At 39.3% G+C, this 72,089-nt stretch overlaps 2 protein-coding genes and 1 long non-coding RNA gene across 4 annotated transcripts; all 3 read right to left on the bottom strand.

Annotated features, from left to right (window-relative positions):
• Positions 1-61,131: 61,131 nt before the first annotated feature.
• On the bottom strand, positions 61,132-63,122 carry LOC120435833. Its single transcript, XR_005609955.1, has 2 exons — positions 63,020-63,122; positions 61,132-61,727 (listed from the first exon to the last, which is right to left on the bottom strand). It is a non-coding gene; the product is annotated as an uncharacterized LOC120435833 (long non-coding RNA).
• A 1,606-nt stretch (positions 63,123-64,728) lies between these two features.
• Positions 64,729-66,295, bottom strand: LOC120435455. 2 transcript variants are annotated; one of them, XM_039605116.1, is made up of 4 exons: positions 65,590-66,295; positions 65,373-65,504; positions 65,254-65,301; positions 64,729-65,132 (listed from the first exon to the last, which is right to left on the bottom strand). In XM_039605116.1, exons 1-4 carry the CDS (start codon positions 66,200-66,202, stop codon positions 65,101-65,103), a joined length of 825 nt encoding a protein of 274 aa, XP_039461050.1. In that variant the 5' UTR covers positions 66,203-66,295; the 3' UTR covers positions 64,729-65,100. The 2 variants fall into 2 exon arrangements, with proteins under 2 accessions (XP_039461050.1, XP_039461049.1); XM_039605115.1 differs by having other exon boundaries at positions 64,729-65,301.
• Positions 66,296-67,239: 944 nt separating this feature from the next.
• Positions 67,240-70,525, bottom strand: LOC120435551. Its single transcript, XM_039605336.1, has 7 exons — positions 70,358-70,525; positions 69,997-70,189; positions 69,740-69,811; positions 69,272-69,343; positions 68,337-68,442; positions 67,695-67,765; positions 67,240-67,614 (listed from the first exon to the last, which is right to left on the bottom strand). Exons 1-7 carry the CDS (start codon positions 70,423-70,425, stop codon positions 67,240-67,242), a joined length of 957 nt encoding a protein of 318 aa, XP_039461270.1. The 5' UTR covers positions 70,426-70,525.
• Between the last annotated feature and the right edge of the window lie 1,564 nt (positions 70,526-72,089).

Genomic DNA, 72,089 nt, shown 5'->3' with positions numbered 1-72,089 from the left:
ACCATTGAGCTAATAATGTATAGTCTAATGCAGGGGTCTCAAACTCCAGTCCTCGAGGGCCGCTGTCCTGCAACTTTTCCATGTGTCCCTGTAGCAACACACCTGAATACAATTAGTAGGCCCTCGAGGACTGGAGTTTAAGACCGCTGATCTTTATTTTTTTTTTAAATGTGGTCATAATAAATGTATAAATATTCATCTGCTAAAGCAGTGTTTTCCAACCACTATATGCTGTGAGAAATGATCAGGTGTGATCAGGTATACTGGGGACAAACCGAGCCAATACCTGGTGCACAGGGAAAAATTCTCAATATACTTTCTGCAACATTTTTGTTTGGTGGTGTGCCGTGTGATTTTTCTAATGTGAAATATTTGCCGTGGCTCCAAAAGGTTGGGAAACACTGATATAAAGAAGTCTTTACTGAGTTAATCCAGCAGCACAGGTTCAGTGTTATCTGTGCACCAGTCTCTTCATAATACATCGCACAAACAATGCCGCTGTACAGAAAAGGCGGAGGTTAAAAATTAATATTCATTTAATCAATAAAGCAATCACTGTAATCTGCAGAGTAATCAAAAGTGACTCGAAGGGAAAAAAGGGAGAAGGTTAGTAGTGAAGAAGGTAGTGATTGAATAAAGCACACTGGATAGTGAGGACTAATAGAATGAGTGACTCTTGGGCATTTAGACAAGTCCTGTGTCTAATCAGAGTACAAACTAATAACACGTCTGCTGCTAAAGACACAGGAGGATGAAAGGCACAATGCCAACCCTCCCTTTGTTTTATTCCATCACTCATCTCGTCCCCCAGCACATTAAGGCACTCAACGGCCTTAACAAGCTCTCCCACGACATTTACTGGAGCTTAATGGATAGAAAACGTGTGTCTAAGTGTGCAGCGTGTGTGTTTTCTGCTTTTCTCTGATAATGAACAGATGCCTTTGACTTACTTATGAGTTTCTTAAAGCTACATCTTTAAAAGAAAGGGAGTTGTAAAATTATTTGACAATCTTTGATGTACAAATAACAGCAGCTACTGGTGGTTCTCTCAGTGCTAACGCAGACACAACCTTTGGCTTTTTGAAGACTGTCACAAGACAAGATTCCCACATGTTCTATAATATGTAAATTAACAGTTTATTAAAAATAACATATTTGCTCTCACTGTACCCAAGCTGTAAGGGGATTACTGTAAAGTGTGGTAATCTAACCCAGATTTAAATATGCAGATATCACATGAAGACTACAGTAGATAAACAGACTCTTTTAATTTGCCAATTAAAGTAAATTTCAATTAAATATTGTTCGTCTTTGAAATAATGAGGGCTCTTGAGATGGATGGCTGTTTTGAAGTACATTAAAATGGCCAGGAAAACTTAAAAAAGTGACATCAAAGCTACTTCACGTTCAAGGACGGAAGACAGGATGTGAAGTTTTGCATTTCATGTCTTTGTGTCCACAGTGTTTTGAAGGGAGACGCAATAAGAAAAAGCTTACTTTGCTCCAAACAGCCACGATTTCTGTCTAATTTTCACATTTTAACAACATGTTTTGGAAGTTGCCAAGTTTTCATACTTGTGAGTCTGAATAAAATCCAAGAAGACTCACCTGGTTTGAAGGTTTTGCTTACTTCTGGTAAGACTAGACTATACTCTTTCCCTCTGTTCCAAGTCCTAAATCTAACATTTTTGAAATCAAACCTTTTGAAACGAGAGTTAGAATAAGAAAGGTTGTTGATAAAGCCCAACGTGCAGCTGTGATGATTTGAGAGGGTAAAACTAAATTGGAATAAACTCAAGATGAATTAAAACTAATTACAACCTAATATAAGCCAGCTGCAGTACCACAGCTGTAGCACCTCGTGGTACTGCATTTCCCTTCACATTAGAGTTCACACGTTTTATCTTTTATCATTAGTAACAATGGAAAAGGAGGAAAAACACACACACTCACCAAAAGAACACCCTAGCTTTAATCTGTACCTGGCCCATTATGATGCCACGTTTATAATGAAATGTGGAGAAAGATGATTTGGTCTTCAGAAACGCTAAGCATAGAAAACAAGAATGCATAAGTCTGCGGGAAAATTTTCATGTGTTTTGGTGTAATGGAGTAATTCCTCTAATGGTCCAATAATCCAATTTCCAAATAGCCTCTGTCTGCATGTAGCTCTCTAATACTGCATTACTAATGGAGAAGAGGAACAGATACAAATGTTTGAGGAATAATGTGGCGCTAATGTCTGAAATCCAAGTAAAATTTCAATTCAATACTGCTGTAAACTGTGAAAAAAGCTCAAGATTACAATAGTGATAATAGATTCATGTCATGCCAACAAGCACCATCCGAGGCTTACGGAGCGTTTGACACAGTATTATGGCAGCGTGCACACCACAGCCTGTGGAAACATCATTTCTTTTCATTCAGAAAATCTTCCAGCTGGCAAAGCTGCCATGTGAAAATGTAATTTTCCAAACCTCCTGATCTCAGATCTACTATCAGCCAGTGATAAGCTGGAAAGCCTTTTTCTAGGATCCCCATTCAGGAATAGAAGCTCTGGCTCCTGATTAATCGCTTTCTACACTCTGCCTCTCTGATGGCCTATGATAAAAAAGCAAACAAATTCAAATTGCAGCTGTGAAAAACCCCGGAGTTTGTGAATTAAATATGAACAAAGCCTGCCATGTAGACAGGCGGCTGGGCTAAAGAAGTGACTGACAAGCTGGAGATGTAACTGGAGATGTGGACAGACAGACAGGCAGCAGAGACAGGAAGACATTAACGGGGAGATGGGAAAACCGGCACAACGACAGCCAGACGATGGAGTCGTGGGGCGGGGGGTGGGGCGGCGGGACTGTTTGACAGACTCGAGAAGAAGGACGGGCGGGCGGGCAGATAGACAGCTGCGAAGGTCGACAGGTTCTCATACAGTGAGATTGTGTTACCCCGGCAACGAACAGCTGATCAGTCATTCACAGATCACAGAGTTCAGTTCAATCTTTATTGTCCCTGGGGGACAATTAGGAAGGGCAAACGGGCAGACACTTGGACAGGGAGACAGACGGGGCAGACAGGATGGCAGGGACAGACAAACAAGCAGAGAGACGGTGGCTCAACGCACTGCTGGACATTCAACACACACTCCTGCTGCAGCCATGCTGCACGCCACTCTGGTGTTGTCATAACAACTAAAATCCCACATCAACATCGTTACTAGATGTGAGGCAGAAATTTACATGGGAAATATAGGATGCTGTCTGATATTTTGCAGAGAAACAAGTAAAAAGACCAGATGACAACGATGAGGAAAACGATGAAAGGTGGGAAGACTCAGCTAAGCAATGCCATCCAACAATATATCGCACCTGGAAGTTCTTCCCATTCAATTTAGTATCAACAAAGTCATTGACAAACTGATGCTAGGCAGCCAGTGTAGTGGAAAATCCACTCCAGGTTGTGTTGGAATACTTTCTTGCTTAGGAAGGTTCTTAACTGGGTTAGATGACCTGGAAATATATAAGTGGCAGTCACAATAAGAGCTTGTTCTATAAATGCAAATGCAAGCTCTACTTATCTCCTCTAAAACACCCATAATAATATATGATAAATCTTACAAAAAAAGGGTAGAAGATACGTGATCCACTATGATTGTTTCTCTCACTGTATTAGCCACTGAGATAGGCTGGCGACCTGGCCAGGATGTAACCCCACATTTTGCCCTCTGACAGCTGGATAGACCCAAACACTCCTCAACCCTATAATAGATAAATGGTTAAGGAGATGGATGGATGGGTTTCACAGCTGTGTGGTTTTCCTCTGATGCTCTAATTTCTTCCCACAGTGCAAACTGATGCACATCTACAAGCTGCTTTGCAACACAACCCTACCCCAGCTCCTCCATGCTGTATCTGACTTAGGGTGTACTTGCAGTAGAATCAGCCGCCTGGTATCAGGTTCAAGCAAAAAAAACCAATCCAGGCCAAAATACACATCCATTTATCACAGCATCACCCCCTCCCCTTCCCTACACCCCTCAGCACACCTTTGAAAAGTAAATGATTTTATCCATTTTGTAGTTTAATTGGAAACGTGATAACGCATTGTCCCAGAACATATTTTTCAATTAAGCCATTTTACAGAGGCAGCTGTCATTCAGGGGCAATGATGGTGCTATCGGAGCAGACCCACATTTTCAAGCAGAGCAGGTTCACGTAACCGTGCCCAGACAAAGCACACAGCGATTGAACTAGTCAAATAAACTGAACTTTGGCAGTTCGGCACACTCAGGCACATTACAGATATTCCAGCATGAGTGCACCCTTAATTAGTGTCATTGATGCTGGCTCTGTTCTGAACAGGAGGGTCTGGCTGCCGCCTTCTGCCTTCTGTGCAAAACCATGGAAGGGCAAGGAGCATCCAGAACAGAGCAATAATGGCAAATTTAATTAGTGTAACAATAACGATCTTCTTTCAATTGTAGCTCATATTTAGTGTCTGCAAACACTCATGGATGTAAAAGGCAATCACATAGTCTTTTGCAATTTTAGTCACTTCAATAAAAAGCAAAAAGGTATTGTTAATAATGTTAATACAGGATGAATTTATTTTTATAATTTATGTTTAATATTTAAACACAGTACATTTATTTTTCCTTTATTTTTTGGGGGGACCATCCAAAGGTGGACTAGCTGCTGTGTTTCAGGTCACTGTCCTGCTGCATAACCCTAGTTCACTTCAGGCCACAAACTGATGGCTGGAGTCTGTCTTTCAGGATTTTCTGGTAGGGTGCATCATGGCTCTATTAATTACAGCAATCATCCAGGTCCTGAAGCAGCAAAGCAGACCTAGACCATCACACCTCCACCACCATTTGACTGTTGGTATCATTTATTCATGAAATTTTGTGCTCGTTTTATGCAACAGGACTCAGACCTTCCAAAAAAGTCCAACTTTTGCCTCATCAGTCCACAGAATATTTGCCAAAAGTCTTGGGGATCATCAACATGTTTTTTGAGAGAGGAGATGAGCCTTTGTGTTCCATTTAAACTCACCTTAACCGAGGCAACTGATTCCTGCAAAAACTGTATTTTTTATTGACTCAAAATCTTTAACATTAAAATTTACCTGATGACCTCAAATATTTAAGTGTGACAAATGTGCAAAACAACTAAGAAAACAGGAAGAAAGTGTTCGCATTTCACAGCACTGTATCTGTGCTAGTCTGTGACTCTCAATAGAAAGGAACCGAGTGTGTACGCCTTTATGTTTACTCAGCTTCACACTGTATGAAGTGTCATTCTTTTTCATTCCTTACTTCAAGTTATCAGAAAACAACAAAAGGCAATTGCATCTGACATAACTCTGCACTCCTCGTGAGGAAGAGGACACGCATCTGTGATTTCTGAGCGCTGACACATCTTTTAGTCTAGATGTAGGTGAGGAACAGTTTGAAATTGTCAGAGTTTTTATTGTTTTCCCTATTGAGAGTGTGAGGTTTCGTTTCCCAGGAACCAAATGTGTCAGTGATCTGCTTGTCAACAAGTCTCCACAAATACTATCCCAGTAAATCATATTTTGTATGTATATAAAGAAAAATCATACTGATTGTGACGTTTATCCACACCAGGTGTTTTAAAGCTGCACTTGGTAATTTCAGTAGGTGTCACGCACAGTTGTTCTGGTTTGGTAAACCGATGTCACTAAACTCCACAAAGCAGCCTCGTGTTTCCCAGCTCGACTTTGTGATACTTAAAGGAACCACAAGATAGGAAAAGAAAACAGAAATCTGTGATTGCTGCTGTTGAGATTCTATTTTGCTCATAAGCCTCAATTCTTTTGGTGCAGGCAGAAAAGATTTCCTGTCAGTATCCATACCATTCATCATTTATCCTCCTGGTCAGGGTTTGTATGTAGCTCATCGCTGGTGATGTTTGTTGCAAATGAAGCATGTTAAACTGGCTTATTAGATCATCATGTCTGATCTAATGCTGCTTTAACTGAAGGGTTGATGAAAGCAAATTTCAATACATTTCTGCAGGATTTACAAAGAAGGCAGTCAGGTTTACTACCCCAGTGTAAACATTTCTAAAGATTGAATCTGTCCCACAAAGTGACAAAACATTTCTCCCACTGAAAACGTTACATCCAGATAAATGGAATCAGCTTTTTGCGATTTCTTTCCCTGCATGATTGAGCATGCATCAAGACGTTAAATGTCTGTCTTAACAGCTAACAAGTTCAAGCCCACAAGAATTTGAAGCTTTCAGTCAAAGTCTATTATTAAAACAGGCTGTTTAACAAGAAACAAGCTGAATTTGGTTTATTATCTCATTTTCAAGCTGTAACTACACTTCAACTTCAGTTATTGTTATGGTTTTTGCAGAGCTTACACAACTCGAGTGGTATAACTTTTAAGTTCAGTAAATGTAAAAGTTTAAAGCTTAAACTCATTTAGATTCAGGAATAGATTTAAATTTAAATGCAGTCAAACAGGGAATTCAAAACCATGGGAGGAGGCAGACATTAAAGTGAGATATATTATAAAGCACAACATATCCCTGGTTTATGTGCCCTATATGTTCAGTAATTCTTCATTATTATTATTTTTTGAAAAATCTAAGCAGCCATAGACACTAAAAAACACAGCATTAGCGGTTTATCATCATTGATTAATATGGCAGCAAACTGTTGATTAATCACTGATAATTTGGCTACATAAATACTTATGCTGATCATTTGTACAGCAGATGTGCTGCTGAATGTATGTTTTTACTGCTATCTCGGTAACACACAATCAACAAGTGTGACTCAAAGGAAAAAAAACCAAACTGTGAAGGTGACATGGGTAAAATAACATTTCTAGACTACATTAGACTGACCAGCAGTGGGCGACACTTCTAAATGGAAAAGGACTTCTGATTGTCTAACGAATCCTCATTGAGCCGCTAACCCTCAATTTCACAGTCAGAGTCATGCCTCGCTCTTCATATGCAGTTTCAAAAACAACAGGATGGTGATGGTTTTGCAACAGGACTTTAATGAGCAGGGACTGACCTCATTTCAACTATGTCCAGCTTTTATATACAATCTCTGTTACTAAGTAACTAAAAGCAAGACTGGAAAAATATATGCTGATGCTGGAGTCATAAGCACTACCTACACTCTGCTCTCATGCATGGTGCCAGGAGATTATAGTGAAAGTATAGATTCTAATCCTGATCCCTGCATAGGTACAGCAAATATTAAACTGATTAAAGTACCAACTTTAGCTTACTTTCATTCTTCTTCATCTGCTATTTGATTAAGATACTGATGATCCTGATTAAAATTTATCTATAAATTTTTGTTAAACTGTGTTTATGTTGTCGAGACACTCATAGAGTTACCCTAATCTTACTAATTCCGGTGTTTGAACCTGCCTTTAGTAAAGAAGATTACCTGACAGTATTGCATTAAAATAGGCTCATATAAACAGATATAGACAGACTTCTGAAATACTGACACACATATCAGGCAGTAATTGGTTGTAGTCACAACCAACTGCAAGTGAGGAAAAATAAGTCAAAGTGGCACTTTAAAACCCTGATTTTGAGTCAGTTGACAAAAACAGAACTAGAGGAACAAAAAACAGAAAAGTGTAAGTCAGACACGCTTACAGTCAATGTTCATGAGTAAACGTCAAGGTGGAGAGGTCAGAAGGATAATTTGGGATTTGACATATGAGACTAGTCAATGTCATCGACCGCCACAATGAACAACCCTCACTAAATGCATCAGCTGACCTTTGACCGATCCTGAATGATGGTGTCTAATGCAGTGTGGAAGTGTAATCTCCCTCATTAACACACGCTGATTCTCCACTAACAGATGCAGAGTTGCACAGAAGTAGAAATGTTAACAGATACACACACAGGAATTCTGCCATCCTCACATTTGGAGCAAAGTGTGCCCAGATGGTTCAGCAACACACAAGCGCTGACTTACCTGGACACACACACACACACACACACACACTCTCTCTCCCACTTGATTCATACGAGCACCTGTCCCACCCGCCTACAGCTGCACACGCTCCAGCGTCCATGTTTACTGCTGCCATACGGCCAATACACAGAGCTATTATAGCAGCACGCTGACGAGCGACAAGGTAATTTCCTCCTCCCTCAGGCCTCCTATGAAAGGAAAAATAAACAATGCATGAATGCCTCTGGGAGTATGATCTGCACAGTTGACCTGAAATTTTTCTCTCATTCCGTTTGCTACTTTTTTTTTTTTTTTTTTTTTTTGCGCTATCATGTCACAGAGTTGGATAGTTTGCCTTTTCAAGTATGCTTGTTCTATGCAAAATGGGGAAAAAGTCATTCTTTTCAGTTTTGATCCAATCACTTTGACAGCAAATTATCATTCAGAGAGGCTCCTTCGCTTTTATACTACATAACCACAGAGCACAATCTCAAACCCACATGGGACGAAGGAAAAGAAAACACAATGTAGATGGGCAGCTGGATGCTGTGGATGCATATCTCTACATATACTGCATGCATCATTTCTATGATGGCAACAAATCAGAAATTATACCACCTAAACTCACTTGAGAACAACTTTCTGGTAGATAAAATATGGATGTAGCCACCATGACATCAGTTCAGTTAAATTCAATTCACAAGATTATTCACAAAACAATTAAGCAATTAAAATGCAATTACCATCGTGACAGATAAAACTGCCATTTTTGAAATAAGACTCCCCAGAGGCTATCCAGAGCTTATAAATAGGAGCCCAATCATCAAATATTATACATGAAATTTAAGTATCATTTCTGAGAACCACAGATGACATTTTTGTAGTGGAAACATTTTTTAAAAAGGTCACTAGAAGTTGTACACTTTGCATTTCTTTCCCATTAAGAGTGGGTTTCCCCCCATGTATGAAAAGAGATGTACACCGTCTGTCACGATAGTAACACAATACTTGAAGTAGGGCTTAAATACAGAGTACAAGGTTAGAGGATTTTAAAAAATGACCCAAATATTAACATAATTCCTTCAACAGTTCATCAATTAAATAAATAGAAAAACATAAAACCTTAACTTTAGCATCATGTCTGGTGACTTTGCATTCCTCTTTTATGTTATTAAGCTAAGAGTAGATTACTGGGTTAACAAGGTGGAGGGATAGAGTGTATGAGTGCAACTCATAGACACTGATAGCTGCTAATTAGTGGAGAATACTGGAGCTATTCCAGCTGTAAGGTTGGGAGCAACATAGGAAAATACTTCCTATAAACAGCCATGGGAGCACTAGCTGATGTGGTTGTTGCAGCTTGTTTACGGCACACGACAACAGCTGAGAGTTGAACCTCTGTCATTGTAGTTACCTGATTATGCTTAGAGTGAGACATAAATTCTATAATAAGCTAGGCATACAGGAGTAAACCCATACAGGAGGTGCAGGATTATTAGGCAAGTTGTATTTTTGAGGAATAATTTTATTATTGAACAACAACCATGTTCTCAATGAACCCAAAAAACTCGTTAATATCAAAGCTGAATGTTTTTGGAAGTAGTTTTTAGTTTGTTTGTAGTTTTAGCTATTTTAGGGGGATATCTGTGTGTGCAGGTGACTATTACTGTGCATAATTATTAGGCAACTTAACAAAAAACAAATATATACCCATTTCAATTATTTATTTTTACCAGTGAAACCAATATAACATCTCCACATTCACAAATATACATTTCTGACATTCAAAAACAAAACAAAAACAAATCAGCGACCAATATAGCCACCTTTCTTTGCAAGGACACTCAAAAGCCTGCCATCCATGGATTCTGTCAGTGTTTTGATCTGTTCACCATCAACATTGCGTGCAGCAGCAGCCACAGCCTCCCAGACACTGTTCAGAGAGGTGTACTGTTTTCCTCCTTGTAAATCTCACATTTGATGATGGACCACAGGTTCTCAATGGGGTTCAGATCAGGTGAACAAGGAGGCCATGTCATTAGTTTTTCTTCTTTTATACCCTTTCTTGCCAGCCACGCTGTGGAGTACTTGGACGCGTGTGATGGAGCATTGTCCTGCATGAAAATCATGTTTTTCTTGAAGGATGCAGACTTCTTCCTGTACCACTGCTTGAAGAAGGTGTCTTCCAGAAACTGGCAGTAGGACTGGGAGTTGAGCTTGACTCCATCCTCAACCCGAAAAGGCCCCACAAGCTCATCTTTGATGATACCGGCCCAAACCAGTACTCCACCTCCACCTTGCTGGCGTCTGAGTCGGACTGGAGCTCTCTGCCCTTTACCAATCCAGCCACGGGCCCATCCATCTGGCCCATCAAGACTCACTCTCATTTCATCAGTCCATAAAACCTTAGAAAAATCAGTCTTGAGATACTTCTTGGCCCAGTCTTGACGTTTCAGCTTGTGTGTCTTGTTCAGTGGTGGTCGTCTTTCAGCCTTTCTTACCTTGGCCATGTCTCTGAGTATTGCACACCTTGTGCTTTTGGGCACTCCAGTGATGTTGCAGCTCTGAAATATGGCCAAACTGGTGGCAAGTGGCATCTTGGCAGCTGCACGCTTGACTTTTCTCAGTTCATGGGCAGTTATTTTGCGCCTTGGTTTTTCCACACGCTTCTTGCGACCCTGTTGACTATTTTGAATGAAACGCTTGATTGTTCGATGATCACGCTTCAGAAGCTTTGCAATTTTAAGACTGCTGCATCCTCTGCAAGATATCTCACTATTTTTGACTTTTCTGAGCCTGTCAAGTCCTTCTTTTGACCCATTTTGCCAAAGGAAAGGAAGTTGCCTAATAATTATGCACACCTGATATAGGGTGTTGATGTCATTAGACCACACCCTTCTCATTACAGAGATGCACATCACCTAATATGCTTAATTGGTAGTAGGCTTTCGAGCCTATACAGCTTGGAGTAAGACAACATGCATGAAGAGGATGATGTGGACAAAATACTCATTTGCCTAATAATTCTGCACTCCCTGTATATATGGCAGAGAGAGGGCAAACTGTTACATCTAGAATAGAGACACAGACACACAAGGAAAGAAAGGTGAGCAAAAACACAGAGACCATCACGCTGGTTGTATTTTCCTACTCATCTGACTGAGTGATTCAGCTGAAAGCATGACACAGTCGGACTCTGCTACAGTGTCTGAGCCAAACATGTCATCGCAGTGAAACTTTCAAAGTGTTCCTTTCTCTGCTGCTGTCGGTGTCAGATCGATGTGACCCTCATGCACTTTTCATCAGGACCTGCTTCCCTGGCTGCTTCCACTGAGCTCATCAGGAGTCCTGCTTCACATCACATCTGCAACAAACACCCTTTACCCCGTTCAGTAGCAGTAGCGTAAAGACTTCCTTCTGCATGAATATTCAGCGTACGGCATACGTGCCTTAAAATGGAGTCACAACATGGACTTGCCACATACCTCTGCAACGTTTCCTGTTGTGCACAGTAAGCTAAACGTATTCATAAATATATCTTTCTGTCTTGATGGAAATGGTTTAGCAGCTGTGTTTTGTCGCTGGTTTTGCAAGGTTTATCAAATACATCTTATCATGTGTAACACATAAGACGAGGTGCACTCATTAAAGTTTCTGAAAACACCAAATCATTTCTCCTTTTTTCTCTCGCCGTGTTTTTTCCTCTTTCTTTGCAGAGAGGCTGAAGTGGTTCCTCTGGCATGTAAACAACTTTTGCAGGGAGTACAGTGGGGATTATTTTTCTATCAGAGCCACAAGAAACCAATCTGCCCATTTCCACTGTGGTGTTGTTGTTCCTGCAGACACAGATAAGAACTGTTCTGAGCACAAATATTACGCCAAAGTAGACTGTAGTCTTATGAAAAGAGAGAAATTTTGTTCTATATTACATATTTAAAATAAATTGACAGGCATTGCATTACTCATTTTTCATCTCATCTCAAAATTAAAGTTTGCCATACTGCTACCTTCATTGGAAAACAGATTTATGTGCCCTATAAAGTGACGATCCAAGATTCTTGAAATGCGGGAGAGTGTCAACATGTCTGTCCTTGGCTGGCCAAACTGCCCCCCTGCTGCGCCGCTCTGTGTGCACTGTTTGCTACACCCTGTCAGCTCCCTGTCGTCAGGCCCCGCTGCCTCCTGGCCATTCTCACTCGTTAATCATGATTAACATTCAGCTGGAAGCCATTCATTACTGGCTAGGTCCTAACACCTGTGGTTCTGGACCCCCGACACATCTCCATCAATTCCCCCGGGCAAAGGATAAAAAGAGGGAAAGTACAGAGAAAGACAGGCCAAGAAGTAATCACACATCTATTTAAGTCATTGGAAGAAAAGTGTTTAGTCATCCTAGGCAGAGAAAATGGTTAGATGTGCTCAAAGCTGCTCTAAGACCGACGTGCACTGGCTGCTTTTTTGGATTAAAGTTGCCAGCACTTGTGTTTCAGCACCATGTGTTCATTTTCTTGCGGAAATGTGACAAAACTGAGGCAGTTTTTCTACACAGATGTTGATAGACGTGATTGTTTTCCCAGAACAGTATTCCTGTCAGTGAAAAGCCTCTTAACATGTATGTCATGGGAAAACAAAACTCTGCTCTGAAACTCAGAGAACATCTGGAAGAAAAGGAAAACTCATTACTATTTGTCATGTTATTGTGTAGTTGTGCTAGAATTTATTAAAAAGCACAGTTGTTCCTCAGGTCTGCATTTTGTGAATTTCACAGGAATGACAGGTAGCATTTAAATGGCATAGAGAATACCATTTTTAAGCTTTTAGCTGCCACTTTCATCCTGGATGACTGATAATGACTGAACGCAAGTTAAAATTGCTCAAGGACGCTCGAGAAGCCAAAGAGAGCTGAGAGTTTTAGATTTTTAGTCCATGGACACATCCATTAGTGTAAACAGACAGTGGCCAGGTAGGCAAGGTAAACCGCTCAAGTTACTGGCAGCAGCAGAGCAACTCTCAAACAGACCTGCTGGCAGCTTCTAAAGGACTGGAGTGATATTAGCAGGTCCGTGTAGTGGATTGGCAGTCAGTTGTACTAACTGGAGATGAAAACCAGTTTGGTCCAAAAGGGATGGGGGTTGTGGTCTCTGACACAAAGCAGCTGAACAATAAAATCAAAGAGTGTGAGGGCCTCCCTTAAGATACCTGGCCGCTGAGGTGAGATCTCCGTGTCTCCTAGACCTTGTTGGTTTAGATTCACATTTCCAACTCAGGCTTTCAGCCATATGTCAGGGGCTGGGTCTGTAACTCAGCATTTAGAGTCCATTGTGTATTTTTTGAGTTCTTATATGATATTGAATATAATGTTAGTTCTTGTGTTGCCATTATCAGTTAGGATTTAGTTGAGTGTTATTCTAGTTTAGGTTTTTATCTTGTGCGAGTCTGTTCTTGTCTTCTCTGCTAGTATATCTTTATTTCTTGTCTGTGTGTTTCATGTTGTCATGTCTACGTCCCTCCATGTTTCCCGTTTTATTTTGAAAGTCTTGTTTATGTTCACTGTACTTTTCCCTGTAGTGTCATGACATTCATTTGTTTCAGCTGTTTTCCCCATGTGTTTCCACTTCCCCCAAGTATCTCCTGTGCGTATTGAGTCTTTCTCAGGATGCCTGTTCTTCTTGTCTAGTCATGTACCTCTTCTTGACCATACGGTCTGCCCACAGACTGTGAGACCACAGTTTTTGCAGGCCAATGGCTGCAAGCTGCCCAACAGGGAGGAGGGGGTTAACTTTAATGTGACATGTGGCAAGGACAATTTTTTTTTTTTTTACTTTCTTGTGAACTTGTTTTAACTTTTAAGTTTGTTTTTACATTGTTTCACTATCTGTGGATACCAAAGGTAGGAAAGCAAGCAGTGTTGCCAGCAAAAGCTTTGCTTTGAATCAGCAAAGCACCTGCTGACTGTTATTGCTTTTTTTTTTTTTATATGATATAGCAGGTTCTGCAACAATTTGTCACCTAAAAATTCCCCCTGTACAGAAAAGTTTCTACCCCAGAATGAGCAGGCGAAAACACCCCAAAGAGGGAGATATGAGAACTGTGATAGTTTCTGTTTCATAGACACACAAAAAAGGTGGAACCACAGATTTATAAAAACTATGAAAAATTGCATGTAAATATATTTAAACATGCAAAATGCAACAATTCTGTGAAGAAGTTGATGTTTTGGAAGAACTCATGTCATTAGGTCACATTTCCACCCACTTACCAACTTTTAATGAGCTGAGATGCAAAATGTATTTAGTGCTACTATTAATATTTTTGTAAAATGATGGTGCAGAATTGCAGGGTGGAGGTTAGGTGATGGCATTCATTGACTTACCAGTTAAAGTCATTATTAGTTGTGACTTTGTGCTTGGACTATTCTAACTCGTTATCTTAATGAAAGTCTTCAGTTGAGCGAAAATACTGCAATGAGAATACTAACAGACTAGAAACAGCCCCAAATTCTCCCATATTAGCTTCTCTTTATTGGTTCCAGGTTAAATTAAGTTGAATTTAAAATCTGTCTCACATACAAAACCGTGCCCCATCCCTCTGGACCACAACAAGAACAACAACGTCTCATGCTTGACCCTGAGATGTCATCTGATTGTTTGGATTTTCTTTCTAATATTACAGAATCTTTTCTTAGAAAAGGACCTTCAGACGATTGTTGTTGTGAATTGGTGCTATATAAATAACAGTAAATTGAACTGAACTGGGTCACTGCTAACATTTTCTATACATCCTATACTAAAAGTAATCAGGAAAAGAACATTTATAGGTAGTTTAGCTACAGTAATAAATTAATCAATAAAGCAGAGGGAATGGGGTGATACATCCAATTGGCCTGTCCAGTTCATTCAGGCTCAAGCAAAAGCCAATAGCTTATGCGCTCATGTGATGCCATGGACCCTCTAAGAGTCAGGGTTGTTGTAGTTCTTTGCATTTCTAGCATCTCGGATTCCTCGAGCTCTCTGCGTTCTCTTGTCTTCCCTTTCTTTGACCTATTGTTTGAATTATTTGTTATTTTGAGCTTTTTGAATATTAGTTTGGGTTTTTTTGTTTTTATTTCCTGCCTTGACTCATTTCCCTCCCTTATAGATTATATGGTAGATCTTATTGGTTTCCACCTGTGTCACCTTTGTTATGTCATTTAAATCTAATTTTGGCCTCATCCTTGTTTTTGTCCTCCTGCATTCCTGTAAAACAACACACTATAATTAAGATGTCACAATCCACCAAGGCCAGATCATGCAGTGCTCAGAGAAACTGAATAAAAAAATAACAAGAGCTACATCTCAGACTCAAATCCTCAGTTAGTTTATGACAGTGCAATTAAAAAAAAAAAAAAAAAATCAGACTGAACAAGTATGGCTTGTTTGGAAGTTTTCTAGGAGAAAGTCTTGTCTCTCTAAAAAGTACATGGCAGCACAGCTTAGGTTTACAAAGTTGAACAAGCCACAAGACTTTTGGAACAATGTACTTTAGACAGACGAGACAAAGTGGAGATGTTTGACCATAATGCACCAGCGCTTGTTTGCCACAAACCAAACACACATATCAACACAAATATCTCACACCAACTGTCAGCAGTGGAGTGTTGATGATGTGGGCTTGTTTTGCAGCCACAGGTCCGGGGCACACGTGCAGAAAGTGAGTTGATCATGACTTCAGCAGTAAATTTCATTAAGTATATATTCTGCTGTTCTCCCTACTGCGTCTGTATATGATTTTTGGCTTTTGGGGGTGGTTTCTCTAACAGCAAAACAGAACTTTATAAAAGTGGCACTCTGCGGCTTAAAAGTTGCATTTCATTAACAATGTTTTTTTGTCAGCTTTCACAGAAGCTGCATAATTTACATATAAAGTCATGTTCTCTTTTCTTCTCAGGGTCATTTTAATTAGCAGGTTTGTTTGAGGCTTTTCTTGGAATAATGAGGAACACATTTGACACCTGTGCCCAGAATGATTGATTGCAATGAAGTCATCACAGACACTTTAAGACATGGGCACAGACATGGGCACAAAGACCTTTTAGCTTGGTCTCTTTATTTTTCAAAAATGCCAGTTGATTATTTTCAGGCCACAGCTTTTAATAGACGGTAAAAAGCATTTATTAAAAAAATTGACTTGATTTTGTGAGTTGAAAGCATGTAATGTGAGAATATTGAGACAATACAAGACAAGAGGCAGCACATTTTGTTCCTGTATACACATGGCAACACTGTAACAAATCCCTCCATCGTTCATCTATTTTTAACACTTCTTGTCCGGGTTACAGTCATGGTGTCAGCTAAGAACGCAGAGCAGCAGGTACGTTTTTCCCCTTTAGCCTCCACCTAATACATTATACAACATATACAAAAAACATGGCAACACCATCGCCAAACTGACAGCACAGATATATCTGGAGATTAACAGGATTGTGCAGAGGTTTGCACTCCTTGGATGAAAGGAGGCTCAAGAAAAATTCTCTTAAGAATTTCCTGAGAATAAAACGTCATTCTTTTGTTCATTTTTCAAAATATGAGTTCAACACATGCATACACACTCACACACACTCAGCTGCTTCGTGGCGTTCTACAGGAGGATAAAAATCTCTCATTTGCTGTGCATCCAGGAGCCCATTATTACTTCTTTTGGGCAGAGGTAAACCAAATGAGACACATTCCTGTACACAGCCCATATTTAATCTGGTGAGAAACAGAACGAGCGAGCTGATATGGAGACCAAAATGAATCCCGAACATCAAGAGACTCTGGTATCTGAAGGATCTGGTTCAGGATTTTTTTTCCCTTTTGTGCGTTCAAGGGTAAAAGCTGCTGGGTACAGCCATCGAAATTACTTATTAAAATAGTCAGCTTTTATGTGGGAAATATTTTGGGCCTTGTATTTTTTTTTTTTTTTTTTAATGCTGGTTTATTACATGAATGTATTAAATGAATGAAAACCCTTCCTTGAATTGTAATTGGCCGATTTTACGTTAAGATCATCCATACAAGCGTCTAGTGTACCTGCTATTTTCAGATTCTCTCTGCAAGTATCATAATGTCTTCTTAAACTTATGCCTCTTCAACCTGTACCCTCATTCTCATTTTTGGGATGTCGCTGAAGTTGCAGAAGGACAGATTTGCTGAGTGGGTCAGCAGTGAGTGAAGGTTATGTTTATGTGGGGAAAAGAACTCATGCGGTTTCAGTGTGCACTGGCTCGGCACTGGATTGCACACAATTCAGGTAATTTCCCCTGAATGTTCACCTTCAGATGCCTCAGGAAGTTAGAGTGCAACTCCACATTATCATTCTTACCCTAGGTGAGAATTCATGGTGCACAACCCCGTGAATGCTGAAAAGAATGCGAACATGCTCCCGGTCTCACTCGTATCCTGATCAGGCTTTCTTTGGATTTGGAAACTTGAATTGTAAACTGCTTGGTTGTAGCAGGAGATCAGCTCTCACCAAAGAGACAAAATTCAGTTAGTCAGTAGTCAGGTCAATTTTAAAGAGAACCTGATGTTTGCTCGTCGCACAGGTTTGAGGTTCAGGGCGAAGCCACACAGTGCTTAATGCAACTAGGCAAGATTTCCAGGGAAAAATCTAAAAATAGCCACCATGTGAGTGGCTGTGGGGAAACTGGAGGAGACAATGTTGAAGGGGATTCAGTACTGATTTGAATATATGTGGTTGTCTGTCCACGATGAACTGGTGAAATGTATCCCAGCTCTCACCCTATGATGGTTGGGATATGCTTCAGCTTCCAGGTGACCCTGAATTGGGCACGTGGTTAAGAAAGTAAACTGATGAATACTTTTTCTCCTTTTTGGCGATATAAAACTGCTACAGTGAGCTGCCATTCAAACACAAACACAATGTTGGGTACCTTTACACATCTGAAGGGTAAAGTCCTTGTAATAGGATATTTTATGGGTTAAAAATATTTTTTGGGACTTATTCTTGATGCAGCTGTAACAAATAACAATTTCACAGTTTTTCAGAGACAGTCACAAATGTTTGTCTTGTCTACTTACAGCAGTGATGCATGGTCAGCCTAAGGGAAGACTGAGTTTGCTTAAATGTTAATTTTATTCTTATTTTTGAATGCAGCTAACAGTAAGAATAATTTCAAAACAATTTTAATAAAATAATTATGTAAGTACATTTAAATGCAATACTTATTTTGTATCTAACTCAAACTCAGCTCAATATCCAGATATATAACTTCTTTATTTATTTGTTTGTTTGTTTGTTTTTGCTTGTGATTGAAAATTGTCTCTGAAAACCTCATAAGAGCTCGGCACAGCTGGTTTTATCTTATTTGCTCCAAACCTCACAGAGGTCTGAGTGTGTGATGATACAGTAAAGTCCCTGATGCAGGCCCTTTAGCACACAGCTCTGTTTCCCTCCAGCTATATGCCAACCATTAATTGAAAACCCCATTTTCTAAAGCGAGGAGAGTACAGTTGCAATTTAGAGGAACGAGTAGTAAATAGGTAATAAATCATTATCCCATATAAAAGAATATATAACTACTTTATCATCTGCGTCTTCCTCCTACTTCAGACCTCTTAACTTTTTTTTAATTTTTCACCTAAAGCAGAAATGTCTCCTGAAATCTGATCAGTGTTCAGATGTTAACTCAACGAAATCAAATGCAAGCTTATGTTGAGCATTTCAGACAAACAAAATTTTTTAACTTCTCAAAGGCAGTAAAAACCTGGAATATATAATACAAAGCAATGAGTAATGAAGAAAAAACCCTATTTCCCGTCATTAAATCTTCCAGCTGGATAAAGGAGCCGATTCCAAAACGAGCATCATCTTAAAACATCTTCACTGGTCAAGAATTCCACCACAACAGATGGATATGGTAATTAACTTTGTCTTTAGCTGAGGGTTACTTTAACTCTTACTCATTGCTCTTTTATGAATGTTGATGAGAATTAAGTCATCATTTTTTTGAGAATGAGTGTTTTGTGCCCACCAGGTGATTTATAAGCTCTGCAGAGGTGTGATAAAGGGAAAATGCCTCAGAGGGGACTCCCCTAAATCCCCTGAAATGTGCTATAAATGTTGAAATGGTGCACTTATAGTGGAGAAGCAGTGGGCAGGTGTCCGCGCCTGTGTGTGTGTGTGTGTGTGTGTGTGTGTGTGTGTGTGTGTGTGTGTGTGTGTGTGTGTGTGTGTGTGTGTGTGTGTGTGTGTGTGTGTGTGTGTGTGTGTGTGTGTGTGTGTGTGTGTGTGTGTGTGTGTGTGTGTGTGTGTGTTGTAATGACTGCAGCTGCTCCGGGCCCTGAGCCCAGAGGAACCAACAACACAATCAAAATCATTCAATACGGCAAGCTCAACTAATGAAGAGTTTTGTTGCAAAAGAAGACATCTGTCGTTCGGATTAGCATGAGCGCTTTACTCGTTCTGTACACATTTGTAAATTTATGTTAAACAAGTTCACGATGCAACACAGCATATGTGAGGCAGTCAGCTCCACTAGGTCTACTTTTGAAAACGGAAAACTAAACAGAATTAGGTGAAGATATTAAAATACACTTAATAAGTGTCACATTTTAAATTTGATTTTTTTTTCCTTGTCTTCTTTGCAGAGTGGGAGATTTGCTTTTTGTTTAGGAACGCTACAGCAGGTCTCCTGTTTGAAACAAGAGCTTGATTTCAGGTTCTCTTCATACCATCCAACCTGGGAACTACAAAGCATATATATTCTTTACTGTATAAACTATCATCAGCTATTTCTTAAAGCTAAACAGGAAGACTTGACCCGCTCAAACTATCGATTAAGTCCTAGAACAGTTCAGAGCTGCAGTTGCACGTGTAACGATGTAATTACACGGGATTTTCCATCTCTAGGTTTACAGAGAATGTTCCAAAAAGAGAAAATATCCAGTGGGCAGCAGTTCTCTGGGTGAAAATGTCTTGTTGATGTCAGACGTCAGAGGAGAATAGCAAGACTGGCTCATCCTGATAGGCAACTGTGACTCAAATAACCTGTTGTTGGAACATGTTGGACCTTGAGGTAGATGGGCTCCAGCAGCAGGAGTGCAACTCCTGTCAGCTAAAAACAGCAAACTGATAGTCTTGTATTAACAGGTCAGGCTGGTGGCTTAGAAATATTTCCATGCCATACTTTGGGCCCCTCAAGGGTCGCAGATGCCAACAGATTTAATAACCTGATCTGCAATAAACCGCATAATTTCCTTAGGGATTAATAAAGTATTTTCATTCTGAATACCAACTAAACATATTCTAAATGTCACAGCTGATTACCTGTGTGTTGTTGTGATTATGTCCATCCTGTTTTGAACACAGTGTACCCATCTTCTGGTGGCTCGCTTCACAACACTCAAACTAGTTCCTTGAACAACCATTACTAGACTTCAATCCAATAAAGCACCTTTGAAACGCAGAGGAAAAGGAGTTTTGCATCATGACAATTCTAAAGTAGCTGTGTGATGCTATCATGTTAATATGACCAAATTCTCTGAGGAATGTTAAAAGCATTGTGACTGATTTCTGCCATAAAGGATTATGGTACAAGTATGTGATAGCAATCGATTTGAGCCACGGTCTGAGTAACCCCCACATCACTCAGGCCCTGTACAGTCTTTTTCTTTGCACTACTTCCAAGTACTTTGCAACTTGTTCTCTAATATGTGCCTCGCTCTTGTTTTTTGTATACATCTCTCCTGTTTGCTATTTATGCCTGCTGCCTTTTCATAATTTATTCCAGCGCAGTTGGTGTGGAGCACCAACAATTTCGTCAATGTACAATGACAATAAAGCGCTCTATTCTATTTAGGAAAGCTGAAGTAATTGGCTGGCTATTTACCAAACCCCCTTTTCCATTTCTCTGTTTGTATTTTAGTTCCTTTCCTCAACTCTTCTCCTCACGTCTCAGTCTCTTTCACCAAGGATGTGAGTGGCAGAGAAAGGAGTTGAGGCAACAGGTATTAAACAGGAATGAAACATCCTCACCTCTGAGCTACTTTAAAGGAATGTCGATTAAATTTGACATGTGGCAAAATTACAGGAAAATTGTTCATTATAGACCACCTACAGCCGTGTGTTATGCTCTCAGATGTAGGGCTGCTCATGAAGTTTTTTCGTATTTGATTTAATCTAATTACTTGGATTTACAGCATGTTGCAGTATAACAACATAAACCTGGTCCTGTGAAGGAATTTAATCAGGTGGTTGATCATCTTCTATAACATCAACTTATGAATAGAACATATGAGTTCGCTGAGGAGTCAGCATTGGCGTAGCATGTAGCACAACACTTTAATTCAGTTAAATTTTATTTATATAGTGCCAAGTCACAACAGCAGATGCCTCGAGGCTGTTGCTGGGTATACACTGAATGTAAAAACACTTCCACAAAGGATACACCTGTGCTTCCTCCATTATCTCCTCCGGCTAGCCTCCTCTCTCCTCTAACCTCCAGATGGATTTTAGGAATTGAGACATCCTTCAACAAGGCGTACTGAGATTGATTTGAGGCAAGAGGACAGAGGAGACAAGGAAGCTCAAATTAGAGAAATAACAGCCTTTTATCCTTGAAGCCTGTAGTTTCGTTAAAGCTGAAAAATACCATTTGAAAACAAAAGATAAATCTCTTCTCCTCGGGCTTTTCCAAGTTTGTTTTTGAGTGTGAAATTGGGTTTGTTGTTGCCCCTTATGGCTATTAGGGGGGAAAATCTCTCAAGGATCTACGAATGTGTTTTGCCCCCTGGTCTGTAATAAGCGCATTACAGATCGACAGCATGCTCAAATGAAGACGGTGCCAAATGGAAAACTTACTTTCACAAGCAACACAAAGGTGAGATTGACTTTAACAAAGTGGTTTAAAATATCCATTTGTTAACTGTCCCACTCATCTTGAACAGAAGTGATGACTTTCACATTCATGGGTAATTCCAGGAATGTAGCCCACAGAGAAAATACATCATCAGCTGTTATTTTTCTGTACAGAAAACTCAAAACCACCAGTGTGATCCTTGAAAATCCTGCTTTTTCCAGCATCCATGTTAGCTTGTGGAAGTGAGTCATGCTCTGAGTCCTTGTCCTACCTGCTGTATTTACCACCAATGTTGATTTACAAGGACATCAATACTCCGCAGCATGCTAATGTTCTCAGCTGAGATTTACACTGATGTCAATACACAATGCTAATGAGGCTGGGCGATTGTTTGCCGACAGCATGTCATGACTGCTTGCGGGAGATTATCTCAGGAGCAATTTATCAAGGTGTCCTCTGTAGCCAAATAGGTGAAGCAAGACTGTAACACTGCAGGCTCCAATTCATTCTGTGGCTAAAGTGTTACTGTATTTTCGTTAATGTGGATTCAAGCATGCGTGGACATGCCTGTGAGACTGTAGGGCTTTCATTAAGCGCTTTTTGAAATGTACATCTGAAATGCCTGTGAAATTAATTTCCAAAGGTCAGCTAAGGGTCCCAATTTGCTACTCCTGCAGCTACTTTTCAATTCAATTGAACTGGAAGATTGATTTTCCACTTCACATTTCCATGCAACAGAGACTCCTCCTGGAAATTTCTCTCCCATTAGTGGAATTACTTGAAGTTCACTGGTTTCCTGAGAAAGCTTGCTGTTACCATATATAGATAGTATAGAAAATACCAAGGGACTACTGTGATAGAAAGTGGACTTTAAACTATAGTCTGCAACATCTAGCTTCCAGAAACATTTTTAATGAACTATATTTTGAGCACAGAAGTTCTCAAACTGGAAGATGATGACATTTTGGCCAATTTAGGCAGAGTACACGGTGTAGTGACAGGTTTTCAGTCCGTGGGATGAATTTACTCCTTCGTACATGACTCGCCCTCTCCCCATCTATCTGTTAAACCTGAGGGCTGAGCTGACAGGCCAGCAACTATTTGGCATAATTTCACCTAAAATGGAAAACTTACCAGTATGCTGTAATATACAGCATGTTAAAATAATTACCTTTTGGATGCTGGCCATCCTGTACAAGTATTATCTGCAGGATTGCACATAAAGGTGGGAAAGAATGCAAAAACACATTTTTATGTTTTAGTTGAAATTTGTGTATGAATATAATTATAATGACAGCATTGCAGCAACTGTGCATACTTGGCATGGGATTTCTTTATAGATGTTTCTAGAAACTTCTTTTAGACTGGTTGCTTTCCATGGCAACAGATGAGGAGACAATCCTCCCCCAGAAAACAACCACAACCAACACAGGTTGTTTGTGCAAGCTATTATGGCAACCTGTACTTGGGTCTTAAATTTAAGACACCTGAATCTGCTATGTAAATGACAGAGCATCCAAAAACTTTAATCCCCAATATCTGCCAGCAGCACATGTTAGCTACATGTGTAGCCATTTTTGTTACATCTTTCGGTCGCTCCCACTTTAAAGAACTGCCTCTGAACAGTCAAGATAATATCAGACAGTAAAGTTTCACCCTTTGTTCTTTTGGTTCCTCCCTTTGGAGTTCCCACAGTAATTTGCATCCATTCCCTACAATCCACCTCCTGCCTTCTTTATAACTAATAACCTTCTCTCAGGTCTCCCTCTTTTCTACCTGCTAGACAACTCAATTTTAACATCCTTTTTGTTTTTTTTTGTTTTTTTTATCAGTGCACGCAACAGTTGTAATGGTTTATCCATTACCAGTTCTTGTTGTGTTGTAGGGCTCAAGCAATTTTAATATTTTATGTACAAAATAGTTTTCCATTTGCATTTTATTTTGAAAATTTAGAATTACTTCCTGTCATTAGTTATTAATCTCTGGCTGTCTTCCACAGTGTGTCTTTGTCCTGTCTCCCTCCCGTCACCCCCAACCATATGTGGCAGATGGCTGCCCCTCGCTGAGCCTGCTTCTTCCTGTTTAAAAGGGAGTTTTTCCTTCCCACTGTTGCCAAATAAGATAAGAAAGATAAGATAAGATGGCCTTTATTAGTCCCACAGGTGGGAAATTTGTTTTGTTACAGCAAAAGTGCAAAGTTATGTAGCAGAAATTAGAAAACACTGGTATGCAATAAAATAAAATACAATACTATGTAAAATAGAATAAAATAGAAATACAAATACTATATACAACTGAGTAGGAAAATACAAAAACACAACTTCGTCAGAAGAAGAATTGCACATATAGCAGTCTTTGCACATGTGTGGGTTTGTGTGTTTGATCAGCTGCAAAAGTCTTTATTGTGGAGTCTGACAGCAGTGGGGAGGAAAGACCTGCGAAATCTCTCCGTCCCACACCGTGGGTGCCGCAGTCTCCCACTGAAGGAGCTGCTCAGTGCCTTCACAGTCTCATGCATGGGGTGGGAGATGTTGTCCATCAGGGATGACAGCTTAGCCACCATTCTCCTGTCACTCACCACCTCCACTGGGTCCAGAGGGCCTCCCAGAACAGAGCTGGCCTTTCGGATCAGCCTGTTCAGTCTCTTCCTGTCCCCAGCAGAGATGCTGCCTCCCCAGCAGACCACACCATAAAAAATGGCTGAGGCCACCACAGAGTCATAGAAGGTCTTCAGGAGTGGGCCCTCCACTCCAAACGACCTTAGTAAATGCTTACTAAGAGGAGTTCATTTGATTGTAGGTTCTTTACCTTACAATATAAAGTGCCTTAAGGTGACTGTTGTGATTTTGTGCTATATAAATAAAACTGAAATGAACTGCACCGGCTCAGTCGCCTGGTATAAAAGGAGACAGAAGGCCAGCACAGTCGTCGGCACAGCAGGATCAATACACCAGACATCACAGAGATTCAACAGAGCAAAAAGGAAGCAGCAAAATGAACAGAAATCAAGGAAACCTGAGATTAGCCATGAAGCTGCATTTGTGAAACTGGAATTGGATGTTGAGGAGATGCAGGACCCAGTAAAATTGATAGAAAATTGCTGCAGTGATTTGAGGATTTGATTTTGGAGATATGGACATGGAATACTGCATTACTGCTATTTTGCAATGTGAGATTTTAGCCTGTTATTTTGAATGCCTCTTTCCTGGTTTGTGTGTCCTTCATTCGTTATCATCTCATCATTACCATTTTTTAAGCTTCTCTCCACATGGTGGAAAAGAACATGTCTTTTCCCACACAGAGGCAAAAAGCAAAAGGCAGACAAGCATAATTTATGCATCATTTACAGCAGTACACTCAGGGGTCTAAGTGAGAAGAAGCCAGAAATGCATTTTTGATGCAGATGTCCATAAACTGTAGTGACAATACTTCAATATCAAGCTGGTGCTACAGAAGAGGAACAAGCATAAAAAAGGAAAAACATTCGAGTATTTCTTTGCAGGATTGTAAAGTTTACAGTGATATACTATGTTAGACTGATGCAGAGCAGCTGTGGTGTTCATGGTCAGTGTGAGTTTACATCAAGGGTGGCAGAAATTGGAATTTAAGCCAGTGATCCTGATTTGATTAGCTTGCTGAATTCCACATTTAGACAAGCTTTGTATTGTCAAAGGGTGTGAAATCAGCTTGTGTAATATCAGCTTATATCTTTATCAGTTGAGTTATGTAAAACCACGAATGGCAAGACTCAGAGCAGCAGTACAGCTCATCTACTTACTGCCTGCACACAAAGAAACTCAAGTGATTCTTTCCCCCACATTGGAACACTACAGCCAATATTAGCGTTCCCAAAGCTGCCAAATCACATTTTTAAACACAAATATCCATACTTAAAAAGGGTACAGTGGTTAGGCACATAGTACAACAAAGGTAGAAGACATGCGACCCTCCAGTCTCTGGATAGCTGACAATGAGCTGACTAATCAACCAAGGGCGTCGATTTGGCATGGACGGAAGGGACATGTCCCCACCAATATCCAGCGATTATTGAATTGTCCCCACCAATAATTTGATCTCTTCGAGTTAAGAAAAACAAACCCGATAGAAAGAAAAAAAAAGATCTGTCAACGTCTCATTCGCCCAGCGGTGCAGAAAGAGTTAAATTACGTTCTCTACTGGAGTCCTACCTCATGTGACAAATATGGCCAATGTGATTGGCTGTGCCTTTCAGGGAGCTTTGTTTAGTTTTAGCAGCGACAATCCTGCGCTGCGAGGAGGAGAGGAGGATGGCAGCAAAAAGGAAGAACCTGGATATAACAAAGTATTTTTCAAAGAAACCTGTAAGTCACTTAAAGTCAAGTTCACTCATAAAATGTGTCCGTCATAATACAGGCAATACCAGGCCATACATGCCAACCCTCCCGATTTTTCCGGGAGAATCCCGAATTTCAGTGCCCCTCCCGAAAATCTCCCGGAGCCACCATTCTCCCCAAATTCTCCCGATTTTCCACCCGGACAACAAAATTGAAAAACCATATCCTAGATTGGCCCAGCCAATTCCAGTTTCCAACAATGGCTACTACTACTGCAGCTACTTAGTATTAATATTACTCTTATTACTCTTTCTGGGTCGCAAAATAAACTTTTAACATATTTTCAGGCGAGAATGTAGCTGTGTAAACTTCAAATAACTTAAACATGTTATTGTTCGGCCTTTTTCAGTGTTTTATTTGTTCGTGAGTAAATCGGTTTGGCTGAGATTAAAATAATTAGAATTAATTAAAATAATTAAAATAATAAGTAAACACTGTAAAAACCCCTGTGAATGTCTCCCTAATTCTGAGGTCTCAAGGTTGGCAAGTATGTGCTAGGCTTTGGCCCACATCAGTCTAAAACTGTATGTAACCATGAAAAAAGTCTTGCCATGTCCACCAGGACAGTATAGTATAGACAGTATAGTATAGACTCCTTCACATAGTGGACATTGAGTTGTAGTGTGGGGCACCAGTAATCCATGTGTGTTGCTGTAACAGTAGTTCATGTTTAGAATAAAAAATCCCAGCTCACTGATTGGATCGGGGCAATAGTGCCTAAAATGTTGCATAATTTTGCTGAGAGATCTTTTACTTTGTGGTAATCTTAGATGAGTAGTTTTATGGACAAAAACCACCAGGTCATTCAGTGTTCCCTTAGTGCTGATGTATCAGAGATGTTGGTGTACTATAACTGAAGTAATGTTGTTAAGTCCTTAAAGTCATATTCTTTTATTGTCATGACTCTATTTGAAGTTTTTTTTTTTTTATGATATACCTGATTTATATGGAATATGGCTGAAGTAAACTAAAGTCTAAAATCAGTCATTTGTTTAATAGTAATTTAACATTATATAATTCACATATAAAACTATGAATTGTAATTTTAAATGGTTTAAAAGCATGTAGAATAGCATATGTAGACAAGTATATTTCTCCTTTTTTTATCAAGAAGCAAAGACAAAAAGGAAAAAAAAAAAAGAAACAGGGCGGGGTTCGGTGGTTGAATCATCCGTCCCCACCAATGCCAAAACCAAATCTACTCCCTTGTAATCAACAGTATCTAATTATAAGCTAGCATTGGGCTTCTGTGTCTTAAAAAAAGATAAAATAAACTTTTTGCTCTGATAAGGAGCGATTACTTTCTCACATCAAGGGGTTATTTACAAGGGTTATTTATAAGTGTCTGACTCCAGCAACGTTACATCTACTTCCCCATTGCCAACTAGCAATGGCTAACAGCAGCAAAAACGACAGAAAAGTTTAGGATTTCCTTAACAGATAAGCACAGTATCACTATCATTAGACAGACGTGAGTTTCACTGGCATTTCAACTTGTGTCAGACTCCATTCATGAGGTTTTACAGTCTACTCCACAGTAAATAGGCAGCAGACGCAAACTGCACAGTAACAACCTGCACTCACAACAGATGAACAATAGCCAGAGTTTGCTTTCCTACAACAACCACTGTAGCTAGGATTACACTCTTGATTGGGAGGGGTAAGAAGACAAAATTTCACTGACTGCAATCTACTGATATCTAGTGGGGAAATTTTACACACTGCAACTTTAAGTAAAAAATGGTTGTACTTTTGCCACCTGTCTTACTAAAGGGAAAGTCATAGGAAAGTACCGGAAAGACCAAATCAAACAAAGAGCCTTCTGACATTCTGCCACTCTAAGCTAAAATGACCAGACAGGGAGTGGATAGATGGGCCCATCCCAAAATGCAGGAGGTGAGTTATTAGTTAATTAAACACAGGTGTGCCAGCCAGCGATCCAACTGGAGCCAGTAAGGAACCACGCCTCTGGGAGGACCTCACACCAGCAGGGAAACCTATATTCACACACACTCTCTCTCACACACACACACACACAAGCGAGGGACACAGAGAGTAAGAGAAGGGAGTAAACAGAAAATTGAGAGAGAACAAGAGGAAATGGCAGCAGGCAGGGGCCATGACAAATAAATTGTACACAGATTTATTTTTATTAATTATTTCTGGTCTGAACTGAGGGAAATATTAAAAGCAGAGAAATCTGAACATGTTAATAATTAAACAATCTAACTGGATTTTTTTTTTTTTTTTTTTTTTTTTTAACCTGGGTACTGCTGACGCCCTAAGCAAGACATCTTGGCATATTCTGTTTGCAGACAAAAGTGAAGATAATTATATGAATTATGTGGTCCAAAAGTTATGTGCACCTCAACACATTAGCACCAAACACACACTATTCTTTGTCTAATTCGAAAAGGAAACGTCATACACCCACTTGCACATATTCCCAGACTGCGGTCGTCTGGTAAACAAAGCTATCATCTCCCATTAGCAGCCTGTTGACCTGTTCATATCTGATATTAATCAGGCAGTGATTATGTGATCAAGCGAAGAGAGTGCTATGGAAAAAAAAAAAAAAAAACCTCCTTTGGGGGATTCAAGGTTGCTTTTCCAAACGCTATCTGATTCTACATTATTGACTGTGTGCAATTCTGTTTCCACCTTCAGCATCCAGCCAAGGTAAGCCGGCCGTGCACTTATTTTCAGCACTGCATTGTTTCACATTGACAAACATTTACACGTGCACCATGCAATACACGTGTAAATGAATGTACAGTGCATGAAAATGTATGTCTTTAAATATAGGAGTTGATGGGATTGAAGGGGCACGCTGCCAATTTTAAACATGATGTTAAATTTACAGAACATTATGGAGCTATATCATTCATTCCTGAGTATTCAATTGCACAGTGTCATCATATAAAAATAACTTTTGCAAGCACAAGCATTGTTTTGTAGGGAATTTTATTATTATGTAAATACAGTGGCTTAGCCATTATTTTTTTCCTTCTATTTGCCTTTTTTTAATACAATGAAAGATTTCCTATTATACATCTTAAACAAGGGATCTCCAACTCCAGCTGATTTAAATGGCTAAATTACCTCCTCAACATGTCTTGAAATTCCCCAGAGGCCTGGTAATGAACTACTCATTTGATTCAGGTGTGTTGACCCAGGGTGAGCTCTAAAACCTGCAAGACACCGGCCCCTGAGGCCTGGAGTTGGACACTCCTTTCTTAAACTATTCACAAATCACTATGCAGCTGCTTGTTTGTCTGGAATTTGAAGGCCCACAGGACCTTAGCACTATTGTGTCATTGGAAATTGGAGACTTCGATACTTAGGGCCTGTTTTTGTGCTGCCAGAATCACAGCCTCTGTGATGTCCTTTAGGTTGGCCTGTTCTAGCCATTGGTAGGATTCCTCACCCACTTCCTCTATTTATCAATGGTACATCTCATGCAAGAACTGGACCTTCCATGATAATGTCTCCTCCTGTTCCCTATCAACGGCTGGCTTGAACTACCCGAGCCAGTCTTTGAGAGCTAATCTCGGGGGGCCATCCGAGTAGATTCTCCATATTTCCTCCCTAACTTTGGCTCTGAAACTCATAAATCCTGCTCATCCCTCTTTCTGTTGCTTTTGAGGTTTCTATGTTTTCACATCAGTGTCATATATCTCCTACTGCGGTTAGATACCAGCTGGGTATCTGATGACCAGTTTGTATTGATGGCTCAGATCTTTTTCTGCCACCGAGCTGGCTTCTTAGTATCTGTCTTACCTTCTGGAGGTATTTGGCTGTGGGTGATCTTCTTGCATCTTCAACATGGTTCCTGTTGGGGATGCCCAGGTACTTTTAGCTGTCCTGTATATTTATTATTCTGCATTCCCTTCCCTCTCTTTGGAATGTTCTGCCACATTTATCCAGTTCAAATGACATCCCAGCGTCCTCACTGCATCCTGTCAATGTCTCGCTCACTCTTGGCATACAGCTTGATGTCATCTTTGTAGCAGAGGTGGTGATGTTCATCCACACTGACTTCCTGATTAACATTGTGAATGCACTGTTAGACTTGTACAGGGCTAAGTGTTCAAGTATCCATGTTAAGGGAAATGAGATGCAAGCTCTGGTATTTTGGCCCTTTGTTGCTGTGGTCTGTTCTTAGGTCCACTGATCGTGTGTGTGTGTGTGTGTGTGTGTGTGTGTGTGTGTGTGTGTGTGTGTGTGTGTGTGTGTATCATCACCAGACACTTTATTAGGTATACTTTTCACACTTTTCGTAGTTATCTAGACAAGATCCAGACAACATGCTGAACTTCAAACTGAGAGTTGGATCAGAATGAGGAAGAAAGTTGATTTCATTGACTTTGAATATGGTTGTTGGTACCAGATGGGCCGATCTGAGTATTATAGAAAATGTTAATCTATGGGGATTTTCCCACACAGCCATCTGTAGTGTTTTACAGAAAATGGTGCAAAATAAAGAAAATATCCAGCAAGCAGCAGTTCTCACTTTTGCCCCCTTAGTACCAACTCAACATTGCTTAAATGCCACATCGTGTCTCTTGCTACTCAACGTGTTCTTCCCTTTATGACGGCTGGTTACAGCAGGGTAAAACACCATGTTACAAAGCTCAATTCATCTCAAACTGGTTTCTTTGACATGAAGACGAGTTCACTGTACTCCAATGGTCTCCACGCCTTTGGGATGTGGTTGAACAGGAGATTCACATCATGGATGTGCAGCATTGGCCCAATCTGCTGCAACTGTGTGATGCTATCATGTCAACACTGATGTCTGAGGAATGTTTCTAACACCTTGTTGAATGAATCCACAAAGAATTAAGGCAGTTGATATAGTTCCATGAATTGTTTAGAGTTTCTTATTGCTGGAACACCCTGTACTAGATTTTAGATCGCAGAGCAAAAAAATAAATAAAGTGCATAAAAAAGGATCCCCGAGCACCCATAGCCTTCTATTATTTATTCTTTACTGGACGCCTCCTTTAGCTGCAAAAATACTTAATACTGAAGCAAAGTCATGTTTCACTATGGTGTCTTCCTGCATGTCCTCCTCTGTGCACCATTGACTAACTGCAGAGAGTCTACTCCGGCTCACAGCAGATGTTTTTAAAGAACAAAGTTAAAAACGGGCCCACCCTAAGCCCCAAGCAGGTGCTGTTTTAAATCAGGACAGCACACATTTTTCTAAGACCTCCGAGATCATAATATTATGCCTTACATCAATATTACATCACCCCCCCAAAATTACTGTGGACTGGAGAAAGGGTTTTCTTTAGAGAATCAGGATGGTCACACTGGTAATAAATATTCATAGGAGAAACACAGAGGCTGTTGTACAGTTAATATGATCTTACTGTAACAGAAAATGCTGTATATGAACCCAGAACAGCATCACTGGGATGGAGAAAATGAAATCTGGGGATTTATTTAGTGTTTCTTTGATACAGTAGATTTTTCAGTGTCTTCTCTGATCTGGTGACTGATTTTTGGAGGCTGCCAGCAACACTAGAAAATGGTCAGTAATAAATTTCCATTGCAGTAATCCTTTGAATTTTTACATTTTTCATCGTGTATCTAAATAATAAAAATCTTCTTAAAAGTCCTCTTAGGATAGTGCAAACTGAATTTGGATGGTGTGTGAGTTTGAGCAGATACAAGAATCTCTCAAAGGGTTAGGGCCCCTAAAACAAGTGAAGAAAAAAATGTCAGTGCATTATAAATGTCTCACAATATTTCTAGAAATGAATGTCTTCAGCATAAGACAACACAGAACAAAACCTTTAAAATTAACTTAATTAATTTGTTTCATTTGCTAGAAAAAACCATACATGAAGATTAAAAGAATATAAATTTTATAGATTTTTAAGGGGCACGTGAAATGACAGCGTATTGTTACGAGGTTTAATAATAGCAGTTCTATGCATCCAAGTGTTTCTGCAGTGGTTAGAAGTCACCAGAGAGTGGCAGCACTGTGCTACAGAGCCACATGATAAAGGATGCATGGTTGACATTTCCTCAAGTTTGATCAGTTTAAAAGATGATTTTGTGTGTGTGTTCAAGAGCCACATACACTACAGAAATATTGTAAACATTACACAAAGTTATATAATAGGAGAGGCAACTTTGCACTCTCACTGTTCACACCTTCAGTCCTTGTTTTGTTTCACAAACTCAGACACCACACACATTTATTTATTGCTGTGCGTGTGCGCGTGTGTGTGATGTCTGTAGTCTATTCTGGGTATGTGTGGCTATGATACAGCTCCTGCACCTCCATTCATACATATTTATTTACATAGACAAAGAGAGCATATTTAGCATATATATAAATACAATAAAACACCCTGTGAGGGCCTCCTGCAGGACTGAGATGCTACAGGCAGTGTGTTCCCATGTCTCCCTCTCTCTCTCTCACTCACACTCACACACACACACACACACACCTTTACACTGTGACACATTAGATGTACCGTGGCAACAAACTGACACCAAGACGCCATCACAATGCACACACCCACCCACGCACTTACACACCTTTCTCGCGATATATCTCTCTGTCAGCCACCTTCCCTCTAACAGATGGGATGATGGGATGGGGCCGTTGCCAGATTCAGCATCCAAGCTGAAGCCTGACAATCTGAGGTGACAAACAGGAGAAAGACAGCGTGGAGGCTGCACAACAAGGGAATAGCGGGAGAATAGAAAAAGAGATCAAAGGTGTGACAAGAGCAGAGGGAGAAGGCGCTCATAAAACTATTTCATTTGGTTTAAGCTTGTTTGATAGCTTGGAGGGTTATACCCTGTTTGCTCCCTCTATACTTCCCATAGAAGCTGCAGCTAGCTTTGCCAGAGGTGGCATTCAGACAGGCTTGTTAAATCAACCTCTTTGTCATCATCCTTACAATCTGAACATGGTTTAAAAACCTCTTTTACTCTGCAGCCTGCTATAGTATTCTGGCCACCGGGGGCAGTAATGAGCCCACAGTGATTTGAAGCACCTGAATCTGACTTTAAGAAAATGGCCATGCATATTACCATGCATGTATTAATGTTGTTATTATTATTATTATTATTATTATTATTATTGTAAGACTAATAGAAAAGTCAGGTCTATCTTTCAGATGTCTGAGTGCTAAGCAGACACTCGAGCAGGCTTCATGCTTTTTGTAGAAGAACACAAGGAGGCAACAGCTTGTTGTTATTGAACTTTGTATTTTTCATACCAGTAGCTTAAAAACACCTAAAGTGTAAACATATACTTTGTGGAACTTACTGAAGTTTGATTAAACTGCAGTATATGAGCCCATGTACTTAACTATACACATTTTACAAGTTGTGAAGTTCCCTGAATTCATCCTTAAATTTAAACATGATGCATTTTACTCTGTGCAGCTTTAAAGCGTCTTCTTTTAATTGTGCAGATGAATATGAAAATCCTCCAAACGCAACCTTGTCTGAATCCTTCATACTATTTCATATATAATTCATCGACACCTTGAAAAGGGTCACCATCTCCTGTGCTTTATCTCCACTTCAGGAAAATTTCTTTAGTTATTCTTTATAAAACTTTTTTTAGACATGTTGGTATTGGTATTTCTCACAGACAGTGATGATAATCATTTTTATTCTTAATCAATAAATTTTAGCATAACAAAGAGTGAGTTTAGTCGGTCATGTCAGAAATTCTATAAAACACCCATCCACCATTCAAACTCCATTCATTCACACTTTAACTTTTTCATTCATTCATTTCAGAACTTGTTACATTTTGATTGTATTTCCATGAAGACCAGGAACAGCCATTAAATCACAAACATATTAAAGTGAGAGAAAAGCGAAATGAAGATGCCTCATGTTGGCACCTCCAAAACAGCAAGAGGTGACAGATTCAATTAGGAAACCATCTCTTCGTGACAACATTAAAATGCTGCTGGAGACCACCAATGTGGCACCTTAATGATAATAAAGGTCTTTCTAGATTAGCTTTTATGCCTTTAAAAGACTTTTCCCAGTGTGTTATCATGTGGTTTTTCAGTTCCAGCATTAACATTTAATAGCGATGGTTTAATTTTGCCAGATCTACTGGCTCATAACTAGTGGACAAGCCTTGCTGCAGAAGCTACGGTTCCTAATTTAGTCTAATAGAAAGGAAGGAAAAACAACTATTTCCTCATGAAGAAGAAGAGAAAGATTAAGAGACATGGGAGGTAGGAGAAAGAGAGTGAGGAGAAATGAGACGGAGGGAGTTGTTTGATGTTTACTGCTGGTGCTGAGGGTCCAGAAGGCCCAGATGCATTATAGTCATGATGAAAAACACAGACCAGACAGATGGAGGGTGAAAGTGGAGGAGTCAAGGAGGAGAATGACACATATGGAGGAGGAAACTTTAAAAGAGAGGAGAAAGAACGGGACAGTATATCCTGGTAGCCTTGCAGCGGTCCCAGAAGTTTCTGCTTTACTTTTTGTAATTTGATAAACTGCAAATTTGTTGTAATTTTCCTTTCTATGTATATTATCCACTAAGGCAGGTTTAGCAGCTAGAATGGCAAAGGTATCACATTTCTTGAAGAACACACTGTCAAAATTTCTTCTGAGATTGATAAAAAAGAAAAAACTCTGCAGGAAAACAGAATAAAGTTGCTTAATTGCTTTATCTGTATCAAGCTAATTGTGATTTTAGAAGTAAAACTGTTTCCTGTGTGCAACACTCTTCTTGGACTAGCATGCAACAGAGCAATTCAGTTGCATATTTACAGCTCAAGAAGATAAAGTGAACGTCAAATGCAGGTTATTAGAGTTAGAGCAAATTAAAGAAAGCATACTTAATAAGTCAATACTCTTTAAAAAAAAAGGCTTATTTGAAGATCAGCAAACTCACCTTTGATTTACTTTGAATGAGGTGATGTCATGTGTTGCTGAACTGAACAGTGGATACATTGCTTTGTTTTGCTTGTTCAGGTACTAGCCAATCAGATATTGTTATTCGCTTGCACCAGTGCTGCTGCTAGACAATTAAAATCATGTTCAGTCAAAAAACTTCAGAGAGTGAGGTGGCTGTGTGCACAGTCTACTGTTCTGTGTAACAATGAAAGAGATACGATAGCGCATGCTAGCTGAAGCTCTCTAATAGCAATTAGACCAGGGTTGCAAGCGATTCAGCTCGATCCAAAAATGTGACTGCAACAGACTACAAGCTAATGATTGGCTAGTCAGTGGTGTCGCTTGATGAATCGTGAGAGCGTCTCCCTCACAAAAATCGAAACCACCATTTTTGAAACCCGACAATGAGGGAAATTTCCACACAGAAACAACCCTGTGGTCCCCGAGTGTGACAAAAAGCTACAGGCTGAGCAGCAGATAGAACATCACCTCAACATCTACCGTTGTTGTAGTGTTTGTGTCGCCTAAAAATGATGTCACAGGATGTTCAGCTGCGTTTCTGTAACGAACCCATGCACATTAGACGGTGCTTGCATGTAATGGAAAATGAGTCGAGCGGAGTTCTACCGCCTCGAGTCGTGTCAAGCCGATCCGAGCTTGTACTAATGGAAAAAGGGCTTTAGTTTGCCCTGTGAGTGTTGCCCCTGTAATGACCACCACCAGCAAAGATCCCACCCCAAACATCAGATATTTCCATCTCTTATGCAAACTTCTTACTGAATTGCATTTGGTATTATTTCCCCCACCCAGCAGAAAAGTTTGTAGCTAATATGTAGATTCTATATTCATAGTATTTCTCTACTGCGCCTGGACGGCCAAGAATAACTTATTGCAGGCTTCAATACAGGTTGCTACATAACTTCTATACCAACTTGAAAAAAGTGTAATAGTTTAGAATGAAAAAAAAAGTCCCAATTCAAAAATAACCAGAAAAAATTCCCACTGGGTTATCTCAAAAAATGCTATGTAAATAATCTTGAAGTTTTGAGATACCTGTAAGTAAAATAAAACACACACACACACACACACACACACACACACACACACACACACACACACACACACACACACACACACACACACACACACACACACACTCTACAATGCTGCTAGCAAAAAAACTGCTGTTGAAAAGAAATATTGTTAAAAGCATATCTGATGTAACCTGAAGTGACCACATTTTGAATATGAAGAGCAGCAGGATGGAGGGAGAAACAGACCAACAGATCAACGGAGGCCATGAGGGGGACAGAAGCACCTTCATCTCCTTTTCAATCACCGTGTTAGCGGCTGGCTAATGGCTTTGAAATGACAAACCCACTGACACTCTCATCGCACGTTTATTCAGCTGCAGTTAGTAATGCAAATAAGGAGGGTAAGCAGGAGCTTATGAAACAGAGAGGGGGGTATCATTTACATGCTAAAATGTTCCCTATTGTCGACATGTAGATTATTTCAGCGCACAGAAATATGAAATCTCTAAGAGACAGAGGCACTCCAGCGATGGAAGGGTGGAAGAAAGCTTAGCTTCTGAAAAGCTTAAATGAGTACAATTATGTGCAGGCTGGGGCTGCGTATTAGCAAGCAAATGGGAGAGAGAATTTATGCAGAGAGGAGCCTGGGAAATTATGATGGTTGCAGCATAAAGAAGACAGAAAGTAAATTGTGTAGACTGCATGTCAGAAGGAAAGCGGGAGAGACGGATGCATGGAGATGTACTCTGCACAGGACTCTGCAGCACAATCAAAACACTCTCATCACAATCAAATTATAATGTCTCTCTAAAATAATGTGTGACAAAAGTGCTGAGATATGAAGACAGTTTAATTTCGGTAATAACAAACTCATATGGAGAAAGATGAGAAAGGATGAAATGAAGCAGATAAAAAGAAGGCAGAAAATAAACAGCCATAAAAGATGAAACAGCACACGATAACTGTAAAAAAACAAAGCACTGACACTGCTTTATGGTGCATTTTTAATCAAATCTGACAGGTGCAGGTATGTTACACTCAACGCCAACATCACTTTTTTGTGATACTGCATATCGGTGGTGCTCTAGATTTGAGTTTAAAGTAAATTTATCAAGTGTCTGTAGGACAAACTGAAAAGAAACCCCAAAAATATACATAGGCTGTGAAGTTTGGCATTACGGGAATATGTTTAAGGAAAATGCTTATTTTGCTGCACTCAGCAAGAAGTTAGTTTAGCTTAGGATGGTGCACGAGATGGTAGATGATTGTATAATTGATTTGCAAAGTTGATTCCCCTAATTGGGAAAGCAAAAGTGCAAGTATCCTAAAATCCATAAAGGAGAACACAAGTAAAACTCCAGAGCCAACAGAGTGAAGAAAAGTCAAGCATACAGACAACATTCATGGATGCAACAGTAGAAAGTGAGAGAGACAAGACTATATGAATGCAGAAGACTGAGAAACATGATGCTGGTGAGGACAGGAGGCAGGTGAAAACAGTCAATGAGGAGCAGAAAATCACCAAGAAGCTTAAATGTAAGAAGTAAAACTGGAATGAGACACAGAAGAAAATAAAATTCAAAGTGAAACAGAAAAATACCAACAGAAATATAACACATGACACAGGAAGACTAAAGAAACTGATGGAAAAACAATCGTGAAACTAATAAGATCATTAAAAACAGGGACCAGACACTGTCCCATAAACTAAATCTCAGTGTCATTGGAGAGGCAGTGACATAAAAGCAAAACCCATTATTTAGAAATATGACAGGAAGTGAAGGTTAAATTGATTAGAACACAGACACTATAAAATATGGACATAGCTACCGTGATGTCACCCATCGGTTTGCAAAGTCCATAACTGAAACTTCGAGATATGCGTTTTGAACATCGTCCGCCTGTGACACTGTACGCTCGTTGTCACAACTCATTAGTCAATGAATGTACTCTAGATCATTGGTTCTCAAACTTTTTATAATGAGTGCCACCTCATAAAATATATGGCTCTAAAAGTAATATAAGCCTATTTACCCCATATACAGTTTACACAGACAATTTTATTTCTTATATGAATGTTATTTATTTTAACTGTCATAAACAGGATGTGCTAATAACAACAAGCGTACTGCATTAAGTGATGACCTGATGAACCCTGCTTCCGGGTCCAAACTACTCTGCATTTGTTAAGGCTGTTGTGTTTTTAACATGTTTTAATGCTTTGTATCTTGTTCTGTTTAATCTGAACAAGTCCCTTAAAAAAAAAGTCAGTGATCACTGTCGGCCTCTCTCGGTTTTTATCATCACTATTCATTTTAAAGCTCAGTTTTTAAAACCTTAGGATGTAACTACAGCCCAGCCCATGCAGCAGTGTATTAATGACTAACCTCGTATTGTGGATGGATTATCTCAGTTGATCTCCTCACTGAAGTTTGGTCCGTTTACAGCATCCCGACATGTGATTGCATTTGTCCTTTACCATCAGGAATCCTCAGATTAACTTTCGAGTGGAAAAAAGTTAGCATTCATCCTCCAGCTTCACTGTAGCACATCATTATATACCAGCCAATCCAACTTCAGTAACCCTACAAATGTCACTGTTGTTTTTTTTTTTTTTGTCTTCATTTATGTTGGAAGTGATAGCAGAGCTGTACGTTTTAATTTTTCAGAAATCCCTCAGCCAGAATCTTAATTTTTTTTGGGAGACTTCCCAGCGTACCACTAGAGGGAGCCACAGTTTGAGAATGACTGCTCTAGATCAGCGGTCCCCAACCCCTGGGCCACGGACCGGTACCTGTCCGTGAGTCCTTCGGTATCGGGGCCGCGAGAGTTGAGGTTCGGGTGTGAAATTTATGGTTTTCAGGGTTTTTATCGGTTTTTACCGTTATTTTTTTTATCACTTTTATCATTAACTCGGTTTCCCTGGGTCTTATCCCATGTGTTATGAATAAATCTTCTTTTTTTAAGTACAGGTACTGGTTTTATTTTGTTGTATTTACCCACAACAACTTAAAGACCGGTCCGTGAAAATAATGTAGCTTTCTTCACGAAAACACAGACACAGGTCGATTCTTTGAAACGGGCGTTCTCTCCTCCTTAGCTTCACCATCGCCAGTACGCTGTGAGGACTCGCTGACTGCTTGTCCTGAAAAGAGGTCTTTAAGTCCTTGTCTTGCTTTTCTTTCAATAACCTTTAGTTTAACGCGCTTCATGAGAGACATCTGCTCGTGTGCTCTCGCTAAGGGTGTTCTCACGAGTCATTAGCTCTTACATATTACATTTCAAATAAAGACATTTTTAACACTTAATATATATTCATGAAATTATGTAACCCATTATAAATCAATCATCCACATCATGAACTCTACACAGAACACAATTTAACAGCATTTACAAATATTGTTGGACATAAACTGGTCCGTGGCACAAAAAAGGTTGGGGATCGCTGTTCTAGATAATCCTCTTCTTTCACACTTAGAATCACCAAAATTTACAAAATGCACTTTTAGTTTTATTCGGTATCGTCTGAAATGAGTGACTGAGTCCAGAGCTCATCAGGAAAGTGTTACAGAGGTCAGGGTAGAGAGCGATTTACACATAGATTTCTATTGGATGGGAAATCTTTCTGCACCCACGGGTAATGCCACTAAAAAGAATGCAGGTTCACTGAGTTTCTGCGTTGGCTTCACTTTTCAGACCCAGAAGCTACATCCATCTGTTATACAGTCTATGGAGTTGAATAATAATGAAATCAAACTGGAATCCTAAACTTTAAAAAGCAACACAAAACCCAGGGACCATGACAAAAACTCAAAATAGGGGAAACTGGCTGTCTCCAAAGGCAGTAAAAGCTGCCTACCAGCACTTCTCTAAGTAATACATTACATCCCACCGACGCATGAAGTTGTAGCTTTAGATGGAAATCTGTGTTTACTGAGTGGCTTGGACCACGACTAAATTAAATCAGTTTGCAGAGTTTCAACTTTGCTACTTTAGTTGCTGAACACAGTGATAACACCAACATTAGCTAACTTATACAGTATGCATAGTGTATTGCAGTTTGCATACACTATAGTGTATGCAAACTGCAAAATTAAAATGTACAGTGTTTGTTTATGGAGAATTCAGAGCTGATTATTTCAAATAAAACAAAAAAATTACAAAGCAACAATACAGGAAATGAAATCTTCATTTGTGAGGTATTTCCTCTGAACAATGGGTCCCGTCAGCCAGTTGAGCTCACATTGACCTCCACATAGCTCTCCTGTTATTTCCGTATTACATATGAGTTGAAGTCCCATTACCCACATTTCCATTTCCACTGTATGCAGCAAAGATTTAGTGAAAGTGGTGAGAGATCATAATAGACCTACATGTAAGGGATTATTCTGGATTTGTGTGAAATCAAGCAGAGGATGAAGTGAAAATAGAAGCAAAGAAGAAGATTGGAATAATTTGTCTTTTGAGTCTTGATGAAAAAAAGGAAAAATGGCCATGATTGGAAGAAGAATGAATAAAAAGAATCAAGAAAGTAGGACAAAAATGCAAATGATCTTTTCAAAATGTTGACTTCTTTCCATGGCTGTGTGGATGACTGGATGTATGCCAGCAGTCATTCTATGTTTAAGTCTATGTCTTCACACAGCTGGCTAATTCTCAAAGTGGACAAATCTGAAGATCTGGACGAGGAAACACAAGTTTCAGAAATCCCCTTTCTCCCTGCATTTTAGTTTTTCAAGTCCCAAAAGGTAGAACCAGAGCTCCCTTATGTAAATCCAACACTCCCTGGGGTAGACCCAGAACTCTCTGGAGGGATTATGCATCTCATTTGTCCTTGCAGTGTCTCAGGATGTCCCAGGAGGAACTGGAAAATATGCCAGGAATACCCTGCTTAGCCTACCATCAGTGCTCAGCAAGCAGAAGAAAATGAATGGATGACAGACAGGAACTAGGAACTGGCCTATGGAGAGGTAAAGGTGAATGCAGAGAGTGTAAATCTGCCTGATAGGATCCATCATTGTTCCCATTTTCTGTTACTATTTGGAGTAGTTTTAAAAACTTGGAGAAAAAGTTCTTTTTTACTTTGTTGACCAAATAAATTTTTTTTTAGGATGGTTTAAAATAAAGACTAGAAACCACCAATGTGGCTTTGTCTTAAGTTGAATTTGGTTTACGCATTCATATTCATGCAAACAATGAATTCTAACAACTTTTGCAAAGTCTTGGCTTTTCAGCAACACGAGTAGCTGACTCAACATATAAATGGGATCTTTCAGAAAAAGTAAGACCTGCTGTCTTAGAAGGACTACCTGACGTTAAGATCAGGGAGCGCTAACACATTAACAGACTCCCTCTTCTTCTCACTGGAGGATTTACTCTCTGTATTTGAGCTTTCTGTCCTCCTGCAGAAGGAAACTAAAATGGATTTTATGCCTACTTGATGACCCTGTGTGAATGATAAGAATCTAAACATGCAAAGTGCTGCATTTCCAAAAATGATATTCAATGACATTCAGCTTATTGCCAATTAAAACCCAATGATGGCAAACACTGCGGGCATTATACCTGCTAAATAACAGCATCCTCACACTGTAATCTTTAGGATTTATGGTCATTTTGCAGTTAGCTCAAAGCACCACTGTCTGGTAAGACTTCTAGTTCAATTAATACAACTATTAGCATGCTAACCCGGCTATTTCTTGGATTGTAAGTGTCAAAATATGAGTCGCCCATTAACACCATGTGTAGTCCCTGAAGCGGCTATTTTCTTTCTTAATTTCGCAGCTTGTGCAGACACTGTGCTGCTCTGTAATGTCTTTGCAGTCTTCATGTAAAGATGAGGAGATGCTAACTTTTGGAAATGCACTCCTTTCATGCTGCATTGCTTGAACAGAACATCCTGTACTGTTTCTACCACTAGATTCAGGCAAAATGGGTGTTAGGAAATCTACCAGAGCTGTGGTAACACAGATGTTTGTTCAAATGCGTGTGTGTGTGTGTGTGTGTGTGTGTGTGTGTGTGTGTGTGTGTGTGTGTGTGTGTGTGTGTGTGTGTGTGTGTGTGTGTGTGTGTGTGTGTGTGTGTGTGTGTGTGTAAAAGAGACAGTGAGAGAAAGATAAAGAGAGAAAAAAAACTACTCATTCATGGGTAATGAGCATCTGAAACATGTTTGACATCTGGCAATGATGGGCAAAGCCCTCCAAACTTCCCCCTCAATGTCTCATCTGGCACTGGGTTTCTCCGATGAATCCTCTGCTCTTCACTCTGCCTCCCTTCCTCTTCCTCTGCTCTGGCATTCCTCCCCTCCTTCCTTCTCCCTCACTACCAGCTCTGCTCAGTGAAATCCACATCAGAAATCCTGCAGTGGACAGATGCAAGCTGAAGGGAGTAATATAGCCAAAGGGATGATGAAGAGAAAGAGAAAATGCAGTGGAGGGATGGGGGGAGGTGAAAGAGTGTTTTAGGAGGCAGGAGGTGCAAGATGAAGGCTAATGAGGCAGCATGATGAGAGGAGATGGAAAGAGTGATGACTCATCTTAAGTGGAGAGTGAATGAAAGAAAATGGCAAAATCATGAAGGAAAGCAGAAACACTTAAAGACGGGTGGCATTTTGAAGATCACAACAAGAGGAGAGTGTAGTAAGATGGAGTGAAATGTACAAACACACACACACACACACACACACACACACACACACACACACACACACACACACACACACACACACACACACACACACACACACACACACACACACACACACACACACACAGAGCTCGTGCCTTCACCCTGAAAGCGTACAGACGCATAAATCCCCTCTGAAACCAGCAGCAGTGCGGCTCAGCTCACTGCAACTGTATCCTCTCTCCATATTCCAAATCCCATGATGGTCTTATTACCATAATCGGCTCTGAGCGGAAGCACAACAAGAGCACACACACAGCTAGTCGCCCAGCCAGTCACCCAGTCATCCATACAGCCAGACACCCACAGTCTTACCTAAATCCCAAAATGTTCCTACCAAGCTCTAGAAGTAATGTTCTTGTTGCACAAGTCTGCAAGACACAGTTATTTCTGAGGCAACACAACAAGGAATATGATTTTAATATATTATGGAGGAAAAATAATGGTCCTACCAGCAGTTGGGCTTTACAAACCAGATTAATACAGCGATTATGAATGGCACTGTTGATCAGCTTGTTAGTCCAGACTGAAATCTCATATTAACTATTGGATAAATTACCATGGGATTTGTATTTGATAACACCAGGGTGTTCCTATCCTGGTACATAATGTGTTGTTTTGTCCGATGCCGTTTTCATTTCTGATGGGAAATAATGTTCATGTACAAATCTGGACCAGGAGGCTGGAAGGGTCACGATGACCTAAGCTGCCAAGAGACTCTGATTCAAGCGTCACTGGGACCCTTGTATGTTTTTCATCTTTATCTTTTATCTTTCATCTTTGATTGTAATATTAATTATTATTATTATTACTATTTTCATTATTTATGTATTTATTCATATGTGTTTTTTTTACTCATCTTTTTCTCTCACTGAGTCGGGAGTCGGCCTCGCTGTTGTCATAACCCAGAACATCAGGGCACAGGCGTCAGAGCTGGAGGTGCCAATGAGCCACACTAGTTTATAATAAAACAGCACTAACAGACATGCTGGGTTCAAGAATGGGTTCAACTATATAACAATGTCTTATAGCTACAGCTTCAACTTAGATGAAACGTACATGTAGGGGCCTCAAAAACACCTCACCTGGGACGCGTCCTGGACAGATCTAAACCTGAACCACTTAAACTGACTTTTTTAGAGTAGAGTAAGATAAGAGATAAGATAAACCTTTATTAGTCCCACACATGGGAAATGTTTTGGTCACAGCAGAAAGTACAAGTTAAGAGCAGTAAAAATTAAGAAAAACACAATAGAACAGGATAATATACTATACAAAATAGAATAAAATGCTTTATTATAGTAGGAAAAATTGCATCTGGTACTATTGCACATGAGGGAGACAAGTTACAATTGTGTATGCGATGTGTGTGTGTGTCTGTCTGCACGTGTGTGAACATCTGCTAACTAACCACAGCTCATGGACATAGGTAAAGGTCGGATCCAACCAGTAAATCAACAGCCCTGCTTTCACTCTCAGCTACTGAGAGTGAAATATAGATTCTTACAATATGAGGTATTTATGTTCTAGAATCAATTCTCATATTAAAATATCAATATTTTAGTAATTTGGGTTAATTTGTAGTTTATGATTAGCAGGAACACAGTGGAAGGAAACTATTACTGGGACTGTCTAAAAAATGAATGGTAGGAAATACTTGTTCTTCCACCTATGATGAGTTTATGAGGCCGCAAATTGAAAGAAGAGGAGAGGCACAGGTGGGTGAGGCAAACGTCGTCATACATGAGATAGATAATAACGTGTATCTATAAAATGTTCCGCTTATTTTTAAATGTAGGTATTGACTTCTGGTGTTTTATTTCTTGTATGATTCTTCATGATTAAACAATAAGAACAAGAAGTCTGATGTGTTGTATTCATTATGAAGGTATAGTTTGAAATACACTACTTTGTTATCTAGATTTTTCCAACTATCTGTTTGGATCAGTATTGCTGATCCCTTCCTGAATTTTACTTGGTATTGGATGAGAAAGGAAATCAGTGGGATCGCATATCACTACTCTCAGCTCTCTCTTCACCACAACAGATGGTACGGTGTCCATATCATTGTGAATGCTGCGTAAAACAGTCTTCAATCTTTGGCTTCACTCTTCCCAGCTCTTGACTTTCTAGATCGAACGACCTGGTCTCAACACAGAAAACATTCAGAAGTTATTAAAATGTGTTTAATCATTTTCCATAATCTAACCATGCTTGCATTGTTTCTTGCTGTGAGTGAATTGGGCGTGAAAGATTTGTTGTTTCATCCCCTTTGACTGCTCCCAACCTGCAAGTATCTCATCACTTGCATATTTCATGAAGTACCATACACACAACTGAGTATTTGAGCCCTGTGATAGATAATTCAATTTATCAATAAAGTGCTACCTGCCGGGTTTCTTTTTATCGAATAACAGGGGACGATTGAATTAAGCACTTTATTTAGCAACATGCATGTGAGCACGGTTTAGCCCGGTGTGAGTCTTAGAAATACATTTTTGCACTTGGTCCTGCTGTTAATTAGAGCTTTGAAACCATGCATGCCTGAATAACATGGGAACTTTAACTCTGCATGTTACTAAACACGTTTGCCTGCCTTGCATGCTAATCCAGCTCAAACAAACACAGTCGAACATGCTGATCGGCTGCATTCTTGTTGTGTTTTATTTCTTTAAGAGTCACTAATTAAAAACAGAATCTCTCTGTAAAGGTCTTGAATCATCCTGTGAGTCAGTCATGCGTTAGCTTGTAATTCACCATGATGCCAAAGCAGCCAGATGGCTTAAGTTTGTTCCGTCTTTAACAGCAAACCTTGTTACAGCTTCACCTCGATGACATAACACACACAGACACATACATGCAAACATTCTCACACAGACTCAACCAGATAACAAGGCCTGCAAATGAGGCTAACCTCGTGTAGCGGAGCAGCCAATTAAACCCCAGCAGCCTCATGCTACACCACTGCTGTTCATAATAACGATGATGGCAGTGATGATGCGCCCGCTCCGCTGAGACCAAACAAGATATGAAACTTCGCCTCCCTCTAATCGCTCATTGATTCCCCACTGAGACAAAAAAAAAAACATGAGAAGAGCGAGAGGAGGAGGGGTGAAGGCAGGCAGCTGAAAGAGTTCACTGAGGCTTAGTTTAAAATATGCTTCTTTTTTTATTTTCCATGAACTAAATTTAGATGCTAACAGAGCAGTCTGGCACTTTACACAGCAAGTTAATGAAGCATGCAACCAGCACCAACAACACATCCCCACCCCCAAACAAGCATGAGAGAAAGTAGGAGGAAAACGGAACAACCGGGCCATGAATGAGCTTGTGTGTGATTCCTATATTTGGGAACATTTGGGTGTTTTGTTGTTGGTGGGGCATGGGAGAAATCACAGATATCCAAAAATGTTTAGAACTTCTACAAGTCTTGGAATCCTAAATAAGTAAAGTAACAGTGGTTTGTTCTCGCATGGTTTTCACCTTCATTTGCTTAGAGGCGTCTGAAATTCGACAGAGAAGGGGTTTGCAATGCTGCATGCACGCTACATGCAGTTCAGACAGATCATAAATGCAACTTATTGGCGTGGGACTATTTTAGTATGCATGTTTGTGAAGAGCTCTACCAAGGGCTCAGAGTAGACTCGCCCATTCTTCACACAGGATGATTTGGACACCTCATTAGGATGTCTCAGCTGGAGGCTTGGTGAGCACATGAACCTGCTGATGTCAGTTAACTGTGGCGCTTACAAACACTCTGATGCGGTAATATCAAAGAAAGCCAGTCTGGTTCTTACATACTGTGTCTTTCATAGTGTTTTTTTAATTTCCAGATGGCTTGGGTATTCCCTGCAATTGCACGGGAGATAATGAAAAATTACACCCAATAGAGGGATCAACCTGCTCAGCCACAAAGTGCTCCAAGTCCAGATGGATGACTGGACATTTTCATATCCGAAAGCAATTTACCTAATGAGATACAGCCTAACAGTCTGCTATAAAGATTTTGATCTCTTTTTTTGTTGTTGTTGTTTTAACTTGGGAGCGTGCCATTCTAGCCTTTTTCTAATCTTTTTTTTGCTCAGGCTGAACACACAGACTACACCCGAGTACTTATTGCGCTAACATGAGATTGAATTTAATTTCAGCATACTTTGTAAAAGTTTAGTTTTTTCAGAATGTTAATGTGTTTCTTATCACGCATGGGCAATGGATAGGGCAGTTTGTCCAAATTCCAACTGTATGAATCATTTCTAAACCCTATTTTAGGACACTGATAGTCTGTGTCGGGAAGGTTACTTTTAAAATGTATTCCACTACAGATTACAGAATACAGAATAAAATGTATTTTGTAATGTATTCCGTTCCATTACTCAGTGAGAGTAACGTATGCTGAATACTGTGGATTACTTAATATGATGTCATGCTTTTTACAACTACATGAATGTACTATTCCTATGTGATTTATTACTATTAGTGAAGGCTACTCACCATACCAATACCAACTAGATTTTTAAATCTGAATATAAAATGAGTCCCTTTACTACGGCTCCAAACCGTAGTAAAGGGACCTCTGGCTAATACGTCGGGTTCCATGTTGGGCTCGTAGCCGAAAACTACCTTTACTTTGTTGTCTGGGTCAACCTTGCTAGCAAGAGACAGACAGAGGCGTTGAAAGGCTGCTCCAACGGAACTTATTGTTTCAGAGGGAAACATGAACACAGCGTACAGTCGGGTCTTAATAGCGTACTTACAACTGGACTCGTCAGGCACTCTTTTTGGCTGCAGTGGTTATTATTATATTTACATGCTTCCACCTCCCGTTTCTGGTCGAGCCGCGAGACTGAGACACAGTCATTAGAGCCTCTTAATGTGTGTTTTGTTTGGGTTTCCACCAGCGTGGAAACCAAAATTAGAGAGGGCATAGCCTAACATATGAAACAGGAAAAGACCGCCATGTAATCCATTTATTCCAACAAAGTAACTGTATTCTGAATATCATCTTTTTAAACGGTAACTGTAACGGAATACAGTTACACATATTTTGTATTTTAAATATGTAACGCCGGTACGTATTACTCCCCAACACTGCTGATAGTTTCATAATAATTGAGCCTATGACAAATTATGAGGAGATACAATAAACATTTTTCTTGTTACTTTTTTTACACAGGTGAGCACTGTGGCCCTTCCTGCATACACCTGTGTGTTTTTAGCAGTCCATTGCAGGCAGTAAAGATCGATAGAAACAAGATCCGAATCACCACTTCAAGTCCAATTTCTACTCTTTTTATCTGTACTTCACAGTTCCCGGGACCACTGTTCCCTCAGGGGAACAATAAAGTTAATCTAAATATTTCACAGTTTTGGAGGATTGGTTTACTCTTTTACCTCCAGGACATCCTGTTCTATTAACATTCATAATGGTTCCATTTTACTGAGTTTTTGTATTATTAATATTTCAATATGTTCTCTGAGAAAAAGAAATTCTGCACGATAAGGTTTTTCAGTGTTTTGTTGTGTTTGTTCTGAATAGATGGCTCCTTAATTTAAGGATTAAGGATGTTTCTGTTGTTGCTGTTGTAGCGCTGCTCTTAAATGTTGTTTTTAGTCTAGCAGAAAGCACGAGCACAGCTTTCATGCTCTCTTAGTTAGATTTGCATTTTCTGTCTGTCCAAGCTTGTTTTTCGTCAAATCATCACCTTGTTCTTCATCTGGTCCTTCTGTGACAGCTAAGGGCAGCGCTACACACACACACACACACACACACACACACACACACACACACACACACACACACACACACACACACACACACACACACACACACACACACACACACACACACACAGAGCTCCAGGTGAGCTGCTCCCTGATGTGGAGAAGCGGCTTAAGTGTGAGTCTAAGTTCATCTTGCCTTTAGCTAATACCACCCACACACACGGACACACACACGGACACACACAGGCACACAGAATGTATGACCTGGTGGAAATTCAGCATACTGATGTGATAACAGACGGGTTGCTGACACGCACACACACACACACAAAACCGCACACCACTGTGGCCAAAAAACCCTCTGCATCACGCACACACAGGCTAGAACAGAATGCTAATGTAAAGGGATATGGCTGTCAAACATGGTAAACACACACACACGCACAACTCTGCATCCAGGAAGGGCCCACGCGCTTGTTTTGCAAGGTGATGATGCAAAAAGATCTTTCTTTCACATACACATTGTGAGAAATCCATTGTCCATGCAACATTACATGCATGACACACAGACCCACACACCAAGTACACCAAAGTTTTACAAGCTCACGAAGTGCAAACATGCACTTAAGCCTTCACGCACCTGCTCATGCATGACAGAGCATCACCTCGGCCAACTGTGCAGGATGAGAGCGGCCCACCCCAACCCCCAATCCCCCCCAAACAGCAACAACACCCCTCCAGCAGCAGTTTCTATGACTACATCCAATCCGCAAGCCAGTTTCGAGAAAGAGCAAAGCCACTTCTGTCAGGCTCACTCCACTTTCTAGAGTGGAGCAAGCCTGAGATAAGTGGTAAAATTACAGACATTGTTCACTTACGTAGGAGTACAGATATTTGGGTTGAAAAAAAAAAGAGTCTGATGAAAGTTGAAGGACTGATACAACATCTTTACTTAAGAAAAAGTGAAAAAGTATTCACCCTGAAATGTAATTAAAGTATAAAAGCAAAAAGTAGCTGAACCTCACATCATTTTAATATCACACTAAAATAATATTAAGACAGGAGAATACCTTAATTCAACTTAAATTCTTTTTTTAACCATAATAAAATTAAAAATAAATTCTAATGAATTTGGTCTGCTTGAGTATCTGTTATGTGAAACACAAACAAGTTGTATTTGCTCTTGCCTACAATGGAGATGGATGTTTAAACATGAAAATTAGTAGTGTCAGGAGTTAACCTGGGTCGGGGAATTATAAAATCAGTTTTAGTGGGGCAGGAAAAAAAATCACTCAGAAAAAGTCATAATCATTTCTGTTGTGAGCTCCTGTAGATTTTGCGTACAGGCTCTTATCAGTTCACCTGTGTTCCTTCTTTTTGTGGATTGAGCCAACTGAATTCAACAAGCTGTAAGCCGATGTCACATCAGCTATCAGGACTGATTACACAGCTTTGACAGTATAAAGTTGAAATTCAGAAAGTGAATCAAATCAGCATCATCACCCTAAAATTTCACTTGATACCTGCTACGCTTGATGAAATCCAACACTGACCATGAACACCACAGCTGCTCTGCATAATTCCAACATTCCTATAAACTTGACCAAATACTACAAACTACCCAGACCAGCTTAAACCACTGAGCTATCCAGTGTTTTCATGCAACGTTTGAATAAGACAAAGTTAGTATACTTCAGTTTGTTTTCCGGGACTTTGAACATTTTGTAGCTGAGTTGTAGATGAGCCGTAGTCAACCTGTAGAAAAGTGAGTAGAAAAGCACGATTTAAGAACCAGTCCAATGTAAATGAAACATTAAAAAATCTGTGTAGATCTAATATGTGTTTAAAAAAAAGCAATGAGAACCTTACCTGTAAGCTTTAATCAGATTAATCACATGTAACTGCAGTCCCTACCTTTAAAAATAACCTCTTGTTGAGCACTTAGAAATGGTACATTTGAAATTACCTGCCACTTAAAAATGTTATTCCCTTTATACTCATCCCTGTTTTGTTAGGCAAACTAGATGGCATGACTGCAATTTATACATCTGCACCAAAAACACTATTTCGGATTGTTCTGATACACTTTAACCCCTGCGTAGTGCTATAAATGATATAATTTGCTGCCTCTTCGTTCCTTTGTGGTTTTAATGGGTTTTTGTTCAAATGTCCTAAAGCAAAGGGCCTGTTTTGAAAATGTACGGACTACAAAATAGAGATATTTGTGTTAAAATGTAGAGATAAAATGTTGCGTTGTAGTTTAGCATACTGTCAGTGTTTTAGAAACCATCATTTAGAATAATGTGCCTGTAGGCATACCGCAGGCTGCTGAATCACTCTGTGCATGTAAATCATTCATATGAATTAATCAAAAATACGAAGCAATTCAATCAAAACATGAGAAAATCATTATTGAAACATGGGGCCAAATTGTGTCTTTATTCACACAGTAAAACATGATCCCTATTTGACCATTGCAAGTTCTGCAATGGGAGAAAACAAATGAAAATAAATAAGTGAAGAGAGTGGTGACAATGGCAAGAAAACAAATCAGCAGGAAAGGTGGGTCGCTTCCAAAGAGGAAGGAAAAATGTAGGAAATATAGGTTGAGTGAAAGAGAAACGATGCTAAAACATATGCACTGGGAAACATGAGGAAAGTGCAGACTAAATGACTGAAAGACCAAAAAACAGAGAATAGGTATTAAAATAAAAACAAGTCAAGAGTACACACACCAAGAAATTAAGGACATGAAATGCTTTTCTCGTTTCTCTGATTTATGCCTTCTCAGCTTATTTGTCCTCTTCCCTGTGACCCAGGAGTCAGTATACTGTATTAAAGGATGTCTCACTTCCTAAAATGCAAGGACTCCGAAGGACAGAGGAAAAAGGAGAGGAGAGGCTACAGAGGACAGAGGGAAGGAACAAAGGCAGGTCAGAATGGAAAGAGAAGAAAGGAAGAAGGAAAGGAGTAAAAGAAGGTGTGAAGCCTTTAGAAACAGACATGAAGAAAGAAGCAAATGAAAGAGGGCAGGAAAGTGGAGAATACGAGGTATTCCAGGGATTAATGTGAGGACAGAATTAATTCAAGACAATCAAAAGGTAAGTGAAGCAGGAACGAGGGGTGAAATTTCAATGTTTTGGTGAACTATAGAAAGAGTTATAAGACCAAGGAGGATTAAAAACAAAACAAACAAACAAAAAAAACCCACAACTTTACGATGAAGGAGGGGAAAGTGTGTGTGTGTGTGTGTGTGTGTGGGGGGGGGGGGGTGCACCCACATACAAAGTTCACAAAGTGCTTTACCAGAGAAGTAAAAAGCAGGGTATTCAGAAGGTAAATTAAAAAAATAAAGTCAAACTAAGTAAACCAACATCCCAAAGTTCAGATGTATTTAAAATAAGAAGAAAATGATATTAAATATTAATAATAATAAAAGGATTAGTTATAAAAAAAAAAAAACAAGATTAGCAAAATGTTCCAAAAGAGAAACATTAAGCAGACAATAAAAGAGTATAAGACACGTCATCACATAAAAGGAAGTCTATAAAAATGTGTTTTGAGAATTGATTTAAAGAAAGTTTAGAAAGATTCTTTGAGACTAAACTTCTCAGCGAGGTTACTCACAGTCGAGAGGATGTGATGGCAAAACAGTCACCTTTGGATTTATGCCTGATCTTTGGAAAAGCCAGAAGGATCCACCTGAGGATCCAGAGCTTCAAACTGGCATATAAGAGGTCAACATCTCTGCTCTGCAGCTTTGGGCTTCTGTCAAGTCTCCACATCAATTCTAAGATGTACGTAAAGCCAGCGGAGAGAAGTTGAAACTCAGGTGACGTGACGGCGTCTTCTACACACCAGAGTGTAGAAATAATGAAGAGTACAGCCAAATGTTCCAAAATGAACTCCAAAAAATACAGTATATAAATTACACTGTAGCGTTTGAAAATCTTTATTATAGTTGTAGATTCCTTCATTTCTCCATACTTACTGGGTTACACCAAAGCACTGTTAGGGTACCTGGGTCTGATGATCCAGTGTTTATGTTTGGATTATCAGTATTCTTTGATGAAGTCTTTCTAATGGTGTAGTCCTTTGTATTTCTTGCTCCCCAAGTTATCTTTAGGTTCGGGTACTGTGCCTCCTCTGTGTTCCTTGTGTCTCGAGGACTGTGTTATGTTTTCATGTCTGTTCTTTCCCCGTCCCTTTGTCAAGTCCTTGTCTCAGTGTGTGTCTCATGTTTCCTGTTTTACTTTGATAGTTCCTTGTCAACATTCCATTCCTTCACACATAAAGGGACACTACAGAGTTTCCAGTCTTTACAAATAAGAAATGGCTTAAGATTTCTTCAGGTTTCTTCAAATGAGGGATTATTTTAACAAACATTGCAATATCCCAAACACGGTTGAGTCAGAAATTTTTAAGATAGTTAAATTAGCATATGTTGGTTCTCTGAGAAAGGCAATCTCCAAACTATATGATGTGCTCCTTCAAGAAAGGAAGGATACTACTCAAAATGTTAAGATTAAATGGGAATTGGAATCAGGGATGGGTACAACAAACGAGAACTGGGAGAGGATTTGTAATTTTCGTTGGTACTCAACAAGTTCTTTATCTTGGAGAGACCACTGTTAGAAGAACATTATTAGATTTTTCAAAACCCCTCAAATTAAATATAAAAATGGGACAGCGGAATGCTGGAGAAGATGTGGATCAGAAGAGGCACATCATTACCACATCTTTTGGGACTGCCCTAACTTAAAAAATTACTGGCTGGGAATTCATAAAACTCTGTGTGAGGTTTTTAAGATAAAATTTGACATCAATTTTGTAAATTTGTACTTTGGTTTGGTTGCTGGCTCGGTCCGGGGAGGGGACACAAAAAAATCAATAACCAGAAAGTGGTTAAATCCAACTCCGCCAACACTTGAGGATTGGTTTAATGTGGTGTTCGAAATATTTAAAATGGAAAAAAATTGACATTCTTTTTAAAAATTCGAAAAGACAAATTCTACAAAATATGGAATAAATGGATTAGCTTTGTGTCCCCCATCCGCCCTGAATTTAGGTAGGACCAGCCCTGAATTGGTGTATCTCCCATGTATCGTACAATGTCAGGTTGACCCTCAACTTCCTCTGCTCAGCGTCGCGTTCTCCCTCATACCTGGCTCTGTGTTCTGCTCATGAGTTTAGATTCCAGTATTTCCCTGTGTAGTTTTGTATTTTTCCCTTTCCCAGCAATAAAGCTGAGTTTTGAGTTTATTTTGCCTTTGAGTCTGCTTTTTGGTTCCTCCATACTTGCCTGCCGCACACAGCTCATGACGATCAGTTGTGTTGCATGATTTACCAGAATTTTCAAACCTGAGCTGCTGAATAAATATGGAGTCATAAATGGTGCCATATTCCCCCCAAAAACTAATTAAATGTGCCTAATTCTTACTTATATTAATTTTTTTTAAGTAAATTAAATAAAACAATTAAAAATATACATGTAACTATTACAGTTCTCTGCTGGTTTCTTCATCTTTCAGTTTTCTACTGTTTTATTTTGGTATTTGTTGTTTGCTTGTTTCCGCCTGTGTCTGCTTCTCTAATAGAGGCTCATTTCTTGTACGTTTTTCTTGAGTTTGAGTACTGGGCCTGCACAGTGAAGCAAGTTTGAAATACCAAGGTTATATTTCTATAATCTGGCTTCGCTTAACCTGATATCAGGGGTGTTGAACACCAGTCCTCGAGGGCCGGTTTCCTGAGACTGTTACATGTCTCTCCTGCAACACAGCTGAATAAAATTTGTAGGTCATTAGCAAGACTTGACTGCATGTCCAGATGGCAAAACCTAACCCTACTCAAGTAAATTTAAATAAAATTGTAAGGTTTTTTTTGAAAAAAGAGGAAAAAAAGTATTTCTAAAAGTACTTTTATTGCACCATGTTTATTCATTTGTGAGCTGCTATAACATGAATCAAATGGCTGAACTGCCACCTCAGCTTGCAGTCAAGTTCTTGCTAATGACCTACTAATTATATTCAGGTGTGTTGCAGCAGGGACACATGGAAAAGTTTCAGACACTGGCCCTCGAGGACTGGAGTTTGAGACTTGTGCACTAAGCGGTCCCACAAAGGTAGCCATCAACGCAATGAGTTAACCCAGAGTCTCGTCTCGTTTAGCTATGAGCGGATTTACATGAAAGTTTCAGAGTTAGCATCCAATCACAAACATGGACGGGTCTACTGGCAGCAGACTGACTGATCTTCCTAGGAAGATAAAAGCAAGATATCAGAAAGATGTGAAGAAGTTAAACACATGCAACAGACTGAAAGCAACACAGCTGCAGATGAATCGGTGGTTTGAGTGTATGTGACAACGCACTGAACAGTAGTATAGTATTAAAAACACTGTGTGAATGTGTGTGAGCTTCAATCTTTGGTCCATGAGACTGAAAGAGGCCTGCTATGTTAATAGTAAATCTAGCCTATTTGAAGCCAAGAAGGGAGCCAACGAAAATTTACACTGTGTGTGTTAATGGACTTCTCACAGCTCTGTCATTAAGAAGTGGGAGAATCTGGATTGCAATTGCTATTCCATTAAATGAATGTTTAGACGGGCGTGAGACAGTTTTAGTTTTTATTATTTCAGCTGCAGCCTCTGTGGGGTTTAGTCTGACAGCAACTAAAGATTAAATGTGTAAATACAATTCAAAAGTAGGCATCAGCTGTGCAAAGTTGATATAAGATCAACAAATAGCTGGCCTGTTTCAGGATCATATATTAATCCTTTTACAAGAGTGGAAATGTTGAGTAATTATTTACAGGCAAAAAGAAAAAAGAGGAATAAAGTTGTGCTTGAGTATCTCTCAGTCTTAAAGTCTCAATGTTGCAGCTACTCCTGGGTTGGTTGAGTCTCCAGCACAAGTTACCATAGTGATGCCCCCCCGGCTGAAGTCACCTGGATAAGCCTATACATCCTGCTTTATAGTACAAGCCTGTGCATTTGGGTCCTCTCTCTGCCGTCACCTGACACATACAAGTGTGTCAATACTCATAATCAAGATGGAGGTAAATAAGGAGGAAAAAAGTGACTTATCGCAACTTAATAGGAAGAGCAGTCTGACCCTGCATACTTACTTTGAGTCTTTATACCAGGAGTGGGGGAACTCCAGGCCTCAAGGGCCGGTGTCCTGCAGGTTTTAGATCTCACCCTGGGTCAACACACCTGAATCAAATGATTAGTTCATTACCAAGCCTCTGGAGATCTTCAAGACATGTTGAGGAGGTAATTTCGCCATTTAAATGAACTGTGTTGATCTAGGACACATCTAAAACCTGCAGGACACTGGCCCTTAAGGCCTAGAGCCCCCCAGCCCCCCCATACATTCTCAGATCACCAATCTGACACAGGGCTAACACAGATAACCATTTGCACTCACATGCACACTAATTAACCTAACCCCACTAATTGCATGTCTTTGAACTGTGGGTGGAAGCCAGAGTACAAGGAAAGCACCCATACAAACACGGGGAGGACATGCAAAGTCCACAAAGAAGAGCCTCAGCCAGAGTCGACACAACCATGCTAACCACTGCACCACCATTCTGTCTACACAGCTACAACATGGACAACTCATTGTCCACTATATAGTAAATACTCAGATGAAAAATGATGTGAGAATCGCCACAAAACTACTCCATTACAGGTAATTATATCTCAAAGTGAGCAATGCAAAGGAACTTTGCTTTTACTCTCAGTGTGACATTTTGACGAGCAAATGTTTTCACTTTGCAGCAGCAGAGACGTGCAAATGAGATTTGGAGATCTTTTTTAACTACAAAGCCTCTGACCTGCATCACTCCTCATTTATCTCCCTGTACCATGCTGTAATTAGCCAAAGAGCATGCAGCGGTGATGTAGAGGCAAACGACTCTCTCAGAGGCAACATTAATTAGAGATGGTGGGGGAAAAAAAACAATGCAATACACAAAGCAGATGTGGTTCAGTGAGCAAATGAGATGGCAAATGGGGCATTGCAAACTGGATGAAGAGCACACATACACAGCATCTGTACGTGTATGTTTACTTGAATATGTAGATGAATACATTTGTGGTTTATGCGTGTTGTGGAAGTCTTAAAGGCAACGATACTTTTTCTAAAACCGTATATTCACAACCACACAAGCTGTCACATGTAATAATTTCTTACTTGAAGATCTGGTGCTTTTGCGGTCGTGTCAATGTGAACTGAGTTTCTTTAAATTGTGGTTGATCTGTGTGTGTGTGTGTGTGTGTGTGTGTGTGTGTGTGTGTATTATAGAGTGCATGGATGTGTGTGTGTGTGTGTGTGTGTGTGTGTGTGCTCTTGCAAGAAAGTCCTCATATTCGTTGGGGCGACGCCTTCTTCAAAAAGCTTTTTCCCAGAAAGTCATTAACATTCATTCACGCAGGCAGCCTTCCATAAACAGTCATTAGCGGAGGAACACTTGGTGTAACGCCGGATCACTGAGCCTCTGCGCACTTCACATCACCGCCTTATTCCTAAGTCACCAATTTAATTTGAAAATCTATCAAACACTGTGTGAAATGAATACCTCCACTTTGCGTTAGAACCGCAGTTTACAAACTTTTCTCTTTTTATCATGCTGAGGACCCCCGGATAGACTTTTTATGGTGCAATCACACAGTTTTGTTGTCTTTGTTTTGCTGAGAGGAAACATTTATTTTGTTGGGCTTGTTAGTCTAATTACTGCCTAATTTAAAATGAATCAGGGCTTGTAAACAGAGTTTTGGTGATTCGTCATTGTGTCACATTTGATTGAAACTCTACATTCAGCTGTGAATGGCACGTCGTTTGCTCACTGTGGTTCATATTCAATTAAAAGTTGAGGCAACAAGTCTCAGCAAATGGTCAAATGGACCAGTGATGTATCCTAACCAAAGGATGCCACAGCAACCCCGGCATCACCCAGCGGTTTGTGAAATCCTGGTTTAGAAGCTTTGAGCATTTTGTATTTTGCTCACTCACCTTTAACACATCTGTCTTTCTCATCCAGGTTCATGGTAAAGTTGAAGCATCTAGTTAGCTACTAAAGCATAAATAGAGTAACAGTTTTTTTTAAGTGGCAAGTAACATTTATTGTAAATTTAAACAAATATCTGCAAACATACAAAATGTTTCTGCGAGCTTAAAGTACAGCTGCTGTGTTCCTAAGGTAGAGAAACAAATATTAATGTACCACACTGAGAGACGGAGGAAAATATATATTTAAAAAGAGAGAGATTATTTCGATGGGTAATCACTCCTCAGCGAGTCAAAAATTATATAAAAAACATAAACTAGGAATTTTAATGTTCTAGGTAATTGCCTAATTCATCTTATTATTTCTAAATCGGTTTTTTGGATTCATAACTTAGAAGATTTGTGGTTTAATTATGTTTTTGTGAAGTTTCATGCTAAACTAGTATACTCGTGTTATTCAAAGGTTGCACAAAGATACCAGGCGAAGGTTAGTTTGCAGTACTATGATAAAGTTTGCAGGGATGCACTACACTAAGGCATCTATATCTAAGTACAATGAAATGTATGTATCTGGTAATGTGGGAATATCATGTTGATCACAGCCTGTGTGTAATGAAAAATCTGCTGGAGTTCACATAACAGTTTGTTTTGTAAGTAATTCTCTTCCCCACCACCACACCCAGCCTCAGGTTCTCCCACCTGCCAAATCCCACTTTAACCCCTGCACATTCACTTTGCTGTTGAAAGTAGTCATTTTAAAAGCAAACCTGTATTAATAAACTGCTGAAAATAATCCAGAAAAACTCCATTTTCTACTGTTTAGGTAACATTTAAAACGAACTATACTGACCATCTGTTTTTAGTGAATTACTGAGTGTTTAGCTGTGAGCTAGAAGCCAAAACTTTCTGGCTCACACGCACAGACAGAAGTAAAATTGAAAAGTTTTGATCGATGGACTAACACATCGTATGTTTCAGGGTAGCTAAATATGGTTTTGCTCCAAGCAAGATTTCATTTCATTCTTCTTGGCTCTCATATGAATTCAGGGATCGATAATCCATCACTTTCTATCCATAAACTCTTCTGTTCTGGGTCATTTTGTGCAGGTGGTCTGGAATACATTCTCATATCTAACACACACCACTGCTGGACACAAGAAGAAAGGCTTTCTTTTGGATTAGCAGACTCTACCTTACCTTAAAAGGGCAAAGATAGAAGTTTACCCGTTAAGTTTGGTTTTAGCGCCCATGGATTTATCAAAAACTGTGTTTAAATATAAATATTTAAATATGAATGTAGGTTTTAAATTAAATTTTTATTGACTCACCATCTCACCCTTTTAAATATGTATAAAGTGCACTTGTTTTTCATAAACTGTTATTTGTTTGTTGGTGTTATAAAGATAAATCAACATGAAATGGAGCCAAAGTGCAACATAGTGAAGTTTGTAGTTTGGATGTTTGTAGTTCCAAAAACATGAATAAAAGTCAAAAGAGAAAAAATATTAATCTATGCATCAAATGAAACTGTGTGCTGTCTCTCAGCTCATTAGCTAAAACACACCTGTCCCACATTTGTGAACAAAATAGCTCCCATGACCCCGGTTTGCTACAGCCTGGATAAGAAATGACACTGAACTGCACACAAACTGAGACTGAAGCCACGTTCACACTGGTGGGTGTCGACTCTCTGCCCTCAAAACAAATCAGACTCTGAAAGTTAATATAGGCCAGTATTTTAAACGATGTTTGAAGTTGCCCTGTTTCCTTGTTCAGAGGTCTCTGTTTCACAGTAAGGCACCCTTAACTGCTCCCTGTGGACCAATTAGACGAACTCGGGGCGTATCCTAACTCTCCGCTTATAGCGTTCCCTCTGGTCCCATTTACTTTCGCTTTATTTGACCGCAGGATAATCCACTCAGTGCTGAATTGTTTCCCAGGGAGCTGTGCTCTGAAATTGGTCAGGCTGAACTAAAATTCTACAGATGCGGTAAACAAACTATCACAGACGCGTGTTAGATCTATAATCGATGCAGGAAATGTTCGCCTATCCTCATAAGAGTTTACAACCTTTGGGAGTTTTAACTCTGAAATATATTTTGGACATGTTCGGCCAATGATCATATAAATAAATGAGAGCACTTTTAGATACGATCGCACCACTTTGCACCGTATTACCAGGGTAATGATCCATGAACCACTACAAAGTTTAATGGTGGATTTGTTATGGAATATTGGTGGGATCAAGTTCAACCTCATCCAGAAATAATCTTGCAGTGAATGCAGATTTATAAAGTATACAAACCTTTATTTCTTTAACTTTCATTTTACCAGGAAGTGAAACTCCTGATTGGGGATCTTTTCTGCTAAAGTGCCTTGGGCCTAAATACACAGTATTACCGTAGCATGTTGTTCAATGAGAGGACAAACCAAAGCACTGAAAGCAAATCTACAAAAACACAGCATGGGTCCTATATGCATTTCAACCCAGGATCCTCTTAATGTCAGGCAACAGTGCAAAACACCAAGCTGCCATGCTGCTATTTCATTTAATAGAGAGATGGGAACATGTTATAGCAGATATGACTGTTCTAGTATGGAAATTCAGCCTTCTGCAAAATTTCTGCCCTACAGTCAGCTATGTTGTCCTCGATGCATCCGTAGAAGCAAAACAAAAAGGAAAACATATCTGTTTCACCATGTCAGGTGATCAAGCTCGAGACGGCTCCGACGAGCATCAACACTATGAGGGCTTTGCAAAAAAACACTGTAGCAGCTCAACAAATAGAAAAGTCAGCACCAAATATCAACAATAAGAAGGTTCGACCGTTTATAGCACAACCAAGTCTTTTCAGATATTTTTTCTGAGAATATTTCAGGAATGGGAATCCTAGAAAACTGGAGCTTTGTAAGATTTTTTTTTTAAGATTTTGTTGGGCTCTGTTTTAACTCAACTTTTAATCTTTTTCTAAACCTAACAAAGCCCTTCTGAGAAGGGATCAGTGTGTATTCCCCAACCCTTTCCCGAAAACCCCCCTGTGATTATTTTGGTCACTGGCAGATTGTTGCAGCCACCTAGAGTTTGCATGGAAGACTTTAACTTGTCTGCAAACACTGACCAGCTACTCTCTGAATAGTAATGAAACCATGAAAAGTGTGACACAAACTGGAAATGGAGAGCATTTACCTTCAAATTAAAAGTTTTGATTAACCTTTTTAATCGTGTCAGCTGCAGTGCTGAGTAACAACTCTTACTTTGAAGGTGAACGTTCTCTGTTTTGCATCACATCTAGTGTTTCCAGACAATCTGCTTGCAGAGCAATCAGCAGGTTTTTCATCTATCATGCTGTCTGCAACTGAATTCACTCAGTGATAGACCTCCAGCAATCACCAACCAGCTAGGGTTCCCACATAACTGGTATAACCCGCATAACACTAAACGGACCCCCCTTTCCGCTTGTGCTAGATAGATGAAGTGCATCTTTAAAAATCCCATTTGAGTTGTACAACACAAATCTCACTTCAAAATTGTGAAAAACACACCAGAACTCAAAATATAAGAACCTGACACCATGGTGTAATAAGAGGACAACACTAATTAGGTAACTTGGCTCCTCCCCCTGACATGAACAGTAATTGTCAGGGCTAACTTTATTAACAGGACAAAGGCCATACACATACACAAACATGTATTTTGTGTGTATTAAAAGGGCAACAGGTGAATAAAAGGAACAAATTGAGTGCATTTTACAAAAACAGGATTGTTTTGTTAACAGAAATGAAAATAACTGGCAATATAAAATTATATGTCCTCTTAGATCAGATGCACTAAAACAGTGTCAACAAAATGAATTTACCAATCTTCTAATAGTAAAATTCTAAAATAAATAAATGAGAAACCAAAACATACAAAATATCTTTTGTAACTCCTCCAAGAAGTACTTTGGAGTTATGTAGACTCCTCTACATAGGATTTTCTTTTTTCTTCAACGACACGCCCCGATTCCTCACAAAATCTCTGATGTTTTGAATAGAACGACCAGCCAGAGCAGGATCTTCTGCAGTTTTGCATTGCTGGCATTCGATAATAGTGGCCAGTTTTCCTTTTTTGATATGTTCGCCAAAATACTTCATTATCGCAGCAACCTCCGTGGGAGACCAAGGATGCTTTTTGACCCTCCTTGCATTTTCCAGAGAAGCTAGAAGCAGAAAAAAATAAATGTAAACAAACTACTTTTTAAACAATTTTTAAATTAAAGGGGACGTATTATGCTCAATTGTGTGAGTTGACATGGTTGTAGGATGCAAAAATATAATGGCGATAATCGGCTTCCTTCAAATAAGCCGAAGAATTGAGTTCTGCACACACTAGTTTTACAGCCCTGCTAAGAACAGTTAGTGTTTATACTACACAGCCCAAAGACGGCCTTTGCATTGTCCACGAGGACAGGTGCTGAGGCTGTGATTATGCTGGATTGTGCAAAATACACTACCTGGGACCTAAAAGAGCTCCTTTTTTAGTTGTTGAAAACCTACACTTAAGGAGTCGGGAGGCAACTCATAACCAAATATACATACAAAAGCAACAAAAAAAAGTGGGTTTTGCATAATATGTCCCCTTTAAGGTGAATTTGTTGTAACAGTGTTTCTTTGGTATAAATCCTGTAATGCTGACTGTTTAAATACTTATTACAATGGATGAATACATTTATTTAAATGTAAAATTCTGAAAGGTGGCCCACATTAAGTCAGAATTCCAATAAATAGCTATGGCAAATCACTATGGATGGAGAGCATTTTATTCCACACACCGTTATACAACAAAAAACATGTATAGCATGATATTGTAATATTTGAAATGTATAACATATACTCAAACATTTCATATATAACTGTCTGACTCAAATGTTTATTTAAAAACAAGGGTGGACCCTGCCTGACCATGAGGTGGGCCTTCAGGTTTTTTCAGTGAACATAATTTTCTTCAAGACGTTCAGGTTACAGCCCACAATTAGCCAAACCAGCCCAAATTTTCCAATATTATCCAGATTCTGCCTATGGGAATAAGATGATGTTCAGAGTATGGAGATAATGTAGAAGCCCAATGGTTGAGGAATCCTCAAAATTAAAAACCCAAATCATAATATGTTCTCATTGCTTTGTTTATTAATTGTTTTGGTGCATTGCTGTTTTGAAAATGATAAGTATTTAAATGTATTACAGATTAAAACAGGCATAGGGAAAGTAATTTAAACATTTATCCCATTACTTAATACAAGGTATTGTTCCACATTGAATGTGATTTATGTTTTACCTTACCAAGTAGGTTAATATAATTGTCTAACCAAGTTGTAGAATTATGGTACGGTCCCTGGCAGAAAGATGAGCATAGTCACCATACTGGCTTGGGTGGTGTGGATAACTGGGTTCAAAAAATGCATGAAGTTTACATTTGTGCTTAAGTGACTTTTGTATGCATGTCACCATTTACCAGATTGTTTATTTGTTTTCTTCTTACTGCTTGGCTTCATCTCCTTGTTTAGTATTCTGTTGGGTTCAATGACCTTACCCGCTCCATTTTACTTTGTGCTGAAAAACAAAACAAAACAGTAAGCATATATTTGTTGTATTAAATCTCTTATAATGTAATGTCAAATGCTCCTGAATGTGGTCAAGCAACTAATGGACCTTGAAATCTTGAATATGGTTTCTAAGATAAATCCAGAGTCGCAAACTATGACTTTTAGTTTAAGGTGACACATGTGAATGTGGAATATGGCTAGAGCTATTACAGCTGATATTAAAAGATACAAGGCTGAATTTTTCTCCAAACAAGACTCGTGTGTAGTGATGGGATTTCCGCTCTTTTAGAGATCCGCCTCTCTCGCTCGGCTCACTAAAAGATCCGGCTCTTTCGGCTCCCGAACCGGCTCTTCAGGTTGTTTTGTTGCTTTCATTCATTTATTATTAACAACAATATAAAATTATGCACAAAATGAATTACTAATGTTTAAAAACGTGTTTTCTATGTATATATGTTCATTATATAAATATGCTTTTATTTATTCACTCCACATAAAATTTAAAAAATAAATTATAAAATACAAAAACCTACCATTTACAATTTAACTTTTAAAATTTAAACTTTAAATTTAAAAATACCAAGTGCCCAGTGCTCAGCTCAGTGGGTAGACACACTGGCAGCTTCACTTATATCACACTTAACTCACTGTGTTTTATCTTCCCATCGCACTGATGAGTGGACAGTTTTCAGGTGCCCGTGCACCGGCTCTATATGATATCCTTTTCTTGCAGACTCTACACTCTGCCTATGTATTGTCAGTAAAATTTAAATGGTTCTAGATTTTGCTTCTTTTCTTGGTGTCACTCATTTTCTTTACTCCACCTCTCTAATGTGACGACATTGTCTCTTGTTGTTGCTCCCGGCTCTCTTTCTCTCTCTCTCCCTGCTGCTCTTTTCGTGTGCTACTGCTGTTGCGAGTGTAACTACCGCCCCTAGCTCCTCCCTCTGCTCAGAGGCGGGAGGGGTGCAAACGCAAGGCTCTGTTTGCGCCCTCCCGTCTCTACTCAGCGCAAACACAAGGCTGACGTGCAGCGAAAAAGTGAGAGAGAGGGAGAAAGAGAAAGTAAAAAAAAAATCCACGGCTCCCAATAAGGAGCCGGCTCGCATCGTTCACTTCAAAGAACCGGCTCTAAGAGCCATTTCGTTCATGAACGACCCATCACTACTCCGTGACTGGTCAACTTTCCACTCACCACTGATTTACTGTAGAAAGAGGATGAGAGCGTAGAGGAATACTTCAGAAGCGCAAACCAGGTAAATAAAGAGTAGTAGATCAGCCCTCCACACACCAACTATTTTCATCTCTCTTGATTAATCTCATCTCCTTCTGTCTCCTGCAGGGCAGCTTCCTTTCTAACATCCTTCAACAAACCTTCCTCACTGTCCCTTGTTTGCACATGCCCAACACAACCTCAACCTGGCCAATGTAGAACAATGTAGACATTTTTTCCAACATGTGCAGTCCCAATGATATTGTTCTTCCTAATCCTATCCATTCTCTCCACCCTCAAAAAGAATCCCAGCATCTTTGCTTTCCCAAACTCACCTCCAAGAACTGCAATCTATTAAGAACTCTGCTGCCCCTTACTCTACTGCACTCACTCTAGAGACTATATCACCACATCCTAAAAAGAACATTACTGGCTGCACACTGACTATAGTATTGAGTGCAAACTCCTAATCAACTTTTAAGCCTTCAACAACCTCGCCCCCACCACCCTGAGGGATTGTCTTTACTGTCACTCTCCCACAACACTGCTAACACTAACCTCCTTACCCCCATCATCAAAATCATAAATCTGAGGGTACAATCCTTTGCCACTGCTAATTGCACCCTCTGGAACTTCCTCTGCTCATTAGATTCTCTCTAGAACTTTAAATCACAGCTCAAAATCACCTGTTCAAACTAGCATTTCCTACCTGACCATCCTCCAAAACTGACCTTTCTATTCTGTTGAGCTGGTCTTTAGAAAGATCCTTGACTTTCTTTAAATTACCATTTGGACAAAGGTAACAATCACTGGAAAAATGATAGTAATGAATTATCTTTTTTTTTTTACATAAAGATAGCAAAGATAGCAAAAGTGTCTAGGAAGTAGTTACAAAGGTAAAAGCTTCAATAAATGATGACAAACACATACCTGGAGGTTCCTTGACAACTTTCTTCATCATTCTAGTATCTATAGAATCTGTAATAAAGTCTATTAGTCATGTGATTTCATAAATTGAACAAAGTTGAGACTAATCACATTGTACTTACCAATCTGTGGATATACAAGATTTCCTTCATTGACCTCACGCTCCGCTCCGACCTCCTCATGCTCCGCTCCAACCTCCTCACGCTCCGCTCCAACCTCACTTTCTTCACTTGAATCTGTCAACTGTAGGTTATCTAACAAAATAAAAGATTGTCTTAATGAATTATAAGGTTATAGTGCAGGAAACGTGTATAATTCTTAACCTTAACACCACTTTACCTTCGATTTCAATCTCTTCAAGTGTTTTGCCTTGAAGGCTTTTGAGAGACCCTTTCTCCATGGCAATCAGTAGTTTGGATATTTTGGCAAGCTGGGTAGTAGCCTCTGGAAGTCTATAATATTCCCGATGAACACGAATATCATGACCTAGGAAGTTGGCAACTTGGTCTAACTCGTGATTCTTGAGGTTTAAGATCTGAGACAAAGTTGCGACATGTTTGCGCAACTGCGTTGAACGTAGGTGTTCAGGGTTTTCAGCCCCACATTCAGTCGCATAAATCCTCAAACAGTCCTGTCCTCTGTAGGGAGTCAGACAATGAGGTCTGGCAAACAGGAATATGTTTTCTGCCAGAACACCACAGTCTTGTCTTTTCTCTGTCAGCCGTGTTATGGCATTCACCATGTCTGGTGAAAGTAGCACTGCAACCTTGCGTCCTCGTTTACCCCTCAATTCTACACGACTGAAGTGTTGACAAAGGTAAAGTTCAAATTTTGTCAGTCCAAATGCAACATCCTTGTGCAGGGTACTAGTGTCTCTCTCCTGGAAGCCATTCAGTGTCATCTTTGAAATTTCTCCCCCTCTTCTCCTGTTAAATAGTATTACATTTGCCATGGTAGCTTTACAAAGTTCACTGTATGATTTTGGTGAACTATGCTCTTCCAAGTCCTTCAGTGCTTGTTCTGTAGTCTTCTCCAGATGTCTATGAAGACGCTGAACATCTTCTGTGAAAGGAAGTGTGGAAGGCTTGTTGAAGTGCCGCTGCGTTTAGTGTGGTTAATGCAGTATGGGAGATGAGTTCTGACCACTTTGTAGCATAAAGGGTTTTGAAACTCTGGGTTGACTTTATCAGTGCACTGTCTTCTGCCATCAGTGCTCTGCAATGTATAATATCACAGACTTTCTGCAGTGAGTGTCCCAACTTTAAAGCAAGGCTTGGAGTCGAGTAGCAGTTCTTTTCTTCATCATACCCAGACACCTTCTTAACAGCTTTGATAACCACATTGAAATTTGCAGGTCTTACAGCATCCTCAAAAGTGTGTATTGAGCATTCTTTCCGAAGTGTGAGCAGAAGTCTTCCACATTCTCGGAGTGTCTGGCGAATGTAGTCAAATTTGGTGGGATCTTTCCCATGTTTGTTAAAGAATGATTGAGCAAGCTGAAGAATAGAGAAGTCACTTCGCACAGTAGAAGTTATTTCATCATCTTTCATGACAGCTAATATCTTCCAAACACCGGGGGAAACTTGCTGACACAGAGCTGACTCACTCATACAGGCCAGGGACAAGACCTTTTTCGTCCCCCTCTGAATTGGCCTCCACTGGTTTTGAAGAACATTTACGAACATGTCTCCAAAGATCTCTTTTAAGATATAATGCCTCGCAATAAATGCAGTGAATATAGTCTTTTCCTTTGTAGGGTTTTTTTGATGTGCGTCTGGTTTTTAATGATCCAATCCCACTTGCGATGACCTCCGAGTTATGTCTGTGGTTTCCTTGTTTCGCAGCTTAGAAAGCATTTTCAAACGGTCTTTGGACTTCTTGGGAAGACTTAAAACTCGAGCAACATCTGCATGTGATTTCTCATGAGTTTTAAATGACGTGTAAACTTTGTCTGTAGTTTTCCACAAATGTAGCAGTATGTTTTGTTTCTTAGTGAGGAGGATGTTTTAAGGAATCTTCAGCCGTAGTATCAGAGTCATCAACAATGCCTTCAGCATCAGACTTTTCTGCTGTGGCAATAACCCCTGATACGTCGAGCTGTCTTGTGCCAATTCCATCTTCAGATATTGATTCGGCATCTTCTGAAATTCTTTGTCCTACTCTCTCTAAAAAACTTTCTAGGCGAGGTCTTTTCGTTTTGCAAGCAGATTGACTGCTGGAGATCTCAGAGTTCTGTACTTGTTTGCAACTTATATTTAAAGGCTCTGATTTGTTGTCCCATGAGCTGTCTGAGTCAGCTATAGAATCTGGCACATATTCCTCTTCTGATGAAGCCCCCTCACTTGAACTATCTTCACTAAAGACCTAATAACAATCAAAAACACAAAGTAAGACTTTGTTTACCTTACATATTTTACTGAGAAGAATTCTGCAAAAACACTTACCTCTGGAAGAGGTTCAGTGAGGTTCACCTTGTGGCTAACATAACATCTTTTGTGCCAGGACTGGTAGCAAACTAGACAGAGAAAAATTAAGTTAATAAAAGAAAGGTAGTTAAAGCCGCTTTCCCAATTTAAAAACAGGCTAGATGGAAGCATAAACACAGTCAAGAAGGCTCCCCCCTCCCATTGGATATTATCCATAGGCCACACCCCTGGTGTGCTTTGCTGCTAAACAGGCCAGTGCATAGTGTGGTGGAGCCATGTTAATGTAGAATTTAAGGAGTCAGGTAAGACTGTTCTATCGTTTTTCTGGACTGAGCCATGTTATTGGCTGATGGTTTTAGACAAATGCAACAGAACCACTTCATTTTTTTTTTCTTTAATCTCCAAACAACATTTATAGCTATGCTTTGTTAAAATGTTGTTATGAACATGAAAAAAAATATGTTAAGCTAACTTGTTTTTGCAAATTGGGTATAGCAGCTTTAATAATGACATGGTAAGTAAATATGTAAAAAGTGCAGATGTAAAAGGTTCATTATGAACATATATCATATTTACTTATGGATTAGTTTTTATAGTGTTCCTTATGGATCATATTTAAGATATTCTAATGTACCCAACCTTCCATAATTAAATAATTACCTTCACATCTCACACCACTCCATTTCAGAGGCGAAAAAGGTCCTCCACATGCAAAACATTTTTCTAAACTTGACATTTCGTCAGGGACTAGATCATGATCGCAGTCCTGTTTGGTAAAAAAAAAAAAACAAAAAAAAAAAACCAGTGTAATCAAAAACAAAATTCATACTTTTGTGATGTAAAATACCACAACCAAATAGTTGTTTTGGTTCCTCTTTAAAAAGGAGTTAAGGACGGAAAAAAAAAAAAAAAAAAAAAAAAAAAAGGTTCAAGTGTTACTAAAACTATTAAATCAATTTTTGTAACTTTTGCAATGCAAAATTTAAAGGGAAAAATATCTGCTGTATATAGATCAATTTTCAAAACAATTTGTTCTTCTAGGTTTTATATTATGGTATATATTACAAAACCACAATGAAAAGAAAATTCATTGTGGACCCACAACCCCCAAAAAAGATTAGACTTACAATTTGTTCTTTCTGAAATGAGAAGATGTGTCCAAAGTTTTGACTGGGAGTGTAAAAAAGTATAATTAAATCATGAAGTCATGAATCCATCAAGACATAACGGATGGCCTTTACACAACAATGTTACATAAATGTGCTTAGCATTAACAGGAAAGAGTTTAGCGATTGTTTCGGTTGTATTTACATGCTCCTTGCTATAGTAAGCTTCATTCTTGCTCCTTGATCAGCTGAAATTCAAATATGCGATCTAACTACATCAGAGTTCATTTCAACCAAGCCGAGAACTACGTCTTTATGCAAACCAGATTTAGGGTTGGGGTTTCATACTTCTTGTTTCAAATCTCAGTCCTCCTAATGCGTGCATCTTACTTGGTCAAGATAACCAAGGACCCACATACCTCAATACTGCCTAATAACTAGCACCTCAGTCTACAACTAAAACAATCTGACACTGAAACTCCAATTTACCTTTGTTGCGTCGTTAGGAGAGGAACTGGCTGCATTCTCATCCACAGCCTGAGATGCCACCATGTTGGATTTCTAAAGAAGAAGCGTGAATAATGAATGGCAGTCTTTGGGTCTAGCCAAGATGAATACAGTCCTCCTAATGTCTGGACCTGTCCAGTTGAGTAATACACAGGACCCGTGTGTGTATGCACAATTGCCAGAGTAACTCTCATTGATCTGAATTCATTTCTAAACTCGGTCCTCCTAATGTCTGGACCTGTCCAGTTGAGTAATACACAGGACCCGTGTGTGTGGGCGCACTTGTAGGTAGAACTCAGTTGTTTATACTTCCTGTTTCAAATCTCAGTCCTTCTAATGCGTGCATCTTACTTGGTCAAGATAACCAAGGACCCACATACCTCAATACTGCCTAATAACTAGCACCTCAGTCTACAACTAAAACAATCTGACACTGAAACTCCAATTTACCTTTGTTGCTTCGTTAGGAGAGGAACTGGCTGCATTCTCATCCACAGCCTGAGATGCCACCATGTTGGATTTCTAAGGAAGAAGCATGAATAATGAATGGCAGTCTTTGGGTCTAGCCAAGATGAATACAGTCCTCCTAATGTCTGGACCTGTCCAGTTGAGTATTACACAGGACCCGTGTGTGTATGCATACTTTTCAGTATAGCCTTTATTCATTTAATACTATTTATACTTATACTGTACTATTTACATTATACCTTGCTTCTCCATGGCCAGTTGGAATCACCATAGTTATAGGTGATTTCTTCTCCTGGACCAATATCTTTGATTGCAAACAAACAGAGATGGGGCCTTCCATCCACTCTGGTAACTGTCATTTTACTGTTTGGATTCACATTATCGTCATTTACAAGTCTGCCAAGTGAGCCGTCCTCTCTGGCAGCATCAACACTAAAACAAAAAGTATACAATAACAATTACACTCTGTAAAGAAAGTCATTAAGTATATTAGGTTGTAGAACGTCTGAATAACATTTTAATATTCAATTCAAAATATTATTTGAATATTATAATTTGTAAACCTCATGTATTTTATCCTTTATCAAAGCAGTTACATACCATAACTGTTTTCCATTGAACTTGAAATCAAATATGAAAACCTTGAGTGCATCATGGTAAAGTTTCATTCGGTTTTCTTGTTCCTCTTTAGTTATGATTTGTCCTCTGTACTCAAAAAGAAAATCTCCCTTTTGAAATGACCGACAGCTGAACACACCGCGACCTAAAGACACACATCAAAAACAAATTGGGCAATAAACTATAAACCATTTAATTAAAATCCTTCTTGTTTTTAAATATGTTTTTTATTTGATTATATTGTATTATTTATTTTGGAACATGTAACATGTTCATAATTCCTTGGGGAAAGACAAGGAAAAAATAGAAATATAATAATAATAATAAAACAAGTATAATTATATTCGTGATTATTAATTTTCTCATGCATGGTATGCTACAAAAAAAAACTACAAAAAACATAAAAATTTCTATTTTGAGAAGCTGACTGCATTCTTTGGAATCAACTCACCTTTAAATGAATCAATATACCTCACATCAAATCCTGCCTTGTCTTCACCTAAGGAGCAGTAATACCTAGCATCTTGTCTGGGATTTATTTTAGCTCTCCGTGGCCTTGTTGCCGCCATCCCCTGCAAAGATCAGGTATTAATGACTTTAGAAATAACACATTATACTACAAAATGTATGTAGACATAGAAATAAACAGATCGAAAAATCTATTTATGTTGGGGAGAGCTCCCCTAAAGGTTCCAAATATCTGTGTTTCCCAACAGTTCCTCCTATCTTGTATCACTGTGTGTCAGAGGCTGCATGCCCTACCTGTGGAAGTTCTGTTTCGTATATTTTATTTGGTCTAAGGTTAATTAACTCATTAAGATTTGCAGTTTCATATCCACATTTCCTTAACCTTTTATATTTCTTAAAGTTATAAATTAAAATAATGATTTAGTATGGTTGAACAATAAGCATATTTGTCCTACAGTTTTTGTTTCATTTGTAAAATATTTTCTGAAAACAGATCTCACTAGTTTTAAAACCACAAGTTTTGTGATGCTAAAACCAAAATTAATCAAACCAACAGCAACAGAATGTCAAACTTTTGCTACTAGCATGCTGGCTAGCTAAACTGTCAAAAATTAGATGCTTTGGTGTATCCGAACGTAATATAATAACCTATATTACTTTGCTTTATTGGATGAATATATTTATATAAACATCATGTGTAAGGGAATTTGTATGGTTCTCACCTGATCTTCCACGAAAGCAGTAAGATAAAAGCTGTCTCATTAAATCCTCATGTCGTGCACCTGAACTCTTTAGTGTCCTCTTCTTCTTCTTCTGCTCTTTAAATGTTCATGGTGGTTGGCAACCAGCGTAGATGTACATTAGCGCCCCCATAGTGCTGAGGAGTGGATATCATTGGCCAAGAACAGTGGATTAACACTGGGATTCTTGCAAATAGAATGCTATGATGTAATAGAGTTAAATTGCTCTAGTGCATTCTGACATAACTCACTTGAAATATGTAGACTTAATAATACTGTATAAAATGTAATTTTTCCAAAAGACTGATATTTATGCTTCTAAATTTTTAAAGAATGAAACAAAAGTAGTAAATGGGGATGACGAGTTTTAGTAACAACTTCAAAGTTATTTGGCTAAAAGAGTTTTAAAATTCAAATAATTAACTTGGACCAAAAAGGCATATTATTGCTACAATGAGATTGGTGAATAAAAATAGATTAGACCACAGATATTTAAGTATTGCAGC

This window comes from Oreochromis aureus, linkage group 22 (assembly GCF_013358895.1).
Source record: "Oreochromis aureus strain Israel breed Guangdong linkage group 22, ZZ_aureus, whole genome shotgun sequence".
NCBI classification, from domain to species: Eukaryota; Metazoa; Chordata; class Actinopteri; order Cichliformes; family Cichlidae; genus Oreochromis; species Oreochromis aureus.
This window is presented reverse-complemented; position numbering and strand designations above follow the sequence as displayed.

Bases quoted from the DNA above. Each gene is read 5' to 3' on its own strand.
- LOC120435455 (XM_039605115.1), bottom strand. From the start codon at position 66,202: ATGGCAAATGTAATACTATTTAACAGGAGAAGAGGGGGAGAAATTTCA. The intron at 65,505-65,589 runs GTAAAGTGGTGT...TTATTTTGTTAG, and splicing joins TGAAGAGATTGAAATCGAAG to ATAACCTACAGTTGACAGAT. The intron at 65,302-65,372 runs GTAAGTACAATG...ACTTTATTACAG, and splicing joins TCTTGTATATCCACAGATTG to ATTCTATAGATACTAGAATG.
- LOC120435551 (XM_039605336.1), bottom strand. From the start codon at position 70,425: ATGAAACTTTACCATGATGCACTCAAGGTTTTCATATTTGATTTCAAG. The intron at 70,190-70,357 runs GTATGTAACTGC...TTTTTGTTTTAG, and splicing joins TTCAATGGAAAACAGTTATG to TGTTGATGCTGCCAGAGAGG. The intron at 67,615-67,694 runs GTAAGTGTTTTT...GATTGTTATTAG, and splicing joins TCACTGAACCTCTTCCAGAG to GTCTTTAGTGAAGATAGTTC.